The sequence below is a fragment of the Haliotis rufescens genome, unplaced genomic scaffold, assembly GCF_023055435.1.
Source record: "Haliotis rufescens isolate VD_foot unplaced genomic scaffold, xgHalRufe1.0.p SCAF_33, whole genome shotgun sequence".
NCBI classification, from domain to species: Eukaryota; Metazoa; Mollusca; class Gastropoda; order Lepetellida; family Haliotidae; genus Haliotis; species Haliotis rufescens.
In genome coordinates this window covers 4,188,005-4,258,823 of record NW_025964035.1, presented here as the reverse complement: position 1 = coordinate 4,258,823, position 70,819 = coordinate 4,188,005, and the positions used below count along the sequence as shown (strand labels likewise).

The 70,819-nt window shown below is 43.3% G+C and overlaps 7 protein-coding genes across 11 annotated transcripts in view; all 7 read left to right on the top strand.

Annotated features, from left to right (window-relative positions):
• The first annotated feature begins 10,693 nt into the window (after positions 1–10,693).
• On the top strand, positions 10,694–19,810 carry LOC125372002 (sodium- and chloride-dependent glycine transporter 2-like). The gene is made up of 4 exons (XM_048380781.1): positions 10,694–10,715; positions 11,746–11,877; positions 19,094–19,392; positions 19,805–19,810. The coding sequence occupies exons 1-4, from the start codon at positions 10,694–10,696 to the stop codon at positions 19,808–19,810; spliced, it is 459 nt and encodes a 152-aa protein (XP_048236738.1).
• An 8-nt stretch (positions 19,811–19,818) lies between these two features.
• LOC125372005 (sodium- and chloride-dependent creatine transporter 1-like) lies at positions 19,819–20,851 on the top strand. The gene is made up of 3 exons (XM_048380796.1): positions 19,819–19,937; positions 20,364–20,498; positions 20,712–20,851. Exons 1-3 carry the CDS (start codon positions 19,896–19,898, stop codon positions 20,817–20,819), a joined length of 285 nt encoding a protein of 94 aa, XP_048236753.1. The 5' UTR covers positions 19,819–19,895; the 3' UTR covers positions 20,820–20,851.
• Positions 20,852–22,797: 1,946 nt separating this feature from the next.
• LOC125372016 (sodium- and chloride-dependent glycine transporter 1-like) lies at positions 22,798–29,792 on the top strand. Its single transcript, XM_048380852.1, has 7 exons — positions 22,798–22,894; positions 23,479–23,591; positions 24,698–24,826; positions 25,469–25,568; positions 26,905–27,005; positions 27,546–27,716; positions 28,552–29,792. Exons 1-7 carry the CDS (start codon positions 22,849–22,851, stop codon positions 28,645–28,647), a joined length of 756 nt encoding a protein of 251 aa, XP_048236809.1. The 5' UTR covers positions 22,798–22,848; the 3' UTR covers positions 28,648–29,792.
• A 6,453-nt stretch (positions 29,793–36,245) lies between these two features.
• Positions 36,246–44,217, top strand: LOC124124871 (antistasin-like). Of its 2 annotated transcripts, none has more exons than XM_048380814.1 (5): positions 36,246–36,352; positions 39,280–39,369; positions 39,655–39,751; positions 40,966–41,780; positions 44,138–44,217. In XM_048380814.1, exons 1-5 carry the CDS (start codon positions 36,301–36,303, stop codon positions 44,149–44,151), a joined length of 1,068 nt encoding a protein of 355 aa, XP_048236771.1. In that variant the 5' UTR covers positions 36,246–36,300; the 3' UTR covers positions 44,152–44,217. The 2 variants fall into 2 exon arrangements, with proteins under 2 accessions (XP_048236771.1, XP_046344115.2); XM_046488159.2 differs by having other exon boundaries at positions 39,655–40,308; positions 40,869–41,780.
• Positions 44,218–47,373: 3,156 nt separating this feature from the next.
• Positions 47,374–53,500, top strand: LOC124124873 (kielin/chordin-like protein). Its single transcript, XM_046488160.2, has 3 exons — positions 47,374–47,959; positions 48,927–49,010; positions 50,639–53,500. Exons 1-3 carry the CDS (start codon positions 47,785–47,787, stop codon positions 52,777–52,779), a joined length of 2,400 nt encoding a protein of 799 aa, XP_046344116.2. The 5' UTR covers positions 47,374–47,784; the 3' UTR covers positions 52,780–53,500.
• Positions 53,501–57,039: 3,539 nt separating this feature from the next.
• LOC124124870 (BPTI/Kunitz domain-containing protein 4-like) lies at positions 57,040–64,114 on the top strand. Its single transcript, XM_046488157.2, has 6 exons — positions 57,040–57,194; positions 58,726–58,836; positions 59,567–59,668; positions 60,448–60,555; positions 61,990–62,064; positions 63,950–64,114. Exons 1-6 carry the CDS (start codon positions 57,122–57,124, stop codon positions 63,967–63,969), a joined length of 489 nt encoding a protein of 162 aa, XP_046344113.1. The 5' UTR covers positions 57,040–57,121; the 3' UTR covers positions 63,970–64,114.
• A 5,411-nt stretch (positions 64,115–69,525) lies between these two features.
• Positions 69,526–70,819, top strand: part of LOC124124872 — a 15,203-nt gene continuing 13,909 nt past the window's right edge. For 2 of the 4 annotated variants that reach the window (XR_007217947.1, XM_048380879.1), the window contains exons 1-2: positions 69,533–69,823; positions 70,400–70,513. Coding sequence is in view for 2 of the 4 variants with exons in the window: in XM_048380879.1 (XP_048236836.1) it covers positions 69,718–69,823; positions 70,400–70,513 (220 nt within the window). In the remaining 2 variants the exon portion in view is untranslated. Of the gene's footprint in view, positions 69,824–70,399; positions 70,514–70,819 lie in introns of all 4 variants that reach the window. The other 2 variants (XM_048380880.1, XR_007217948.1) reach the window with 2 other exon arrangements.

Below are 70,819 nucleotides of genomic sequence, written 5' to 3'. Positions count from 1 at the left end.
ATTGTTCAATCTTCTAATACCATTTTCACTGGAAAAAACATTTTAGCGCTCCAATTTTTCCTACATACTTTCCAAAAAACGTACGGATCCTGGCCACACATAGTTTCGGTTCTGAACTAGTTTGCTTGAATGAATCTTTATCTATAACCTGTTTTATTTATTATATTATATGTTCTGTATTGCCCTCGTTAATTTTTAAGATAACAGTAGATACCATGCAACCTCACCTTTGTTAAGGCGACAATGTGGATCGGGTAGTCTTGGGTGGCTTCATTGGTTGTAGGTCATTGGTACGACGTTAATCACAATATCAGTCGTTCTGTGAAGATCCGGGTTAGATCCGAGTCTTCATGCATCAGCAAGCCGTGCTGGTTGTAAGAGACAGTTGACAGGATCGGATGGTCAGGCTCGCTGACTCGGTTAATACATGTCATCATATCCCAATTTCGTATAAAGATGCTCATGATCTCAATCGCTGTATTGTCTGATCCAGAATTGATAAGTTACCGACCACCGTCTAAGCTTGAATATTGGTGCCTGCGACGTTAACCAACAGACGTGATATCGGTCGATGGTTTGTTTGGTCAGGATTCGATCTTTTACAGCAAGTCAGGACTTAGTAACGCGTCAAGAGCTACTTCTTTAATCTGCTTGAATCAACAATATGAAAACCAATCGCCACTCAATGTTGGGTGGGACTGTCGCACTTTATTAATGTCAGAGAAAGCTTTTCACTAAATTCCAGGACAGATGTTTTCCTCGAAGAATTTAAATTATATTCTTCCTCTTCCTCTTATGCCTCTGCTAGATCCTAGAACGTATCTGTAGCTAGTTCGATCGGAAATTGTGGTTGAAATATTCTTGCTTGGGCAGGTGTTTATTCTCTGACGGTGACGTTTCATATTAGAAATATTTTAGATACTGCTGCACATATATCTTACATTTTGGTTTAAACATGAAATGCAACAGATGTTCGAATGGAAATTTGTTAAACCTATTCACATCACGTTTACTTGCCAGTAATTACATTAGATATGATACAACCATAAAAAGGAAACTAATACGATATTGACATGCACACATGGTGCATGTGTATGAAAACCTAATTTGGCCAAAATATATTTTCGCTTTGTTGGTGATACATATTAGATAAAGGCAAATTACAAGAAACATGGTGTTCGTGCTGACACTCGAATTATAAGAGGCAAACCTCAATAACAGATTGGAGAAAAAAGAGGAACGGATGCAGATCTACAGGAAGTGGACGTGACGTGGTAAGTTACTGGGTGCTATTTATTGTTGTTTAGATCTGTGGCATCGCCATCAAATAACGCTCGTTTAAAGTCTAGGTGCTTGCTCAGCATCTTCCAGGACAATCTGAAGTTGAGGTGCTTGTTTAGCATCTTGCAGGACACCTTGAAGGTGAGGTGCTTGTTTAGCATCTTCCAGGACACCTTGAAGGTGAGGTGCTTCCTTAGGATCTTCCAGGACACCTTGAAGTTGAGGTGCTTGTTTAGCATCTTCCAGGGCACATTGAAGTTGAGGTTCTTGTTTACCGTCTTCCAGGACACCTTGAAGTTGAGGTGCTTGTTTAGCATCTTCTAGGACACATTGAAGTTGAGGTTCTTGTTTACCGTCTTCCAGGACACCTTGAAGTTGAGGTGCCTGCTTACCGTCTTCCAGGACACCTTGAAGTTGAGGTGCTTGCTGACCGTCTTCCAGGACACCTTGAAGTTGAGGTGCCTGCTTAGCATCTATCAGGGCACCTTGAAGATGAGGTGCTTGCTTAGCATCTTCCAGGACACCTTGAAGTTGAGGTGCCTGCTTAGCATCTTCCTGGACACCTTGAAGTTGAGTAGCTTGCTTAGCGTCTTTCAGGACACCTTCAAGTTGAGGTGCTTGCTTAGCATCTTTCACGACACCTTGAAGTTTAGGTGCTTGCTAAGCATCTTCAACGACACCTTGAAGTTGGGTGCTTGCTTAGCATCTTCCAGGACACCTTGAAGTTGAGGTGCTTGCTTAGCATCTTCCAGGACACCTTCAAGTTGAGGTGCTTGCTTAGCATCTTCCAGAACACCTTGAAGTTGAGGTGCTTGTTTACCGTCTCCCACGACACCTTGATATGAGGTCTTTGGTTAGCGTCTTCCAGGACACCTTGAAGTTGAGGTGCTTGCTTAACATCTTCCAGGACACCTTGAAGTTGAGGTGCTTGTTTACCGTCTTCCACGACACCTTGATATGAGGTCTTTGCTTAGCGTGTTCCAGGACACCTTGAAGTTGAGGTGCTTGCTTAGCATCTTCCAGGACACCTTCAAGTTGAGGTGTTTGCTTAGCATCTTCCAGGACACCTTGAAGTTGAGGTGCTTGCTTAGCATCTTCCAGGACACCTTGAAGTTTAGGTGCTTGTTTAGCATCTTCCAGAACACCTTGAAGTTGAGGTGCTTGTTTACCGTCTTCCACGACACCTTGATATGAGGTCTTTGCTTAGCGTCTTCCAGGACACTTTGAAGTTGAGGTGCTTGCTTAACATCTCCCAGGACACCTTGAAGTTGAGGTGCTTGTTTACCGTCTTCCACGACACCTTGATATGAGGTCTTTGCTTAGCGTGTTCCAGGACACCTTGAAGTTGAGGTGCTTGCTTAGCATCTTCCAGGACACTTTCAAGTTGAGGTGTTTGCTTAGCATCTTCCAGGACACCTTGAAGTTGAGGTGCTTGCTTAGCATCTTCCAGGACACCTTGAAGTTTAGGTGCTTGTTTAGCATCTTCCAGAACACCTTGAAGTTGAGGTGCTTGTTTAGCATCTTCCACGATACCTTGAAGTTGAGGTGCTTGTTTACCGTCTTCCACGACACCTTGAAGTTGAGGTCTTTGCTTAGCGTGTTCCAGGACACCTTGAAGTTGAGGTGCTTGCTTCGCATCTTCCAGGACACCTTGAGGTTGAGGTTCTTGCTTAGCGTCTTCCAGGACACATTGAAGTTGAGGTGCCTGCTTCGCATCTTCCAGGACACCTTGAAGTTGAGGTGTTTGCTTAGCGTCTTCCAGGACACCTTGAAGTTTAGGTGTTTGCTTAGCGTCTTCCAGGATACCTTGAAGTTGAGGTGCTTGCTTAGGATCTTCCAGGACACCTTGAATTTGAGGTCCTTGATTAGCATCTTCCAGGGTACCTTGAATTTGAGGAGCTTACTTAGCATCTTCCAGGACACCTTGAAGTTAAGGTGCTTGCTTAGCATCTTCCAGGACACCTTGAAGTCAAGGTGCTTGCTTAGCGTCTTACAGGACACCTTGAAGTTGAGGTGCTTGCTTAGCGTGTTCCAGGACACCTTGAAGTTGAGGTGCTTGCTCAGCATCTTCCAGGACACCTTGAAGTTGAGGTGCTTGCTTAGCATCTTCCAGAACACCTTGAGGTTGAGGTGCTTGCTTAGCGTCTTCCAGGACACCTTGAAGTTGAGGTGCTTGCTTAGCATCTTCCAGGACACCTTGAAGTTGAGGTGCTTGCTTAGCATCTTCCAGGACACCTTGAAGTTGAGGTTCTTGTTTACCGTGTTGCAGGACACCTTGAAGTTGAGGTGCTTGCTTAGCATCTTCCTGGACAACTTGAAGTTGAGGTTCTTGTTTAGCGTCTTCCGGGTCACCTTGAAGTTGAGGTGCTTGCTGACCGTCTTCCAGGACACCTTGAAGTTGAGGTGCCTGCTTAGCATCTATCAGGGCACCTTGAAGATGAGGTGCTTGCTTAGCATCTTCCAGGACACCTTGAAGTTGAGGTGCCTGCTTAGCATCTTCCTGGACACCTTGAAGTTGAGTAGCTTGCTTAGCGTCTTTCAGGACACCTTCAAGTTGAGGTGCTTGCTTAGCATCTTTCACGACACCTTGAAGTTTAGGTGCTTGCTTAGCATCTTCAACGACACCTTGAAGTTGGGTGCTTGCTTAGCATCTTCCAGGACACCTTGAAGTTGAGGTGCTTGCTTAGCATCTTCCAGGACACCTTCAAGTTGAGGTGCTTGCTTAGCATCTTCCAGAACACCTTGAAGTTGAGGTGCTTGTTTACCGTCTCCCACGACACCTTGATATGAGGTCTTTGGTTAGCGTCTTCCAGGACACCTTGAAGTTGAGGTGCTTGCTTAACATCTTCCAGGACACCTTGAAGTTGAGGTGCTTGTTTACCGTCTTCCACGACACCTTGATATGAGGTCTTTGCTTAGCGTGTTCCAGGACACCTTGAAGTTGAGGTGCTTGCTTAGCATCTTCCAGGACACCTTCAAGTTGAGGTGTTTGCTTAGCATCTTCCAGGACACCTTGAAGTTGAGGTGCTTGCTTAGCATCTTCCAGGACACCTTGAAGTTTAGGTGCTTGTTTAGCATCTTCCAGAACACCTTGAAGTTGAGGTGCTTGTTTACCGTCTTCCACGACACCTTGATATGAGGTCTTTGCTTAGCGTCTTCCAGGACACTTTGAAGTTGAGGTGCTTGCTTAACATCTCCCAGGACACCTTGAAGTTGAGGTGCTTGTTTACCGTCTTCCACGACACCTTGATATGAGGTCTTTGCTTAGCGTGTTCCAGGACACCTTGAAGTTGAGGTGCTTGCTTAGCATCTTCCAGGACACTTTCAAGTTGAGGTGTTTGCTTAGCATCTTCCAGGACACCTTGAAGTTGAGGTGCTTGCTTAGCATCTTCCAGGACACCTTGAAGTTTAGGTGCTTGTTTAGCATCTTCCAGAACACCTTGAAGTTGAGGTGCTTGTTTAGCATCTTCCACGATACCTTGAAGTTGAGGTGCTTGTTTACCGTCTTCCACGACACCTTGAAGTTGAGGTCTTTGCTTAGCGTGTTCCAGGACACCTTGAAGTTGAGGTGCTTGCTTCGCATCTTCCAGGACACCTTGAGGTTGAGGTTCTTGCTTAGCGTCTTCCAGGACACATTGAAGTTGAGGTGCCTGCTTCGCATCTTCCAGGACACCTTGAAGTTGAGGTGTTTGCTTAGCGTCTTCCAGGACACCTTGAAGTTTAGGTGTTTGCTTAGCGTCTTCCAGGATACCTTGAAGTTTAGGTGCTTGTTTAGCATCTTCCAGAACACCTTGAAGTTGAGGTGCTTGTTTACCGTCTTCCACGACACCTTGATATGAGGTCTTTGCTTAGCGTCTTCCAGGACACTTTGAAGTTGAGGTGCTTGCTTAACATCTCCCAGGACACCTTGAAGTTGAGGTGCTTGTTTACCGTCTTCCACGACACCTTGATATGAGGTCTTTGCTTAGCGTGTTCCAGGACACCTTGAAGTTGAGGTGCTTGCTTAGCATCTTCCAGGACACTTTCAAGTTGAGGTGTTTGCTTAGCATCTTCCAGGACACCTTGAAGTTGAGGTGCTTGCTTAGCATCTTCCAGGACACCTTGAAGTTTAGGTGCTTGTTTAGCATCTTCCAGAACACCTTGAAGTTGAGGTGCTTGTTTAGCATCTTCCACGATACCTTGAAGTTGAGGTGCTTGTTTACCGTCTTCCACGACACCTTGAAGTTGAGGTCTTTGCTTAGCGTGTTCCAGGACACCTTGAAGTTGAGGTGCTTGCTTCGCATCTTCCAGGACACCTTGAGGTTGAGGTTCTTGCTTAGCGTCTTCCAGGACACATTGAAGTTGAGGTGCCTGCTTCGCATCTTCCAGGACACCTTGAAGTTGAGGTGTTTGCTTAGCGTCTTCCAGGACACCTTGAAGTTTAGGTGTTTGCTTAGCGTCTTCCAGGATACCTTGAAGTTGAGGTGCTTGCTTAGGATCTTCCAGGACACCTTGAATTTGAGGTCCTTGATTAGCATCTTCCAGGGTACCTTGAATTTGAGGAGCTTACTTAGCATCTTCCAGGACACCTTGAAGTTAAGGTGCTTGCTTAGCATCTTCCAGGACACCTTGAAGTCAAGGTGCTTGCTTAGCGTCTTACAGGACACCTTGAAGTTGAGGTGCTTGCTTAGCGTGTTCCAGGACACCTTGAAGTTGAGGTGCTTGCTCAGCATCTTCCAGGACACCTTGAAGTTGAGGTGCTTGCTTAGCATCTTCCAGAACACCTTGAGGTTGAGGTGCTTGCTTAGCGTCTTCCAGGACACCTTGAAGTTGAGGTGCTTGCTTAGCATCTTCCAGGACACCTTGAAGTTGAGGTGCTTGCTTAGCATCTTCCAGGACACCTTGAAGTTGAGGTTCTTGTTTACCGTGTTGCAGGACACCTTGAAGTTGAGGTGCTTGCTTAGCATCTTCCTGGACAACTTGAAGTTGAGGTTCTTGTTTAGCGTCTTCCGGGTCACCTTGAAGTTGAGGTGCTTGCTTAGCGTCTTCCAGGTCACCTTGAAGTTGAAGTGCTTGCTTAGCATCTTCCTGGACACCTTGAAGTTGAGATTCTTGTTTAGCGTCTTCCAGGACACCTTGAATTTGAGGTTCTTGTTTACCGTCTTCCAGGACACCTTGAAGTTGAGGTGCTTGCTTAGCGTTTTCTAGGACACCTTGAAGTTGAGGTGCTTGCTTAGCATCTTCCAGGACACCTTGAAGTTGGGGTGCTTGCTTAGCATCTTCCAGGACACCTTGAAGTTGAGGTGCTTGCTTAGCATCATCAAAGGCACCTTTAAGTTGAGGAGGTTGCTCCGCGTCTCCAAAATAAGGTTGTGGAATTAATATCTTCAGTTATCATTGAAGTTTAAGTTTCTTGTGAAGAAAAGGTGTCCCTAGTTTTGATGGAGATGGACAATTTAGTTCAAAATCCTCGAATAACCGTTTTGTTCCATGGGCACGGATCACCACGTGGCCGACTTTGTTATGTGATGCTACAAGAAACTCACAGAGTTTTTATTAAACGCCAAACTCAACAGTATTCCATCTACTGGACAACAAATGTATTCTGGAGCCCACTTGGATGTTCCTGAATTAACGATGTTTTCGTCAAATGAAATATGATCGCTGAGACTGACAAGGTCTCCATGCCTTGAAAATACTTTGAAGCCCTAAGAACTTTCTGCAATCTGGAATTGGAAATTATCTGGTGACAATTTAGTACCTTGATGACAATGCACAAACTGAATTTAAAATTAATTGTAAACTAAATAACCGACGAAAACCGACGAGATTTATGCCAATGGCACAGCTTAATTTCAGAACGTGTGTTTTTCTTGAGGACTGAAACGCCTTTCGTCCCCTGACACATCTGCCAAATACTACGATGTGACTGGAGCAAGTACCAGGAGCAGAGCGGCCAATCGTACACAATAATGTCTTGTTGAGGCTACTCCTCAATGCCTTGTTCCTGTATGATGATGAAATATCTTCCATTTTGGAATGAAGACCTCACCTGTGGCGCCAGCGTTTTGGTGATCGCATCTCAAATCAAGCACCTGTCTCAGCTACATTCCAGTTGTATGATCAACGTTTTACAACAATCAAGGCCCCAGGAAAGCTTTCATAAAGTTATATACAATTGGGATCGATGACATGCATCAACCAAGTCAGCGAGCCTGAGAACCCGCTCTCGCGAGTCGCCTCTTCTCGCAACGTCAAAATATGTTCTGTTATGTTATGTAGAATGCAATGCCTGGAAATATTAATATCAGGTATATACATGAAACAAAGTATCAATATTCAGAGTTGCGTCTCTGTACGTACATCTGTCTACATACCTATCTCCTATGGAAATGATACACTGAATAATATGATACAGAATATGCTGCAGCTTCGTGTTTGTTTGTTTGTTGTTTAACGCCGCACTCAGCAATATTCCAGCTATATGACGGCGGTCTGTAAATAGCCGAATTTAGATCAGACAGTCCGGTGATTGACATCAAGAGCAACGATTTAAGAATTTTAGGATACGATGACATGCTTCAACCAAGTCAGCGAACCTAACCACACGATCCCGTCGGTCGCCTATTACGACAAGCATTGGTTGCTGAAGAGCTATTCTAACCCGGATCTTCACGGGTCCTGCAGCTTTTTGGTGGAGGTTACATGAGACTGTATGTGACAATATCACTGGGAGGTGTGCGTGTGCGTGCGTGCGTGCGTGTTTGAGAATGCGTTTTGTCCGTCCTTCACGTTGCATTTCCGGAGCATAAATCTATAGACCGTTCAATATTTCTTGACTAAACTTTGCACACACATATAGAGGCGTTTCGAACTTTATTAATTGTAATCAGCTCTTGATTCTGCGTCATATACTCTTTGGGACAAGACCCAGGCGAGTTTTTGTGGACAAGGGCTTGAGTCTTGCTCTCAATGGTTTTTGGTTTTGGTTTGGTTTGTTGTTTTACGCCGCACTCAGCAATATTCCAGCTATATGACGGCGGTCTGTAAAAATAATCAAGTTTTGACCAGACAGTCCAGTGATTGATATCATGAGCATCGATCCACGCAATTGGGATCGATGACATACATCAACCAAGTCAGCGAGCCTGACCACCCGATCCCGTTAGTCGCCTTTTACGACAAGCATAGTCGCCTTTTACGGCAAGTATGGGTTGCTGAAGACCTATTCTACCCTGGAATCTTCACGGGTCTAAACACATGGTATTGATATTGAATCATATTAAGGGTTCGATGTTGAGCATAGATATCTTACGAATACGGTTAGGTGAGGTGAAATGGGGATTAACGTCGCGTCCAAGATTATTGCACTTATATAGCGACGTGCATGCACGTGTGTGTATTTGTGTGGCTGCTTGTACTAGTCGGACTGATGCCGATTTATAGTGCTAGCACACTGAGATACCATGCCGCAGTTTAACATGAATACCCCCTTCAGACACATTTTACTGACTCCGAGCCGACCAGTCCTTGTTTAAGCCCCTTAATGCCGAGCGCCAGACTGGATAACAACAAGTACCATCTTTTTACGTCTTTTGGTAGGACGCAGCCGGGGATCGAACCCCAGACTTTCCGCTCTCCGGGCGGACGCTCTACCACTAGACCACGGAGGCGGTCCCTTACGAATATGGAAAGGGTTTTGTCGTTATTATTATTTTGAAACATTTTATGTTTGTTTACTTTACAGGTGTGAATAAGCTTTAGTACTCCCTCCTCAGTGAAACTTCCAACCTAACCCAGGGGTGACTACACAACAATGACAAAGCAAGGGAAACCGCACACTGACAAAACAGGTACACCAGGTCTCTCAATGTTTTAAAGAGCTGTCGACGAGTGGGAATTACGTGTTAGCGCCGGTCCCTACCAACATAGGGTTGTCGTAAGAAGCGATTAAATGGATAGGGTAGTTAGGCTTCGTGATAAGGTTCGTTGCATGTCATCGTTGCCAATTGCTTATAGTCGCTATATGGCTTAAAATAATGCCGATGCTATGTTAAATTTTAACTCACTCACTCATATCGATACTCATAATGTCATCACTGGATTGGGGGCGGTCGGGTAGCCCAGTGGTTAAAGCGTTCGCTCGTCACGCCAAAGACCCGGGTTCGATTCCCGACATGGGTACAATGTGTGAAGCCCATTTCCGGTGTTCCCCGCCGTGGCATTGCTGGAATATTGCTAAAAGCGGCGAAAAACCATACTCACTCACTCATCACTGGATTGTCTGGTGCGGCATTTAAAACAAGCACACACATGAACAATCTGTATTTCGCTGCTCTTACGGTGGGGTATCTGAGTGGTTCAAGCGTTCGCTCGTCACGCTGACGACCGGTTTCGATGCACTACATTGGTCCAATGTGAACATGTAAAGCCCAATTTTGTTATCCTTGACAAAAAAACCTGAAATAATTATACAACGATATTACTGGGATATTGCTGAAAGCAACGGAAGCCATACTCACGTACCATTCCTATGTTTCACAATCTCGATTCGGCTGTTCTTATCCCAGATACTGATTATTTGGTGAATTCGATAGAACCTCCGCCGGGAGAGTGGGAGATCAGTTGTTCGATCCCTAACTTTATCTCTACCTGGCAGGGGGCACGGGTGGCCCAGTCGTCTAAGGCGCCGCGATTCGCTATTCAGAGTTGCGTCCCTTCGGCACGCCAGAAACCTATGATTGTGGGTTCGAATCCCGGTTCGCCCCGATTATGTTTCTAGGTTTGTCAGCGCCATGCCCGTGCTCGTGGGTTTCACCGAAGTGGTAATCGTCTGAGACCTGCATCACTTCGGGGTTTCCTCCCACATTAAGCTGACACGCCGTGATATAACTGGAATACTGTTAAAAGCGGAAAGAGAGAGAGTCTGGTTTGGTCTTGATTATTTACAGACCGTCGTCATATAGCTGGAACATTATTGAGTGCGGCTTTAAACAACAAACAAACAAACCTGGCTTGGCACTCGGCATTAAGGGGATAAAACCCTTCCTGCAATTACCAGAAAGCAAGGATTTTAAATCAGTTACTGGCTGGTTCGGAGTCTCCACACACACACACACACACACACACACACACACACACACACACGCACACGAGCACCCACGTCGCTATATACATGATTACACATCAATACGTGATTTTAAACCTCATTTCCCCTCGCCTCGCCTCGCCTCAACTCCGATTGGCTTTGCTAGTTGGTGTTTTACTTATAACATCCTCTAACGCCAGAGCTGGGACGTATATCATACCACTGGTTCTTTATTTTCAGAAACAAGAGAAACATGGGGTCATCGAGTGGATGGCATCGTCACGTTGTTGGGATACAGTGTCGGGGAGGGAACTCTGCTCAAGTTTCCTTACCTATGCGCAAGGAATGGCGGAGGTACGGTTGGTTGGTTTGTTGTTGAACGCCGCAATCAGCAATATTCCAGCTAAATGACGGCGGTCTGTAAATAATCGAGTCTGGACCAGATGATCCAGTGATTGACATGATGAGCATCGATCAACGCAGTTGGGATCGATGACATGCATCAACCAAGTCTGACCGCCCGATCCCGTTAGTCGCCTTTTACGACAAGCATAGTCGCCTTTTACGGCAAGCATGGGTTGCTGAAGATCTATTCTAACCCGGATCTTCACGGGTCCTTACATATAAAATGTCATCTTCCCGAGGCAAGGGAGTTAACAGACTATAAAAGTTCAGAGAAAACTGGACCTTAAAGTCAGTTGATTCCCTTGTCTCGGGAAGATGCTAAAATGTATATTTACCACACAAGATAATATATGAAACCGCAATATTAATTACATTTTTCTCTACATAAGGTCACCGAACATTGACTGTGTATATCTGCTTCAAGAGAATTTGTGAAATAGCAACACCACCATTTTTTTTACAAATGTATACGCAGTCTGTTTGTCTGCAACAAATTATGCATTATATATATTAACCGATTTTGAACCTTAAAACAACATTTATCAACATTTTTATGTTTCGAACATACTTTCCACGAACCTTAGGAAACGGGCGTAAAATATCTGTTGCTGGCGTACGGATCTTAAAAAGGACATTCTTAAAAGCAGTGAAGCTTATCTACACCTCTGTAGCCTTGTCGTACGCTCACTGGGCTACAGATAAGGTTGCGATTTCGATCCTCGGGAATATATAGAAAATATTTGTCATTTAATTTTACATTTCATTACATGTTACAATCTGAACGGAAGTTATATTAATAAAATACCCAGGACATTATATAAAATCCCTGGGATATTATAACACATTATATAGCAAATATGACTTGAATATCCTGTAAAATCTGTTTATGTCCCTGTTTATGAGATTTACCCCGACTGGAGAATAATAGGATGACGTCACCGGAGGTTTATAAGTCTCAGAAATCTCTCACCGACTCTGTGTACTCTTTTCAGGAGCATTCTTGATCCCTTACCTGGTGTTTGTGGGTCTTTGTGCCGTGCCGCTGTACTTCCTGGAGGTCGTCATTGGACAATACTACCAGAAAGGGCCTGTTGAGGTGTGGAAGTTTTGTCCAGCCATGAAAGGTGATATGTACAATAAATGTATCCGTCAGAGATTTATCTAGAAGTTCATATTAAATACCCTTGGCAGGCAAATTGTGGAAAAACATTATTTTGTGGTAAATACAATTTATTTATTTATTTTTTTATTTTCATAAATTCAATACAATATGTAACGTCTCTTCCGCTTTGTTGATACTGGTGTATCAGTGCAATACCAGTGACCTCCACAAAGTCATTTTATTGGTAATAACTATATCAAAATGCTTTTGTAAATTTCACTGACATTCGGTGTGACTATCGGCATCCTGTTTGTTTGTTTGTTGTTTAACGCCGTACTCAGCAATATTACAGCTATACGACAGCGGTCTGAAAATAATCGAGTCTAGACCAGAAAATCCAGTGATTGGCATCATGAGCATCGATCCACGCAATTGGGATACTATGATATGCATCAACAAAGTCAGAGAGCCTTATCACCCGATCCCGTTAGTCGCCGCTTACGACAAGCATAGTCGCCTTTTACGGCAAGCATGGGTTGCTGAAGACCTATTCTACCCCGGATCTTCACGGGTAGATAAATCTGATTGTGCAGACATTTCCCCTACATTTGTGCTGAAGAAACAGAAGTCTCATATATCTTTTTAAGCCAATGGCAATGGAAAATACTTTTAACTGAATATACTGAATTTGATCGAGAGAAAAACCGTTGATGGAAGCAATAGAATTGCGTATAATGTTATCCGTAAGATCCGGGGTAGAATACGTCTTCAGCAACCAATGCTTGCTGTAAACGGCGACTATGCTTGTTGTTAGAGGCGACTAACGGGATCGGCATGTCAGACTCGCTGACTTGTTTGATGCATGTCATCGTATTTTAATTGCGTGGATGGATGCGCATGATGTCATTTACTTGATTGTCTGGTCCAGACGCGATTATTTACAGAGCGCCGTCATGTAGCTGGAATTGTAGCTGAAGCTTTTATTAACGTTTCGCTAACCCTAGAGTTGCGCCCCTTAACCCAGAGACGATGTTGATTGAGTGACTGAATATGGAGTTAACTCCCCTTTGTAACTCTTTTTGTGTAAAAAGATTCATTAGTGTTACGAACGAACGAAAAAACGCTGTGCTGACCTACCGAAACTTTGTAAGAAAAACGATGTTAATGTCTTGTGTAACGAATGAATGTAGGGAAGCACAGTTGTTTTTTTACGAAGCTGTGAAGCGAAGCGAGGTTTAATTGAGGCTATGAAATTTGAAAGTTTGCGATGTTTTAATATGCTTCTGTATTTCACAAAACACCTCAACATTAAAAGTTTGAACTTTGACCTTTATTCCACGTGTTTTCAATGGAAGGAAAATATTGAAAAATAACGAACATTATAGTAAAAATACCTAACTCCGGGTAATATCCATGACCTTTATTAACATTTGAAAGATATTTGAAGATTGAACTTTTGAATTTGATAACTGCAGTGCATTTCCAAAATGCACGGAAGTCAGTTACTTCACATTTATCTACTCGCTCAAATGTGTCAAGTAGATCAAGTTGATACGGCCGCTGAGATAGCAGCTTTGAAGGTTAAATTGCAATATGTGCAATAAGAGGCAGCAAAACGTGCTGAATGAGAGTGAGTGAGTGAGTGAGTTGGGATTTACGCCCCTTTTAACAGTATTCCAGTTATATCACGGCGTATCAGCTTAATCAGGGAGGAAAGACCGAAGTGATGTTTACCACTTCGGTGAAACCCACGAGCACGGGTATGGTGCTGACAAACCTAGAAACATAATCGGGGCGAACCAGGTTCGAACCCACAATCATAGGTTTCTGGCGTGCCCAAGGGACGTAACTCTGCACAGCGAATCGCGGCGCCTTAGACGACTGGGCCACCCGTGCCCCCGCTGAATTAGAGACGCTTTCTACAAAACGTGAACTTGAAATGGCCGAGGCTAGATTAGGTGTGTTAGAACAATCTGAAGATTTTGACATTAAAGAAAGCACATATGAGTATGGTAACAATTCTGTTGCTAAGGAACGTGTTGATAAATATCTGAATAGTTTAGAAAATCAGTGTGAAAGCCTTGATCAATCTGAAACAAATTTAAAAACTAGTTTCATCAGTTGAAAGTTGGTTGGTTGGTTGGTTTGCTGTTTAACGCCGCACTCAGCAATATTTCAGCTATATGACGGCGGTCTGTAAATAATCGAGTCTGGACCAGACAACCCAGTGGTTGATATCATGAGCATCGATCCACGCAATTGGGATCGATGACATGCATCAACCAAGTCAGCGAGCCTGACCACCCGATCCCGTAAGTCGCCTTTTACGACAAGCATAGTCGCCTTTTACGGCAAGCATGGGTTGCTGAAGACCTATTCTACCCCGGATCTTCACGGGTCCATCAGTTGAAAGGTTACCTACAGCAACTCTGGTTTATTGAAGCACCAGTATTTACACCAAAACAAACATGCTCAGGACAAGTTTCCATGACTGATTTATTTAAAATCTTTGCTGAACAAATGAACATTAGCAGATTGCCCCCACCTCAGCCAGGTAGGTTTGATGGAGATCCATTGACATATCCCTCATGGATTAGTGCTTTCGATATTCTCATAGAGAAGAGAAATATTCACCCTTGGGGATAACTATATGATAACTGGCACTGGACGAGAAACGGACGAATATGACCCTGTTGGTGTAAGTCATAGAATGTTGACTTACGAAGTACAAGGGAACATTTCTACGTCAATATCAATAAAGATGTACATTTCCTCATCGATTAAGGAATCTCAGTTAACACAAAGTGTTATAAGATCTCTGGAATATGATTTCCCAGAACAGGAGCGTAAAGATGGGATATCGAATGATGATACTTCTTTCCTGAAACAGATGAAAGAGGGCATAGGACAACAAGACAATGGACATTACGAAATGCCCCTTCCATTTCGAGGTAAGGTGGCACCTAAGTTGCCTAACAATATCAGTCAAGCTCAGAAACGACTGAGACAACTATAGGCTCAATTCGAGAAGAGACCATCCTTCTTCAAGGACTATCAGACTTTCATGCGAGACATGATTGATAATGGTTACGCTGAAAAATTACAAAGTGATGACTCGCGTTAACCAGCGTGGTATGTTCCACATCATGGCATGTACCGTGCATGGAAACCAGACAGGATCGATTGTAGCGCCAAGTTTCAAGGTGAATCTCTTAACGACCATCTGTCACAAGGGCCTGAACGAATGCGCTTATTGGTGTTGGGTGTAGATTACGTGAAGAGCAGTTTGCCTTCCTGTGTGACATCAAACCGATGGTTTTTTTTCCAATTTCAAGTTACAGAACCTCATAGAGACTATCTGAGAATTCTGTGGTACACAGATAGAGATTTCACTATGGAGCCGACTGAATATCGACTAAAGGTCCATCTGTTTGGTGCATCTTCCTCCCCGGGATGCGCTCATTATGGCTTGAAACAAATTCCAAATGACTTCGAATCGGAAGTTGGAGTAGAAGCTGCAGACTTTCTCAGAACAAACTTCTATGTGGATGACGGCCTAAAGCCGGTCTCGTCAGTTGCTGAAGCTGTCGAGCCTATCCAGAACACAAGGAAACTGTGCTCAAAAGTAGGCTGCATTTACACAAGTTTGTGTCGAACTCACGTGAAGTAATCACAACAGATCCTAAGGAGGATCGGTTTAAGGAACTAAAAGACTTCAGTCTAGTTCATGATGCATTACCAATCATTACCAATGGAACATTGAATCGGACGCGTTTCAGTTCAGAATTGTGCTGAACGATGTACCCCTGACTCGACGAGGAATCTTGTCAATGATCAGCTCGATCCGTGATCCCCTCGGGTTCATAGCACCCGTTGTGTTGGTTCGAAAGGAAGTTCTGCAACAGATGTGCAGAGAAGGATCAAATTGGGACGATCCCTTCCCTGATGAACTGCGATCTAACTGAGAACGTAGCGAACTGTCTCTCCTACAGTCGCTACATGTGAATCGAATTCATTTTGGAGAATTGTAAAGTGTAGAATTGCATCACTTGTCCGATGCAAGCAGCTGTGGATATGGACAATGCAGTTACATCAGACTTGTTGACCAATGCGATCAAGTGCACTGCTTCTTCGTAATTGGAAAATTACGTGACGCCCCATTGCGACAGATGGCCATTCCCAGATTAGAATTGACGGCAGCTCTTGTGTCGGTTATAATAATGCAACGTCCTAAAAGAAGAACTCCAGTCTGGAAACATTTCAGAATTCTTCTGGACGGAGAGCAAGCTGGTGCTAGGCTACATCAATAATGACTCTAAGCGCTTTTATATCTTTGTAGCTAACCATGTATCGCAGATAAGGGAGTCAACATACCCTAGTCAATGGCGATATATCCAAACTGAAAATAACCCTGCTGACGATGCGTCAAGAGGACTGTCAGCAAGACAGCTGGTAAAGTCCAAATGGTTGACAGGAACCTCATTTCTATGGGAAAAGTCAATACTAGCGATGCTTTATATGCTTCTGTAATAAGCAAAACACCAGGGCCCCGTTCCTAAAAGCGAACGTAGCGCTGCGACTGTCGTAAGCTAATGTTAAAATATGGGAGTTACGATCACCTTAGCACTGCGCTGCGACTGTCGTAAGCTAATGTTAAAATATGGGAGTTACGATCACCTTAGCGCTGCGACTGTCATAAGCTAATGTTAAAATCTGTGAGTTACGATCACCTTAGCGCTGCGACTGTCGTAAGCTAATGTTAAAATATGGGAGTTACGATCACCTTAGCGCTGCGCTGTGACTGTCTTAAGCTAATGTTATAATCTGTGAGTTACGATCACCTTAGCACTGCGACTGTCGTAAGCTAATGTTAAAATCTGTGAGTTACGATAACCTTAGCGCTGCGACTGTCTTAAGCTAATGTTAAAATCTGTGAGTTACGATCACCTTAGCACTGCGACTGTCGTAAGCTAATGTTAAAATATGGGAGTTACGATAACCTTAGCGCTGCGACTGTCGTAAGCTAATGTTAAAATCTGTGAGTTATGATCAACTTAGCGCGGCGACTGTCTTAAGCTAATGTTAAAATATGGGAGTTACGATCACCTTAGCGCTGCGACTGTCGTAAGCTAATGTTAAAATATGGGAGTTTCGATCACCTTAGCACTGCGACTGTCGTAAGCTAATGTTAAAATCTGTGAGTTACGATCACCTTAGCGCTGCGACTGTCTTAAGCTAATGTTAAAATATGGGAGTCACGATCACCTTAGCGCTGCGACTGTCGTAAGCTAATGTTAAAATATGGGAGTCACGATCACCTTAGCGCTGCGACTGTCGTAAGCTAATGTTAAAATATGGGAGTCACGATCACCTTAGCGCTGCGACTGTCGTTAGCTAATGTTAAAATATGGGAGTTACGATAAACTTAGCGCTGCGACTGTCTTAAGCTAATGTTAAAATCTGTGAGTTACGATCACCTTAGCACTGCGACTGTCGTAAGCTAATGTTAAAATATGGGAGTTACGATCACCTTAGCACTGCGACTGTCGTAAGCTAATGTTAAAATATGGGAGTTACGATCACCTTAGCGCTGCGACTGTCTTAAGCTAATGTTAAAATATGGGAGTTACGATAACCTTAGCGCTGCGACTGTCGTAAGCTAATGTTAAAATATGGGAGTTACGATCACCTTAGCGCTGCGATGTGACTGTCTTAAGCTAATGTTATAATCTGTGAGTTACGATCACCTTAGCACTGCGACTGTCGTAAGCTAATGTTAAAATATGGGACTTACGATAACCTTAGCGCTGCGACTGTCTTAAGCTAATGTTAAAATCTGTGAGTTACGATCACCTTAGCACTGCAACTGTCGTAAGCTAATGTTAAAATATGGGAGTTACGATAACCTTAGCGCTGCGACTGTCGTAAGCTAATGTTAAAATATGGGAGTTACGATCACCTTAGCGCTGCGCTGTGACTGTCTTAAGCTAATGTTATAATCTGTGAGTTACGATCACCTTAGCACTGCGACTGTCGTAAGCTAATGTTAAAATATGGGAGTTACGATAACCTTAGCGCTGCGACTGTCTTAAGCTAATGTTAAAATCTGTGAGTTACGATCACCTTAGCACTGCGACTGTCGTAAGCTAATGTTAAAATATGGGAGTTATGATAACCTTAGCGCTGCGACTGTCTTAAGCTAATGTTAAAATCTGTGAGTTACGATCAACTTAGCGCGGCGACTGTCTTAAGCTAATGTTAAAATATGGGAGTTACGATCACCTTAGCGCTGCGACTGTCGTAAGCTAATGTTAAAATATGGGAGTTACGATCACCTTAGTGCTGCGACTGTCTTAAGCTAATGTTAAAATATGGGAGTCACGATCACCTTAGCGCTGCGACTGTCGTAAGCTAATGTTAAAATATGGGAGTCACGATCACCTTAGCGCTGCGACTGTCGTAAGCTAATGTTAAAATATGGGAGTCACGATCACCTTAGCGCTGCGACTGTCGTAAGCTAATGTTAAAATATGGGAGTCACGATCACCTTAGCGCTGCGACTGTCGTAAGCTAATGTTAAAATATGGGAGTTACGATAAACTTAGCGCTGCGACTGTCGTAAGCTAATGTTAAAATCTGTGAGTTACGATCACCTTAGCACTGCGACTGTCGTAAGCTAATGTTAAAATATGGGAGTTACGATCACCTTAGCGCTGCGACTGTCGTAAGCTAATGTTAAAATATGGGAGTTACGATCACCTTAGCGCTGCGACTGTCTTAAGCTAATGTTAAAATATGGGAGTTACGATAACCTTAGCGCTGCAAATGTCGTAAGCTAATGTTAAAAAATGGGAGTTACGATAACCTTAGCACTGCGACTGTCTTAAGCTAATGTTAAAATATGGAGTTACGATCACCTTAGCGCTGCGACTGTCTTAAGCTAATGTTAAAATCTGTGAGTTATGATAACCTTAGCTCTGCGACTGTCGTAAGCTTATGTTAAAATATGGGAGTTACGATCACCTTAGCGCTGCGATCGCTTTGTGGAACGGGGCCCTGAACATTAAAAGTTTGAACTTTGATCTTTATTCCACGTGCTTTCAATGGATGGAAAATATTGAAAAATATCGAACATTTCAGGAATTTTGCTGAGTGCGGCGTTAAAGAACAAATGAAAAGCGTATAATGTATGTTACCTTAATTGTATTCAATACATGACACGTGTGTATTTTGAACAGGCCTTGGCCTGGGCACGGCGTTGGTGTCGTGGGTGTACGCCATGTACACGTCCATGTACTTCTCCTGGTATCTCTACTACTTCTTCAACTCCTTCTTCAACCCCCTGCCCTGGTCTACCTGTGGCAACCCCTGGAACACGCCCAGCTGCGTGGAGTCGACGCTGTATGGGCACCAAGGGATGAACACCACAGTGAATGGCACGGTTCCACTGCGAGCTGCCATTAACACGACACAGTCGGGTCACCTGAATGGATCCACTGCGAATGTTGCTAGTGCCTCAGAAGAATTCTGGAGGCAAGTATTTAACTATGATCTAACACATCTCTGTATAAGTAAATGTTATTTAAAACCGAAATTACAGTAACATTGTAAAGGTGCTTATTATTTCTTAAATCATGTCAGGTAAAAGTAGATATCCATAATGATCATTAACCTAAGGCATGCAGAAACAGACCCGTGAAGATCCGGAGTAGATAGGTCTTCAGGAACCAATGCCTGCCGTAGAAGGCGACTAACGGGATCGGATGGGCAGGCTAACTGACTTGGTTGATGCCTGTCATCGTATCACAATTACGTGGATCGATGCTCATGATGTCAAGCAATGGTTTTAGACTCGATTATTTACAGGCCGCCGTCATATAGCTGGTGTATGCGGCGTTGAACAACAAACAAACCAAGACCTTGTTAACAAGGAAACTCATCTGTTTCAGATATAATACACTGGACATCTCGAGTGGCCTCGATGACACAGGGTCCATTCGGTGGCCTTTGTTTGGATGTCTCACCTTCACCTATGTCACCATGTACATCATGCTGTTTAAGGGTATCCGTGTTACGGGCAAGGTAATGGCGAATTTAGGCATAGGTCAGTACATATAAAACGCCAGAGAATAACCATACTCGATTATCTAACGAACTATTGGGCGTCAAGAACAATAGCGGTGAAAATTATATGAATTGATCACTGACAAATCAGGACCCGTGAAGATCCTGTGTAGAATAGGTCTTCAGCAACCAATGTTTTTAGTAAAAGGCGAAAATGATTGTCGTAAGAGGCGACTAACGGGATCGGATGGTCAGGCTCGCTGACTTGGTTGATGCATATCATCAATTCCAATTGCGTGGATCGATGCTCATGGAATCAATTAATGGATTGTCTGGTCCAGACTCGATTACTTACAGACCGCCGCTATAAAGGTAGAATATTGCTGAGTGCGCCGTTAAACTACAAACAAACAAACAAACAAACAATATAACAATCATTTTCAGATCGTGTACGTAACCTTCATGTGCCCCGTGCTTGTGTGTGCGGTCTTCCTAATACGGGGCTCCTTGTTGCCAGGGGCGACAGATGGAATATTTTATCTCATGAGACCAGACTTTGGACAGCTAAAAAGCCCTAACGTAAGTGCCATGGCAAAGTTCGCCACATCAGCTGCTACATCATAAACTATTCATGTAGCATGTGGGAAAAATGTTCTTTCTTATGCAACCTCTGGAGGTTGTGTGGTATTGGAATGAGGGTTTAACTTCAGACATTGACATGACTCATATGAGCAATAATGTCATTACGGAGGACAGGGTAATTCCATGATCTGTTATCTTCATGTGTTGTAGATATGGATCGAGGCGTGTGGCTATGCCCTTCACTCGATGGGAACCAGTACAGGGATCGCCAACACAATTTCCAGTCACAATCAGCGAAGCAGTAACTGCTACAGGTAAGGGGAGCGGGGTATTAAAAATTCCAGAGGGCCTGTATGTTTACATTATCTGTTCCAGAAAATAATGGAAATATTAGATTCCATACACATTTTTTACACACTAAAAATAATTGTTCGCTTGACACAGGATATCCTGAAAGACGCTTTTGAAACAAATGTTCGGGTTTTTATGTTTGGAAGCAGTGATTGAAGAACTATTCTGTCTCATTGAAATACTACACACTTCGAAATCCCATTAGGACCATATTAGTATTTTGTTTTATCTCTTTTAAAAGTCGTAATTACGATAAGAAGTCGTAATTAGGACTTTTACAATGATGATGAAAATCACTGTGATATAATGACAAAGTATTAAATAGAATCTTATTATAAACTATATTTTCTCGTAGTTACAAGTTTTGAAAAGTCGTAAGTATGACTTTTCTCTTGAAATTACGACTTTGAAGAGAGAAAAAAACAAAACCAATATGGTCCTAATGGGCTTTCGTATTATACAGTCTATTAAGTTGTACCATTTGTTCTTGGGGTTTAGACGGTAACCGTTTCTTTTCTCTAAGTAAACATGTTATTGTTTACCAATTCGTGTTCCACCGCGCTTCACCATCTTGGTTTCAATGTCAGTTCTTACTCAAACATGTGTCACACGTCAGTCCTTCCTAACACATGTATTACACGTCAGTCCTTCCTAACACATGTATTACACGTCAGTTCTTCCTAACACATGTATTACACGTCAGTCCTTCCTAACACATGTATTACACGTCAGTTCTTCCTAACACATGTATTTCACGTCAGTCCTTCCTAACACATGTATTACACGTCAGTCCTTCCTAACACATGTATTACACGTCAGTCCTTCCTAACACATGTATTACACGTCAGTCCTTCCTAACACATGTATTTCACGTCAGTCCTTCCTAACACATGTATTCCACGACTTACACAATGATAACGATCTATTTCTGAATTACGATCAGAGAGGTATCATCGCCCATGTTTTTCTGGTCTATTCCATTTAAAACACATCACACGGTATACAAAGATATTGAAATAATTGTGCATCGCAATATGAGAGGTTGCATCACCTGTGTTTGGTTGCTCATGTGTGTTCCCTGACTTATACCATAATGGGGATATAAATATGAATCACGATCTGAGGGGGTTGCATCCCCTATCATTGGCTGATAAGTTCATATTAACATATGTGTTCCCCGACTTATACCATAAGGGGATATGAATATGAATCACGATCTGAGAGGTTTCATTGACTGTGTTTTTCCGGTCATTTCCTTTTTACACGTATGTTCCAAGGTGAATGTCATAATGGCAACGATAAATTATTAATATATTAATTAATATATATTAATTACGATGCATAAGAGGCATATAACTTATGTGTACATATATGCACATGTGTGGTTTTCTTGTTTTAAGAAGAATAACAACAAAAAATAAACACATTGACAGAAACACTGACGAAGGAAGCACTCTTAAATTCTTTCCTTGAAACAATGATGATATTGGGCAGAGAAATCATTATAATAAACAAAGGTTTTAAAAATCTCGCCCTAAATCTTCATTTTACATTTGTTTGCACACTGAGAAAGCTCACTTGACCCGTGAAGATCCGGGATAGAACAGGTCTTCAGCAACCCATGCTTGCTGTAAAAAGCGACTATGCTTGTCGTAAGAGGCGACTAACGGAATCGTGCGGTCAGGCTCGCTGACCTGGTTGATGCATGTCATCGTATCCCAACTGCGTGGATCGATGTTCATGATATCAATCACTGGATTATCTGGTCCAGACTCGATTATTTTCAGACCGCCGTCATATAGCTGGAATAAACAACAAAGAAACAAAGAAACGAGAAAGCGCACTGCCTAATGATGTATATTGGCGTTGCTCTCTTGAGTCATAACAGAAGTGGTCATTGAATATTGCTATTGCCAGGGTTGCGCTAATTCTATGCATCGTGGACCCTCTGATCACCATCTTCTGTGGACTGTCTATCTTCACGGTGTTGGGGCACATGGCTTACGTGACCGGGGTCGACATGGACGACTTCAAGTCATCAGGTACACCAAATTAACGCATAATAACAGAAAACTGCACATGCACGTCGTGATATTAGTGCCTTAATCTGGAACTTTAAACTCTGTTTCACCGACCATCCGCTTTGGGCATCTACATGTACATTAGTCTGATGTTGTTCTACAAATACGTTTGTCAGGTTTGTTTGTTTGTTAATAATGTAGCCCATGTACGTATAAAGAATCTCACTCTCGGGTCTTTTGTTATATTTTGTTTTATTAAAAAATCGAGGTTTGCGAGGAGTTAAACTTGTATCGCCTAGCGTTGATATATTTCATATCAAAAGACACGAGGGTGATATGTTGTTTAGCATCCCACATCATTCTTGTCAGTTTGTAAACAGTAATAAACAGGGTCTTCAGTGTATATGAACAGCTAACTAGCTTCTGTGACGGAGAGATTAGTGATGTAATGTCAGTAACCAACGAGAGATCGCGTGTTCTCACGCAAGCGATATCTCCCGTGGAAGTCAGTTTGGGATTATAAATGACTCTCTCTATAGTATGTATAATTTCAGTGTAAGATGCATACACATATGCTAATGCAACCAATTCACTTCCGCCTTCAGGTCTTAATCTGGCGTTCTCAGTGTTACCGGAAGCAGTGACTTATCTCCCTTTGTCCCAGTTGTGGTCGGTGCTGGTCTTCCTGATGATGATGACGTTGGGCCTTGATACAACGGTATATGAAGCTAGTTTATCACAATCATACTAGACTAGGGGATTCATGGTTAAAATTGGTCCTCAGCAACTTATGCTTGTCGTTCGGAGCGTGAGTGAGTGAGTGAAAATTCGTCCCACAAGCAGTGCTCAGCCACCCTTGTTTGTGTGTTGTTTAACGTCGCACTCAGCAATATTCCAGCTATATGACTGCGGTCTGTAAATAATCGAGTCTGGACCAAACAATCCAGTGATTGACATCATGAACATCGTTCTACGCCATTGGGATACGATGACATGCATCAACCTTGTCAGCGAGCCTGACCACCCGATGCCGTTAGTCGTCTCTTACGACAAGCATGGGTTGCTGAAGACCAATTCTAACCCGGGTCTTCACGAGTGGTTTCATCCTTATATAGTGTAAACCGATGTCGGTACTATTCCGACGATAATAGTACCAGTGGTACTAGTTGACACTATTGTGAGTCAGTTAATTTGGCAAAGGTAAGTGAAAGGCCATGAAAGACGTGTACTTACATGTACTTTGCTTGCTGTGAACTCGACTGACTCACACATGGGATCCCGGCTCGCCGATTGGCTGGCAGATTTTCGGGTTCTGCGACTTCCCTGGCACGGGCTGCGGCTCTCGGGAATCTTCGGCTGTACCGGCGGACATGGCCGACCACCACACTTATATCGACGAGAACAAATTATGAACTAAGGAGATGAAATGTTTTGCATCAATAAGTCAACCATAATGTACACTTGTGATGATGAATATGCGTTGTAATGATGTATGCTTTGTTATTTGTTAACGTATCATTAGACCCGTGAAGATCCGGGGTAGAATAGGTCTTCAGCAACCCATAAAAGGCGACTACGCTTGTCGTAAAGGGCGACTAACGGGATCGGGTGGTCACGCTCGCTGACTTGGTTGATGCTGTCATCGATCCCAATTGCATGGATCGATGCTCAAGATATTTATCACTGGATTGTCTGGTCCTCGACTCTTTACAGACCGCCGTCAGATAGCTGGAATATTGCTGAGTGCGGCGTTAAACAACAAACCAACCAATCCAATGTTAACGTATTAATGCAAACCATTACAAAACAAACCCTTCGTTGCAGGTACCGAGTTTAGAGATAACACAGGAGACCCTAGCTGACCAGTTCCCTTCACTGGCCAAACGGCGGTGGCTTCTCCTCCTGATCGTGTTTCTTCCTTGCTTCCTTCTAGCTCTTCCCTATACCACACAGGTAGGACGAAATAACCACGATTCCACTGTAGATACAAGGCAAATTAGCGATTGGATCTCCACACAATACTCCTGCGAAACGATGTGTGACCCCTGAAGATCCGAGGTAGAATAGGTCTTCAGAAACCCATACTTGCCGTAAAAGGCGACTATGCCTGTCGCAAGAGGCGACTAACGGGATAGTTTAACTCCCAATCTGAATAATAATATTCCTTGAACTTACAAATAAGAGTTTGTGAGGAAGTGAGTGAGTTGGGTTTTACGCCGCTTTTAACATTATTCCAGTTATATCGCGGCGTGTCAGCTTAATGTGGGAGGAAAGCCCGAAGTGATGCAGGTCTCAGACGTTTACCACTTCGGTGAAACCCACGAGCACGGGTATGGTGCTGACAAACCTAAAAACATAATCGGGGCAAACCGGGATTCGAACCCATAATCATTATTTTCTGGCGTGCCCAAGGGACGCAACTCTGCACAGCGAATCGCGGCGCCTTGGGCGGCTGAGCTACCCTTGCCCCCTCCATAAGAACTACATGATATCATTATTAATCATGTGATATTTGCAGCTTATTCTCTGATCTTCCATCATAAACATTTTCATTGGTTTTAAAACACGTCTCTTGTTTACATGGTCTCGCTGCAGAGTGGCATCTACGTCCTGACTCTCGTAGACTGGTACTCCTCGGTGCCGCCTGTGATGCTGTTTGGGGTGGTGGAGTGTATAGTGCTGGCCTGGGTGTTTGGTAAATATGTTCGTCATAGCATGGGTATTCGGCAAGAAGGTAGGTCCCGAGCAACCAATGCTTGCCGTAAAAGGCGACTATGCTTGTCGTAAGAGGCGACTAACGGGATCGGGTGGTCAGGCTCGCTGACTTGGTTGATGCATGTCATCAATCCCAATTGTATTCATTTGATTGATTTCATGATACCAATCACTGGATTGTCTGGTCCAGACTCGATTATTTACAGACCCCCGTCATATAGCTGGAATATTGCTGAGTGCGGCGTTAAACAACAAACCAACCAACCAACCAACCCAAGAAATGTTTGTCGTATTAGGCGACTAAATGGATAAGGTGGTCCGTGTCGGTGACTTGGTGGATTGGACGTCAGAGTTCCCAATTGCGTAGATCGATGCTCATGATGTCCATCACTGGATTGTCTTATTATGTACCGAGCGCCGTCATCTACCCGAGATATTGCTGAGTGCGGCGCTAAACAACAAACACAACACGTGCCATCGCGCAGCATTTGGCTTTCCAAATTCTTGGTCTCCGACAGCCTGATCTTATCGTAAGAGGAGAATAAATGGATCTGGTGGTCAGGCACGCAGTTATTTAATAATTTAAAAATTAGTCAAATAATTGTGTCTAGGACATATAAACCTATGGTTGATATTATCAGCAGCGCCCTACGCCGTACGATGTCGCGCGATCAACCTAGTCACACAGTCTGATGGGCCCGTGAAGATCCGGGGTAGAATAGGTGTTCAGCAACCCATGTTTGTCTCCCACCGTGAAGATCCGGGGTAGAATAGGTCTTCAGCAACCCATGCTTGCCGTAAAAGGCGACTATGCTTGTCGACTAATAAGATCGGGGGTCAGGGTTGCTGACTTGGTTGATGCATATCATCGTATCCCAGGGCGGTCGGGTAGCCTAGTGGTTAAAGCGTATGCTCGTCACGACGAAGACCCGGGTTCGATTCTCGATGTGGGTAAAATATGTGTAGCCCATTTCTGGTGCCCCCGCTGATATTGCTGGAATATTGCTAAAAGCGGCGTAAAACCCTACTCACTCACTTATCGTTTTCAACTGCGTGGATCCGATGATCATGATGTCAATCACTGTACTGTGTGGTCCACATTCGATTATTTAAAGACCGCCGTCATACAGCTTGAATACGGCGTTAAACAACAAACAAACAAGCACACCAAGTCTGATCATCCGATCCATGCGACAAGCATAGTTTGTTGGGGGCCTATTCCAACCCGGAAAATGAGAACCTTCAAGTTTCTGAACAATAGCAGAAAAAGAAAACGATTGAAAGCATCTGTGAATAACAAGACGTTTACTTTACAGGTGTATGGAGACTGGACAAGTGTACGATGGAGATGTATGGACAGACCGTCCCAAGGTGGCTGGCTTTCCTCATGAAATACATCACACCAGGACTTCTCATGGTAGGACGTTCAGCCATGTTTAATCTTGAGTGAGTGAGTGAGTGAGTGAGTGAGTGAGTGAGTGAGTGAGTGAGCGAGCGAGCGAGGATAAACCTCATAACGTCGCTTTCAGTTTGTCAGTTGGTCTCATGATCACGGTGGTGTGGCAGGAAATGTCTTAGATACCAACTGAAACCCACGAGCCAGAATTCTGCCACCCTTAAGGTACACAACTCCCTTATTATTATTATTATTATTATTATTATTATTGAAGCTCTTCAGCAACAAATGCTTGTCGTAAGAGGCGACTAACGTGATCGGGCGGTAAGGCTCGCTGACTTGGTTGATGCTTGTCATCGTATCCCAATTGCGAAGATCGATGCTCATGATGTCAATCACTGGATTGTCTGACCCATACTCGATTATTTCCAGCCGCCGTCATATAGCTGGAATATCGCTGAGTGCGGCGTTAAACAACAAACAAACAAAATTCTTATCTTAAAATTATTGCATGTTCACATGCCACAGTTGTACGTACATGTATGTATTCACTATTTCCAGATTATTTTTGTGTACGCCTTCTACGAGTACCGTCCTCCAAAATATGGTGACTACTTCTATCCTGAATGGGCAACTGTGATTGGCTGGCTTATATCTCTGTTCATGATTGTACCAACGCCTTGCTGGATGGTGTACTGTGTATGGAAGTCGGAAGGGGACACATTTAAACAGGTAACTGAAGCTGATTGCACTGGTCCTGAGTACATGGAGACGATGTACGATGGAGATGTATGGACAGAGTGGCTGGCTTTCCTCATGAAATACATCACATCAGTTTGGGCGGTTGGTTTGTTGTTTAACGCCGCACTCAGCAATATTCCGGCTATATGACGGCGGTCTGTAAATAATCACGTCTGGTCCAGACAATCCGGTGATTAATATCATCAGCATCGATCCACGCAATTGCGATCGATGACATGCATCAACCAAGTCAGCGAGTCTGACCACCCGATCCCGTTAGTCGCCTCTTACGACAAGCATAGTCGCCTTTTACGGCAAGCATGGGTTGCTGAAGACCTATTCTACACCGGAATCTTCACGGGTCAGATCACACCAGGACTACTCATGGTAGGACGTTCAACCATGTATAATGTGAGTGAGTGAGTGAGTGAGTGAGTGAGTGAGTGAGTAGATTTTGTTTGTGATGTTAACTCAAAATAAGACATTTTGCTTACAAGTAGATTAGAGACACAAACCTCAGTCCTGCAAACCTATATCAAAACATACATGTGTTATAATATAACAGTGTACCCTATTTCACCCAAAACAGATAAGCAGGACATGGTGCCCTTTTCGGGAACACCTGGTGTCATATTGGATGTTCATAATCCTTTTATAAACTCGTAATTTCACCTATGCTCTTTTACGACCAATGGAATACATTTCGACAAATAATCTAGACTGGTTATTCCCAGGCTTCGACGTTCAAAATTAATAAATTTTAATTAATATCAAGTTCTCATTTAATAAATAAAAAAGTACTCTGAATTGTTTATTCTTTCCCCAGAAATTGGTGAACGCATTCATTCCGCAAGATGTACCATCGGATATACCAATGGAAAACAGACGTGAAGAGCAAGAAGCACTCAACGTAGCCATATAATCGACAGTTCCATGTCAACCCATCCTCTATAATCCAGTGTGATATATCTCAATTCTGTAATAATCAATATCCTGGACCCATTCGCTACCATAACTTCGTTTAGCAAGGGACGGCACTATACCTCTTATTGGTAACTTCGTTTAGCAAGTGACGGCACTATACCTCTTATTGGTAACTTCGTTCAGCAAGTGACGGCACTATACCTCTTATTGGTAACTTCGTTTAGCAAGTGACGGCACTATACCTCTTATTGGTAACTTCGTTTAGCAAGTGACGGCACTATACCTCTTATTGGTAACTTCGTTTAGCAAGTGACGGCACTATACCTCTTATTGGTAACTTCGTTCAGCAAGTGACGGCACTATACCTCTTATTGGTAACTTCGTTTAGCAAGTGACGGCACTATACCTCTTATTGGTAACTTCGTTTAGCAAGTGACGGCACTATACCTCTTATTGGTAACTTCGTTCAGCAAGTGACGGCACTATACCTCTTATTGGTAACTTCGTTTAGCAAGTGACGGCACTATACCTCTTATTGGTAACTTCGTTTAGCAAGTGACGGCACTATACCTCTTATTGGTAACTTCGTTTAGCAAGTGACAGCACTATACCTCTTATTGGTAACTTCGTTCAGCAAGTGACAGCACTATACCTCTTATTGGTAACTTCGTTTAGCAAGTGACGGCACTATACCTCTTATTGGTAACTTCGTTTAGCAAGTGACGGCACTATACCTCTTATTGGTAACTTCGTTCAGAATGCCTCTCGGTCATGCGTGTAATTTCATTGGGCGGCTATTTTTAGCAACGCCTCTTACTCTGACACATAACGAAGTGAATTGGCGAAAGGGTTCAGGAGATTGATCGTAATAGATTTCAAATTTATTAGCGTCATTATTGAATGGTCACCTAGGTATGTCGGGGAGCAAACCATGAACATATGCTAACTCGTAAATGCGAAAAAAAATTGAATGAGTGAGTGAGTTTATGCTTTACGTCACATCGGCAATATTTCAGCTATATCGTGACGAGAAATTATTCATTTTTAATATATATGTTTAAACTTAATAAAAACCAAAATTACTAGAATATCACAGATTAATATTTAAAACTAGCATACAACTATAGAAAGGATATCACTATAAGCAACGGTACAATATAAACACGGGCTACAGATCGCCAGTAGCTGAAGGTAGATCACCATGCTAGTGTCCATGGGGACTTACAATACTTCTGCCACCTGCATGGACCCCAGCCGGATTTACATTATCCCTTCAGCTGTTGGCGATTATTGACAAGTTTAGCCAAAGTTAAACGAACATAAATACTACGAATAAAAACGTGGCTGAAATAAATATACTTTGAGAGACGTGGTCTTACATATCCTCTCAGGGGGACAATAATTTTACACTACTTTAACCCCCTTCGAGGATATAGCCACTAACAATCTCAGTTATTGATTTATTCAACCAATTATAAAAGGAATTTATTTATTTACAAAACATGACAATCAAAATTTATGAATTAAGTCAATTTCTTTTAAAAAGCAAGAATTAAATGAGAACTTACCGGATAAAAAAAATCCTTGAGCGATGAAACTTTGAAATATTTATCCCTTGTGATGGAAAAATCAATGCAGTCAAGCAGGACATCCTTGACCGTGATTCTTTCATCACAAGGGATACAAAATGGAGGATCCTCACCTTTCAATAAATATTCATGAGTTAACGAGAATGACCAATACGACATCGTCTTAATACGACCTCTTCAAATCTGGACTGACAACCCAAGTAGTTATAACCGATATTTGCTTTTATTGCATGTAATTTATAATTTTTATAGCCACTTGGGTGTCCCACTTCTTCTGCATTAGATCGCTGATGTAACATCTAATGACAGGTTTATAATCAATGTATGGTATAAGAAGTGGTGTCACAGATTTGTTGAGTGCTGCTTTTGCAGCAGCATCAGACAGTGTATTACCAACAATTCCAACATGGCTCGGTAACCAACAAAAGACGATGTCGTATTGGCCAGTAGCAAGTTTGTTATGTAGTTCTATGATGTCGAGTAAAATTGGATGCTGACACGAGGTATTTTTAAAAGCCTGAAGACAGGAGAGAGAGTCTGAAAATAGTATGAATCCCTAATGTTTAGTCATTTTATCAATATATTCTAAAGCAGTTAAAATAGCCTTTGATTCAACTGTGAAAATGGATGAGTTGAGTCGGGTTGATAAAGTTCTGGATCAAATGATATCTCAGCGGGGGAATAAATCTCTTATACCCCGCCACGAGCACTACAAGCTGCACGTGCATTTCTGAGAGGAAGAATAAATCTTTTATACCCCGCTTCAAAGCGAAAAGCTGCGCACTTTTCCTGACTCAAAGGAATTAACATGACAGCGCAAGTTTACCTCAGCTAAATCGAACTTCTGCTTTCTATCAATTTGGAATTTATTTGTAGTATTTTACATATAATAATCAAGTTTTAAAATTTGCGTATGAACAACAAATATATTGTCTTATGTTTTGTCACTGAAAACGATATCAGCCATTCCAGAATGTTCTTTTGTTCAGGTTTCAATTTTTTTATCGAGAATCTGTCAAAATATGTTTCGAAGCGTAGTCGCCAATTTGAAATTAGTGCCGTAAGGCACGAGAAAGCTGCCTTCTGATTGGCTAATGTCGACTTGTTGTCAGTCATTCCATTGGTCGGTCAAAGTTCGCGCAAGGTCGGTCTGACGTGACCCGTAATTGGGTGTCCTCAGATCTTTGTTTAGCGGGAGCGAGAACTAAGATCTGATTTTAATGAGATTGGTTGTAAGAGGCGACTAACGGGATCGGGTGGTCAGGCTTGCTGACTAAGTTGATGCATGTCATCGTATCCCAATTGTGTGGATTGATGCTCATAATATCAACCACTGTATTGTCTGGTCCAGACTCGATTATTAGCTCACGGGGTCCATCCGTCGTCCGTACGTCAACATTTTTTTCAAACGACTTCTTCTGAACCAGTCATTAGAAATTAACGAAATGTGACTGGAAGCATCCCAAGGTGGTGGGGATTTAAATTTGTGCAAATGGTGGGGCTGATCCCCAAGGGGCTGAGGGGCGGGCCAAATAGGGGTTATTTGGCTATATTGCTTTAAACGACTTCTTCTCTGGAACTAAGAGATAGATATCAACCATATTTGGTAGGAAGCATTTTCCGGTGGTGACCATTTATAATTGTACAAATGGTTGGGTTGACCCCCTAAGGGACTGAGGCCCGGGGCCAATTAAGGGTAATTGGCTATATTGCTTAATATGACTTCTTTTCTGGAACTAAGAGATAGATATCAACCATATTAAATTTTGGTTGGAAGCATTTCCCGGATGTGACGATTCAAAGTTATACAAATGGAGGGGCTGAGGGGCGTGGCCGAAAGGAGTTTATAACTTGGACACCGTTAAGATCCCCACCCTATAACCGTATGTACAATTGCTGAGTATAATGAGAGGATTGCACATATGCTACCAGGACTGGCCCTTCTCTTCATCTGTCCGGCACTCCGAAAGGAGTTACAACCTTGACCATAACATGCAAACCGATATCATCCCCACCCTATAATAAATAGATACATTGTATACATTTGTTTGTTTTGAAGAGAATAATCCATTTGTGCCAATAGGATGGGGTCAAGCTTTGCCTCTGGAAACGCAGATCCCGGATCATAACATGGAAACGGTTCAGATCGTTATGCAACATTTGTATCTAGAGAAGACACACTCATGCTGTCAGATTTGCCATCCACCCCTTATAAATGCTGACAGAGTCAAAATTACGAAATATTTGCAGTATTATATACATGTACAATGCAAATGTTTATTTTGTCATGATTGCGTAAATATCCAGATGAGCGATACAGGCCCTATGGGCCTCTTGTTTACAGACCGCCGTCATTTAGCTGGAATATTGCTAAGTGCGGCGTTAAAGAACAGACAAACGTCCAATCATTTACTCCTATACAATACCCTATTGCCTACAGAACTGAGGACGCTCAGCCAGTCAGAGTGGAATATTCTAAATTATCTGGAGTGAGCGAAAAATTCAGAAAGGCATATTTGATTTCCATATCTCGAACATGAATATAATCGAAGCATTCCGAATGCAAAAATATAAAGCTAGGCTCTTGACATGTACAGATCGAGCGCCGTGGGATCTACATCCAAACGGGCGTACTATTTAACGAGGGTGTATTTGTGTTCTGCGTCGGCTTTCTTTTGCTACGATCGAAATTTCCGAATCGAGGCATTAAAATTGTTTGGGTAGTTTGATGTTCAACGCCGCACGCAGCAATATTCCAGCTACATGACGGCGATCTGTAAATAATCGAGTCAGGACCAGACATTCCAGTCATTAATATCATGAGCATCCATCCACGCAATTGGAATCGATGACATGCATCAACCAAGTCAGCGAGCCTGACCACCCGATCCCGTTAGTCACCTTTTGCGACAAGCATAGTCGCCTTTTACGGCAAGCATGGGTTACCGAAGACCTATTCTACCCCGGAATCTTCACGAGTCTCATTTACTTTGGGTATATGCTTTGGGTATTCATGTCTACAAACATAATTGATCGACATTCCGATTAAGACCATCCAGATTTTACAAATAACGTTTCCTTAAGCAAAATAAAAATGTGGACCATGTACACTTTAAAACATTTCTATATTTTTGTTTAACGCCTCACTCTGGAATATTCCAACCACATGACCTGTAAATATTATGGGCGTCGGTCCATGTCGTCGTGTATAAAATTGGGGGCACGGGTAGCCCAGTCGTCTAAGGCGCCGCGATTCGCTGTGCAGAGTTGCGCCCCTTTGGCACGCCAGAAACCTATGATTGTGGGTTTTGAATCCCGGTTCTCCCAGATTATGTTTCTAGGTTTGTCAGCACCATACCCGTGCTCGTGGGTTTCACCGAAGTGGTAAACGTCTGAGACCTGCATCACTTCGGGCTTTCCTCCCACATTAAGCTGACACGCCGCGATATAACTAGAATACTGTTAAAAGCGGCGTTAAACCCAACTCACTCACTCACTCACTCGTGTATAATGATAAGTAACCAATCACGTCACCGACCCTGATCACCCGATTCCTTTAGTCGTCTCTAACGTCCAGCATAGGAGTGAGTGAGTGAATATGGTTTTACGCCGCTTTTAGCAATATTCCAGCAATATCACGGCGGGGGACACCAGAAATGGGCTTCACACATTGTACCCATGACGGGAATCGAACCAGGGTCTTCGGCGTGACGAGCGAACGCTTTAACCACTAGGCTACCCGACCGCCCCTTCCAGCATAGGATGGATTATGCTAGGAAAAGATACCATGCCGCAGTTTAACATGAATACCCCACTCAGACACAGTATACTGACTCCGAGCCGACCAGTCCTTGTTTTAGCCCCTTAATGGCGAGCGCCAGACAGGGTAACAACAAGTACCATCTTTTAACGTCTTTTGGTATGACGCGGCCGGGGATCGAACCCCGCTCTCCGGGCGGACGCTCTACCACTAGACCACGGAGGCGGTCTGTCAATCTGAGTGAAACTCGTGGAGATCCGGGGTAGAATAGGTCTTCAGCAACCCATGTTTACAGTAAATGGCGACTATGCTTGTCGTAAGAGGCGACTTGGTTGATGCATGTCATCGTATCCCAATTGCGTGGATCGATGCTCATGATGTCAATCACAGACCGCCGTCATATAGTTGGAATATTGCTGAGTGCGGCGTTAAACAACAAACAAACAAACAAACCATACAAATTGACTGTTAGTGTTAGTAGTAGTAGTAGAAGTTGAATCGAAGTGAGCGAATGTATCATTACTCCTATTTTCCCTGCCATTGCACAAAGAATTTGCTTCAAACGCGGGAGTGCCGTGAAGATTCCGGGTCAGAATGGGTCTTAAAAACCAATGCTTGTCATATGTAATACGTAAACCGGGTTTTCCTGATTAACGAGGTCTCCGGAGTATTGAGGTTACACCTTATTGTAAAGATTCATTCGGACAGCCTTTGTAATTCGATATATTGTTAAAATGTTGTCACCTCATGTTATATCAAGGTATCTCGTAAGATACATAGTATTTCTAGCTCGTTGGAACTGCTTACCGTGAATTCGATTCCCGATTACGTTCCCGACTTTAACAGCAGCAAAATTGGGTCGTGAAAATCCGGGTCAGGACTGGTTTTCAGCAACCCATGCTTGTCGTTAGAGGCGACGAACGGGATCGGTTGGTCCAGATCCCTGACATGGTTGATGCATGTCATCGTAATCCTATTGCGTAGATCGTTGCTCATGATGTCAACCACTGGATTGTCTGGTCCAGACTCGATTATTTACAGACCGCCGTCGTATATCTGGAATAATGATGCGTGCGGCGTTAAACAACTAACATAAAAATAAACTATGGGAAAAAAATGTTTGGTATGGTGAGTAAAAGCATTAATCACAAGGCTACACGTCACACTTGATATACATGTATATGTGAATGAGTGCGTTTGACTTATGGCCGCTTTGAACGGTATTTGTTCTATCAAGGTGTTTGGACATCATGCTCGAATAGATGCAGATCTTAGAAATTTACCAATTAAGTGAAAATCACAAGCACGGTTATGATTCTGACAAATCCGGATACATAATCAGGCGAACCACGGATTCGAACCTACGTTCATTAAACCCTGGCACGCACAGGGGACGCAACTCTGAACAGCGAATTGCGGCGCCTTGTAATTAGGCGTCTGAACCATATGTGTCCCTGATATATAATGGAATACTGAAGCGTTACTACGTCCTTTAAAATGACAAAAAGCACACAAATACATTTCATACAAAGACATAAACGTGTTTGTACAAGTTACAAGTTGCAACGTCAGGAAACGAACAGTAACTACCGTATTTCCTCTATTAGAAGCCGTCTTACAGTACGTGACAGCCTTTAATTGACGCGGGGTCATGTGCTCTGTCCCCAAAATACTAGCAGAAGGTGGGCCTCCATTAGAGGCCTGGTGATAAATTGACACTGTTTCCTGCAAATGAACCCTTGTATGACTCTACAATTTGGGTCCAGTGAAGATCCGGGGTAGAATAGGTCTTCAGCAACCCATGCTTGCCGTAAAAGGCGACTAAGCTTGTCGTAAAAGGCGACTAACGAGATTGGGTGGTCAGGCTCGGTGATTGGTTGATGCATGTCATCGATCCCAATTGCGTGGATCGATGCTCATGTTGTCAATCACTGGAGTGTCTGGTCCAGACTCGATTATTTACAGACCGCCGTCATATAGCCGAGTGTGGCGTTAAACAACAAACCAACCAAAACTCTACAATGTGGGACTCGGTAAGGTTCTGAGTTGTTACTGCCAGCTTTAAACATAATAGACGCCGGGTCAACGGATTGCGCGAAATCGATAGACTCCAGGGCATCATCTAGACGAAATACGGTAACCAGCAGCAGTTACATCTCCAGTTACAGCAAGAGTCATCTTCTGTGAGCTGATTGGTCCGTATATGCGTAGGTACTCTGATCAAACAGTGCCTGTTTACCCGAGGTTGAACAGGTACACGCTGTATATAGACGTGAGCGTCCTTGGCTGGTTGCATGCTGACATGGATATCTCATTCTTTCTGGTTGTCTGTGCACTCCTGGCTGGCTCGGAAGGTAATATTATTCTATTTGAAATAAATATGTTTTATTTCAAATAAATTTCAATTCAAATATATATATGTTGGAATGTAGCTAAACGCGACAGCTCCTAGTTCCGGATTATCAATTTTCCGCATTGACGAATCTTTGTCTAGAAAAGTATAAACAGTATATTTTACATGTGTAAACGTTCATAACATATGTCGTACGGAAAGCGGGTTTCCCTGATTACCGATAGTCCGGAGTATTAAAGTTGGACTGTATTGTAAACATTCATTCAGTCAGCCTTCGCAATTGGATATATTGTTAAGGTGTTGTCACCTCATGTAATTTGATGGTATCTCGTAAGATACATACTATTTCTAATTCGTTGGATCGATGCTCATGATCGGGATCGGGTGGTCAGGCTCGCTGACTTGGTTGATGCATGTCATCAATCCCAATTGTGTGGATTGATGCTCATGATATCAATCACTGGATTGTCTGGTCCAGACTCGATTATTTACAGACCGCCGTCATATAGCTGGAATATTGCTGAGTGCGGCGTTAAACAACAAACAAACAAACAAACAAACAAACCTTAACCCAAGTAGTCCATTCACCCCTATGAGCACAACCCCGATTCCGGGTTATAACAGTTCCCTAGCAACCTGCAGGTCTCAGACGTTTTGGTGAAACACGTGACCACACATGAACTGACATGATGAAATCCAAGAGCTGACAAACCCAGAAACATAATCGGGGCGAACCGGGATTCGAACCCAAAGGAGAGCGAATTGCATCGTCTTGGGAGAGGGGGCTATCTAAGAGTGCGGGTGCACTTAAATAAAAAATGTCTTGGTAAATTCACATAATTAATTCAGAAAACAATTTGCGTTTGAAAGTTAAAAAGTCGTCAAAGAATTTATTTTTGTTTAAATGATATTCCCAATACTTCAGTAAAATGTTCACATGAAATGATGCCGCGTATGCTATGCCCAGATACGATATTTTACAACATATACTGACCAACAAAAGTTCCTGTGACATTCAATAAGATTCAATGCAAAGTTATGTTTTTTACAAAATCTGAAACAATTTCGGTTTGCAACAGATAAAAGACTTCTGTAAGTGTTGAAATGGTTTAATTTGCCATACTGACTCCAGAAAGTGCGTGGTTTCATAAACACATGAACATGCCAAAATGTCAATTTACAAATCAATAGCGTGTGTATCCACCACTGGTTGCGATGCAAGCAACACATCTTCGTCTCATGGAATGGACCAGGCGTCGCACAAAGTCCTGTGGGGTATCATGTTTCGAAGTTCCTGGAGTGTCTGTGGAACACGTGGTTGTTGTCGAAGGCGCCGATCCATCTCATCCCACATGTGCTCGATTGGTGAGAGTTCAGGGAAGCGAGCCGGCCAGGGGATGAAATTCACGTTGTTTTGTTGAACAAGTCGAGCAATATGAGACCGGGCGTTGTCAGGTTGAAAGATAATGCCTGGGCCCATCACGACGCAAAAACGGTGGAACAACAGGGCCGATGATTTTGTCGCGGTAGCGCTGTCCATTGAGATTTCCCTCTACCACTATCAAACGGGTGCTCTGTCTCTCTGTAATCCCACCCCATACCATAACGCTGCGCCCCCGAACCGATCTTCTTCCATGACACAATGATTGACGTAACGTTCACCTCGACGTTGGTAAAACTCGAATCCGTCCATCGCTGTGGCTGAGGTGAAAACGTGACTCGTCAGTGAATAGAACTTCACTGCATGGCCGTCCAGCGTAGACGCTGTCTGCACCACTGTCGACGTGGTGGGTGGTTTCCTGTCAAAATGGGACGTCTGGCGGGTCTTCTGGTGACAATCCGTGCACATCTGAGGCGGTGTCTTGTTCGAATCCAGTTGTCTTGTCGCATATTGGTTACGCGTGGCCTGTCACTCCGGGGATGGTCTCTGACTGCTTCGTCTGTTGTCAACGTTGCCATAAACACCAAATGGTGTTTCTGTGGCCGATAAATTGTCTTGCAACATCACGTTGATTCGATCCTGCTTTAAGCATACCAATGGCTCGCAGACTCTCATTTTCGGACAGGCGTGGCATTTCGTAATGTTGAAAAATTGCGTAATTTTGTTGTTTTTCTGAGTGGTTGTGGTCAGCACGATGCTAAACAATGCATATGGAATCCCGTAAACGCACATGTTGTTATACCCATTCTTGGGTAGTGAAATGCATGGGGCTTGCATAAAAGTCAACTTTTGCATGGAATGCATGCTATTCTGTAGCAGTTGCGTTTTTGTGACTTGATTCCATACATGCACTACAATATTGAAAACCAAACTTTATTTGTTTGAAAAATACACTAAAATATTGGTGTCACAGGAACTTTTGTTGTTGAGTATATTTTATAAAACAGGAACATTGCTGTCTGCGGCAATTACAAAGAAACAAAAACAAATTGGGTTGGTTGGTTGTTTGTTTGGTTTGTTGTTTAACGCCGCACTCAGCAGTATTCCAGCTATATGACGGCGGTCTGTAAATAATCGATTCTGGACCAGACAATCCAGTGATTAATATCATCAGCATCGATCCACGCAATTGGGATCGATGACATGCATCAACCAAGTTAGCGAGCCTGAACAATCCGAACCCGTTAGTCACCTTTTTACGACAAGCATAGTCACCTTTTACGGCAAGCATGGGTTGCTGAAGACCTATTCTACCCCGGATCTTCACGGGTCCAAATTAGGTTGAATGACAAGATAATGTTTGAGTGGCGGATGCTACCGGTAGAGCAGGACATGCTTATGCTTTTCGCGAACACCTGGTTTCATCGCTGAGTTGCTGTGATCCATTATTACGCATTTTCACCGCTATTTTGCCTTTAACGCCCAAAACCATCGAGATTGGTTACTCTCTGGAGCCATGCCTCAGTTTTATATTTATTTGCCCCCAGCAACGTCCGAGCCATGCAGGCTGTGTTCGGAGATATGTCAATGCGCAAGTGAAACGGAATGCTGGCCATGCCGGTGCATCAGCTGCCCATGTGAGTATGTTTCCGAATGCTGCACTATTATATTCAATCTCATTAAAATAAGATCTTAGTTCTTGCAACCACTAAACAAAGATCTGAGGACATCCAATTACGGGTCACGTCAGACCAAACTTTCGCGAACTTTGACCGACCAGTTGAATTACTAACAAGAAGTCGGCAATACCTATTCATTTTATTGTGGTAGTCATATTTTTGTCGTGCCGTTATACAAATCGATGTATGAACACGCCTAAAAAATAGACAGTAAATAAAAGTTGATTCTTTCCCACACTTCAGTACCAACACGACCACCCAACTTGTGTCCGTCGTTACCACAATGCGCGGCACAATCGGAACTGGATTGTAAACAGGTAGGCGGATGTAATATCTGCACATGCGTCTCTCAGCACCTTAGTAGATCAACACCGACGATTTGCCCACAACTGAAATGTCCACCTTGTGAACACGGACAAAAGATTGTTGACGGTTGCCCGACATGCGAATGCAATCCTGGGTGCCCTTTGCGGAAGTGCCTACCATGCAAGTATGGATACCAGATTAAAGATGGATGCCGGTCCTGCGAGTGCAAGCGTTCTCCTATCTGCCCTGCCATACGATGCGCCAGGCCATGTCAATACGGTCAAAGGGAAATAAATGGATGTCCGTCTTGTGAATGCAACCCTCCATCAGTTTGTCCACTCGTTAAATGTATACCGTGTGAAAATGGTTACAAGGTAATAAACGGTTGTCAGTCTTGTGAGTGCAAGGCGGAACCACAGTGCCCTGCCATTCGATGCGCCAGACACTGTCAATACGGTCAAAGGAAAATAGATGGATGTCCATCTTGTGAATGCCAGCGGGCGCCATGCCGCAAACTGAGGTGTCGTAGACGATGTCACTTTGGATATGCAAGCAACAAGAGAGGGTGTACCACCTGTCGCTGCAGGAGAGGTGAGTGTGTTGTTTATCATGCTTCACTTCCGGTCTTGATGCTTTAGTTCCGTTTGTTAAACCGTATCTGATTCACAAATCACAATTATGTTTGTTTGTTGTTTAACGCCGCACTAACCAACGGTCCAGCTATATGACTGCGGTCTGAAAAATAATCATGTCTGGACTAGACAATCAAGTGATTGACATCATGAGCATCGATCCACGTAATTGGGATACGATGACATGCATCAGCCAAGTCAGCGAGTCCGACCACCCGGGGCGGTTGGGTAGCCTAGTGGTTAAAGCGTTCGCTCGTCACGCTGAAGACCCGGGTTGGATTCCCGACAAGGGTACAATGTGTGAAGCCAATTACTTGCAGTAAAAAGCGAATATACGCTTGTCGTAAGAGGCGACTATCGTGATCGGGTGGTCAAGGCTCGCAGACTTGGTCGATGCATGTCATCAGATCCCAACTGCGTGGATCGATGCCCATGTCAGTCACTGGATTGTCTGGATTGACGTACGAACAAGCTTAAATATATAGAGTAAATACAATATTATTCTTTCCCACACTACAGTACCAACACGACCACCCAATTTGTGTCCGTCGTTACCACAATGCGCGGCACAATCGGAACTGGATTGTAAACAGGTAGGCGGATGTAATCTCTGCACATGCGTCTCTCAGCGGTGTATCCCTCGGCTGTGTCACCTTTTTCTGAGATGTCAGTTCGGAGTAGCGGAGGACAGTAATGGCTGCCCAACCTGCGGATGTAGATCAACACCTCCGACGATTTGCCCACAACTGAAATGTCCACCTTGTGAACACGGACAAAAGATGGTTGACGGTTGCCCGACATGTGAATGCAATCCTGGGTGCCCTTTGAGGAAGTGCCTACCATGCAAGTATGGATACCAGATTAAAGATCGATGCCGGTCCTGCGAGTGCAAGCGTTCTCCTATCTGTCCTTCGATACGATGCGCCCGACTGTGTCAGTACGGTCAGAGGGAAATAGATGGGTGTCCATCCTGTGAATGCAATCCTCCATCAGTTTGTCCTCTCGTTAAATGTAGACCGTGTGAAAATGGTTACAAGGTAATAAACGGTTGTCAGTCCTGTGAATGCAAGGCGGAACCACAGTGCCCTGCCATACGATGCGCCAGCCCATGTCGGTACGGTCAAAGGGAAATAGATGGGTGTCCATCCTGTGAATGCAACCCTTCATCAGTTTGTCCACTCCTTAAATGTATACCGTGTGAAAATGGTTACAAGATAATAAACGGTTGTCAGTCATGTGCGTGCAAGGCGGAACCACAGTGCCCTGCCATACGATGCGCCAGGCCATGTCAGTACGGTCAAAGGGAAATAGATGGATGTCCATCTTGTGAATGCCAGCGGGCGCCATGCCGCAAACTGAGGTGTCGTAGACGATGTCTCTTTGGATATGCAAGCAACAAGAGAGGGTGTACCACCTGTCGATGCAGGGGAGGTGAGTGTGTTGTTTATTATGCTTCATTTCCGGTCTTGTGGCATTAGTTTCGTTTGTTAAACCGTATCTGATTCACAATTCACAATTATGTTTGTTTGTTGTTTAACGCCGCACTCAGCAATGGTCCAGCTATATGAAGGCGGTCTGAAAAATAATCATGTGTGGTCCAGATAATCAAGTGATTGACATGAGCATCGATCCACGCAATTGGGATCGATGACATGCATCAACCAAGTCAGCGAGCCCGACCACCCAATCCCGTTAGTCGCCTCTTAGGACTAGCATAGTCGCCTTTTAAGGCAAGCATGGGTTGCTGAAGACCTATTCTACCCCGGACCTGCACGGGTCTCCATGTAATTGGGATACCATTGCATGCATTAACCAAGTCAGCGAGTCTGACCACCCAGGGCGGTAGCCTTTTGGTGAAAGCGTTCGCTCGTCACGTTGAAGACCAGGGTTCGATTCCCGACATGGGTACAATGCGTGAAGCCCATTTCTGGTGTCCCCCGTCGTGATATTGTTGTAGTATAAGACCAAACTCACTCACTCACTGACCATCCGATCCCGTCAGTCGCATCTTACAAGCATAGGTTGCTGAGGAACTATTCTACCCCAGATCGTCACGGGTTCAATTCACAATTAAACACCTTCAGTTTTCTTTTTTTAAATATTTTAGCAATATTTACAAAAATATTTCGAATTCGTTACAACCACAAACGGGAATTAAGAGTCAAAAGTCAAAGTCAAGTGAATGGGTAGAAATGATTTCTTAGTCTATAGAGAACGAATTATTTTCAGTTTTTCGGTGATCCTTAGAAGAGTAACACTGATCCATTGGGGAACGGTGAGGTAGCTTAATGTCACAGCGTTCGTTCGTCACGCAGAAGAATCGGATATAGAATAGGGGAAGTAGTTTGAGTCTGATATAAAAGAACCGGATATAGAATAGGGGGAGTAGTTTGAGTCTGATATAAAAGAATCGGATATAGAATAGGGGGAGTAGTTTGAGTCTGATATAAAAGAACCGGATATAGAATAGGGGGAGTAGTTTGAGTCTGATATAAAAGAATCGGATATAGAATAGGGGGAGTAGTTTGAGTCTGATATAAAAGAATCGGATATAGAATAGGGGGAGTAGTTTGAGTCTGATATAAAAGAATCGGATATAGAATAGGGGAAGTAGTTTGAGTCTGATATAAAAGAATCGGATATAGAATAGGGGAAGTAGTTTGAGTCTGATATAAAAGAATTGGATATAGAATAGGGGGAGTAGTTTGAGTCTGATATAAAAGAATCGGATATAGAAAAGGGGGAGTAGTTTGAGTCTGATATAAAAGAATCGGATATAGAATAGGGGAAGTAGTTTGAGTCTGATATCAAAGAATAGGATATAGAATAGGGGGAGTAGTTTGAGCCTGATACTCACGAATTGGATATAGAATAGGGGGAGTAGTTTGAGTCTGATATCAAAGAATTGGATATAGAATAGGGGGAGCAGTTTAAGTCTGATCTCAAAGAATTGGATATAGAATAGGGGGAGTAGTTTGAGTCTGATACTCAAGAATCGGATATAGAATAGGGGGAGTAAATGAGCCTGATATTAAAGAATCGGATATAGAATACGGGAAGAAGTATGAGCCTGATACTCAAGAATTGGATGTAGGACACAGGGGGTATTCTGAAAATAAATTACAGGTTAAGAAAAGTATAGTGATTTAAGATAGGCACCTTGAGTTTTTCCAAATACAGTTAAAATAAAACTGTAAAATAATAACTGGTACTAAAACATCTGACACAATATTTGGGATCGTTCTTAACCTGACATTTCAGAATAGAAAATGAGGAAGAGGGGTTGAAAACCTTTATAATACAAGATATGTTTGATCTTTTCTGTAATCATTTTATTTCAAAACAAGGGGAGCCATTTGGGCCCACGAGGGGAGTTAGCTGAGCCTAGAGGGAGTGTTTTGAGCCTGGCTAGGGTAGTCATGTGAGCCTAGGCCCATATGACTCTAGAATCAAATTTAGGGGGAGTCGCTTGAGCCTGCTACACCGGGTTTCAACTCATCACATGTGTACAATGTCTGAAGCCCATTTCTGACGTGCCCTGCTGTGACATTGCTGACTGATAAAATCGGCGTAAAACCACCAATTTCCACCCTTCCAACCACCCACCCACTCATGTATGTTGAAGGGGTTTTGACACTCACTCACTCACTCGGAACAAAATGATCGATGTTTTAGAATAGTTAGCTTCCATTCCTCCCGTAACAAATCTAAGCAAAACACAAATTCCCATGCATATAGAACTGAGCAGATTACGGACACATTTTTAAAACGTATCTTATTTTTTCCAGGCTTCAGGGGCTAGGGGATCCAGCGAGAACAGTGACAGAAGGGCGATCCTGCTTTTGAAATTAAAATCGTGTGACATCAAGTATTGATTATATTTTTTTGTAGAACGAATATGGCGTGTTGTGACAGTTTTCTAAGGAAGTGAAAAGCAGTTGCTGGCTTCTGTGAAAACTGGTCCCAAGTGTTCCGTGATTGTAAGATTATTTGTTTGTGTGTTGATTAACACCGCACACAGCAATATTCCAGCTATATGACGGCGGTCTGTAAATAGTCGAGTCTGGACCAGGCCATCCAATGGTGAACACGAGCATCGATCCACAAAATTGGGATACGATGATATGCAGGAAACCAAGTCGCCGGGTCTGACCACCCGATCCCCTTAGTCGCCTCTTACTACGACCATGCGTTGCTGGGGGCAAATTATGACCCGGGTATTCACGTGTGTCCGTGTGTGTGTGTGTGTGTGTGTGTGTGGAGGGACAGGTACAGAGAACTAGTGTGGCTCGGTGACTTGGTTGCTTGCGTGTCACCGGTGCTCAAGCTGCTACCCGTGAAGATCCGGGTTAGAATAGGTCTTCAGCAACCCATGCTTGCCGTAAAAGGCGACTATGCTTGTCGTAAGAGGCGACTATGCTTGTCGTAAGAGGCGACTAATGGGATCGGGTGGTCAGGCTCGCTGACTTGGTTGATGCATGTCATCGATCCCAATTGCGTGGATCGATGCTCATGTCAATCACTGGATTATCTGGTCCAGACTCAATTATTTACAGACCGCCGTCATATAGCTGGAATATTGCTGGGTGCGGCGTAAAACAACAAACCAAACCAAATCAAGCTGCAAGTCACTGGTTCGTCTGGTCCAACCTCGAGTATTTATTGTTTGTTGTTGGACGCCTCTCTGCAATATTCCAGCTATGTGACGGCGGTCTGTAAATTATTGAGTATTGACCAGACAATCCTGTGATTGACATCATGTGCATCGATCCACGCAAGGCAACAAGCCTGACCACACAACCCCGTTAGTCGCCTCTTACGGCAAGCACAGTAGGAACCTCCGCCCTGACTGTACGGTATGGAGGTAACCTACATAATTACGTAAACGGAGTGGGACAGAAGGATCATTGTGTATTCTTACCACTCTGAGCAAACACCGCTGATATTTACTGTGCGTGACGAGGGATTGCAGGGTAAGTGTAAGTAAATATAAAACGTCAAAGCCCAAGTTATGTGAATGGATCACTGAAAGTCAGAGATGACACAAGGTGTTGCGAACAAGGTTTCGAATGTCCTACCCTATCGGTTGGTTGGTTGGTTGGATGGTTTATTGTTTAACGCCGCACTCAGCCATATTCCAGCTATATGACGGCGGTCTGTAAATAATCGAGTCTGGACCAGACAATCCAGTAATTAATATCATGCGCATCGATCCACGCAATTGGGATCGATGACATGCATCAACCAATTCAGCGAGCCTGACCACCCGATCCCGTTAGTCGCCTTTTACGACAAGCATGGGTTGCTGAAGACCTATTCTACCCCAGATCTTCACGGCATTCCACGCAATTGGGATCGATGACATGCATCAACCAAGTCAGTAAGCCTGACCACCCAATCCCGTTATAATTAGTCGCCTTTTACGACAAGCATAGTCGCCTTTTACGGCAAGCATGGGTTGCTGAAGACCTATTCCAACCCGGATCTTCATGAGCCTCGATCCACGCAATTAGGATCGATGACATGCATCAACCAAGTCAGCGAGCCTGACCACCCGATCCCGTTAGTCGCCTTTTACGACAAGCATAGTCACCTTTTACGGCAAGCATATATGCTCGTATGTACCGATTCCCGGACCAAGTGCAAAGGCGACTATTCTTGTCGTAAGAGGCGACTAACGGGATCGAGTGGTCAGGCATGTCATCGAATCCCAGTTGCGTGGATCGATGTTCATGATATCACGGGATTGTCTGGTCAAGACTAGATTATTTTGAGTCCGCCGTCATATAGCTGGAATATTGCTAAAGAAACAAACAAGCATTCCGAGATTCCTGCATCTGTTTAAAATGATACCCTACCACGCATTTACAGGGTGTATGTGATAGCACATTAAAATTCATAAATGTGTATTGTGCCTATCCTGGGTCTGCCCATGATGCCCGAGTTTTCAAAAACATTCATTTGGCACAACAACTATCTGAGGATCCCCTACCAGAGGAATTCGACTTAAGTTGGGACTCGGCTTAGGGTATTTCAATATCACTACTCGTGCCCTTTGAACCCGTGAAGATCCGGTGTAGAATAGGTCTTCAGCAACCCATGCTTGCCGTAAAAGGCGACTATGCTTGTCGTGAAAGGCGACTAACGGGATCGGGCGGAGCGTATCCTGCCGCACTGGTGGCACCCGTCACAAACACTTGCAAAGGCAAGTCAATTCTTTACCTGATAGAAACATTGGAACATATACTACAAGTCAAAATAGGGAATTGCATCGGACATCATTTTTGTCAATGATGCGTCAAATTTAGAAATGAGCTTCATATGTCTACCGTAAAAGGGGCGGTCGGGTAGCCTAGTGGGTCGTCACACCGAAGACCCGGGTTCGATTCCCGACATGGGTACAATGTGTGAAGCCCATTTCTGGTGTTCCCCGCCGTGATGTTGCTGGAATATTGCTAAAAGCGGCGTAAAACCATACTCACTCAATCTACGATAAAACTATTGGAAAGCTTTACTGAGGCCTTGAATGTTGTAACCTTGATCAAACAGTCGTATGAGGCTCTTTGAAATCTTTGTGGATACAGCATGCTCGATTGTATCTAAAAAATTGCGAAATGTAAATACCAAAGGCTGGCGCTGATGGAATATTGCCATCTTCCCGAGGCAAGGGAGTTAACTGACTTTAAAAGTCCAGTTTCCACCCTTGCCAAATTAGGTTGGAATTTCGGGGCCCGATCGTAGCGCCACCAGTGGCTATTACGAGTTATGTCCCTCATGTATCTTGTTGATATTTTGATGTGGTTAGGCTCGCTGACATGGTTGATGCATATCATCGATCCCAATTGCCTGAATCGATGCTCATTATATTAATCACTGGATTGTCTGGGCCAAGATTTGATTACTTACAGACCTCCGCCATATAGCTGGAATATTAGTGAGTGCGGCGTTAAACAGCACACAAACAAACAAAGATAAAAACGCAAGAGGTATTCACAGAAATATATTTATGTATAGAAGACTGATTTTACTAGATAATGAACAAGACCAACCAACAAAGGGGTTGTCAATCGTCAAACCAGTTTTTAGAAAAAAGCGTGGTTTCAATGTACCCAACCATCAAGTACAGGTGACATTACAGGTGGGGTTCCAGATGATGTAACCATGGGCCCCAGAGCTACAAGAAGCAGGAACAACAATTTATCAATGACGGACAACATCATCTCACGCCCATGACGTATCCTCAATAACCGAACATCATTATCATACCTTCCGTATTGCCTTGCTGCAGATTAGAACAAACTCTACGAAATATTCAAATATTGATCTGATGAGGAAGTGATGGCCTGATCTCATCAGTTGCCTCTACATACACGTGTAACTTCCCCCCAGATGGTGTCCAGGTGCTGCTCGCCTTGGTGGATATAAAACCATCGGGATGTCCAGCTTGCCACAGTTTCAGTACGACAAAGGAAAGTGGGAATCCAGGGCACCTGTTCAAGTATCTGACGGGTTCTTCTTGACGTTGATCACCACGACCACGATGATGTCTTCATCCTTGCTGATGCTGGCTCTTGGAATGATGGTCTGCAGCATCGACGCTGTTAGCACATGTGAGTATTGTTTGGTTAGAATACACTTTCTTCAGTATGTGTTGTTTTAATGTTTGGCTACATTTGTCAGCCATCGCCAACAACTGAAGGGATGAAGTAAATCCTGCTGGGTGAGTGAGTGAGTATGGTTTTACGCCGCGTTTAGCAATATTCCAGCAATATCACGGCGGGGGACACCAGAGTGAGTGAGTGAGTATGGTTTTACGCCGTTTTTAGCAATATTCCAGGAATATCACGGCGGGGGACACTAGAAATGGGCTTCACACATTGTACCCATGTCGGGAATCGAACCTGGGTCTTCGGCGTGACGAGCGAACGCTTTAACCACTAGGCTACCCGACCGCCCCTGGGGTCCATGCAGGTAGCAAAAGTACTGTAAGTCCCGATGGTCCCCAGTGTTGTGATCTACCTTCGGTTGGTGGCGATCTATAGCCCGGTTGTGTATTGTGTTTTGTTGAATGCTAATATTTTATACATTCTCTCAAACTAGTTTTACGTAAAATTTGTGATATTTTAGTTATTATTCTGTCCTTTTCCCGACATAAGTTTATACTGTTTGTTTAAAGATATATTGACACGTGAAGATTCCGGGGTAGATTAGGTCTTCAGCAACCCATGCTTGCCGTAAAAGGCGACCATGCTTGTCGTAAGAGGCGACTAACGGGATCGGGTGGTCAGGCTCGCTGACTTGGTTGAAGCATGTCATCGTTTACCATGATGTAAATCACTAGATTGTCTGATCCAGACTCGATTATTTATGTAGACCGCTGTCATACATTGCTGTGGCGTTAAACAACAAACAAATAAACAAACAAAATTGTCAAATTGTGTCTCGTCACGATATGACTGAAGTATTGCCGATATTGCTGTGTGGAATATTGCTAGAAGCGGTGTAAAACCACTCTCACTCACTCACTCTCTATAGTCAGTATAAGTACCTGACTGACCCATGTTGTTGATGTTACAGCCAAGTGCCCTAGTCTGTCCGGCTGTGGTAATTGCGTTTGGGGCTACAAGAGCATCAACGGTTGTCCGACATGTCAGTGCTTGGGTATGTATTTTTCGTATTTTCTGAGTTGTTTTTTAGCCAAAATCTATTCTTCCTACATGTACATTATTCCATCAGTCTCTACACAACACGTTAGTCTCTGGATTCAGAAGTTTCTTGTCGTTCCGTGTCGTTTCCTACCCTCTAAACAACATAGTCTATTTATATAAGTATGTCTTTGGACATTTTTCATGATTGGTTGTTGGTTGGTTTATTGTTTAACGCCGCACTCAGCAATATTCCAGCTATATATAAATAATCGAGTCTGGACCAGACAATCCAGTGATTGACATCATGAGCATCGATCCACGCAATTTGGATACGATGACAGGCATCAACCAAGTCAGCGAGTCGGACCAACCGATCCCGTTTAGTCGCTTCTTACGACAAGATAGACGCCTGATTTTTCATTAACAGAATGCCATTTAGAAAGTGGTCAAATGTAACAAATGTTCTACTTGGGATAACGCTTTCTTAACAAAGTACAGATTCTCGTACCATGGGAGCCGTACTGAGTGCGTAAGATCGCTGACTTTATGTGCTGGTACCTCACTCTGGCAGCGTGGGTTCGAATCCCGGTCGGTACTCGACCCAAAATAGTACGAGAATCTGTACTTTACCAAGAAAGCGTTATCCGAAATATAACATTTGTTAGATTTTTCATGTTTAGTTACGGGGTAAAGTGGGGATGTGGTTGGGATTTTGTGCCCGAAAATACTGAGAAAATATACTGAAGCTAAAAAATACCCGGGGGCACGGGTGGCCCAGTCGTCTAAGGCGCCGCGATTCGCTGTGCTGAGTTGCATTTCTTGGGCACGCCAGAAACCTATGATTGTGGGTTCGAATCCCGGTTCGCCCCAATTATGTTTCTAGGTTTGTCAGCACCATACCCGTGCTCGTGGGTTTCACCGAAGTGGTAAACGTCTGAGACCTGCATCACTTCGGGCTTCCTCCCACATTAAGCTGACACGCCGTGATATAACTGGAATACTGTTAAAAGCGGCGTTAAACCCAACTCACTCACACACTCACTCAAAAATACCCAAAATATATATTGTCCGAAGAAAATGTGCTGTGGGATAATATATCGTTTCATTTCAATTGTTTATTCGTGAAGATCCGCACTCAGCAATATTCCAGCTATATGGCGGAGATCTATACATAATCGAGTCTGGACCAGACAATCCAGTGATTGACATTATGAGCATCGATCCATGTAATTGGGATACGATTACATGCATCAACCAAGTCACGCATCAACCTATTCTACCCTGGATCTTCACGGGTCCACGGGTAAGATATGTCACAGATATCACATTCCTTCACTGACCCGTGAAGATCCGGGGTAGAAAAGGCCTTCAGCAATCCATGCTTGCCGTAAAAGGCGACTATGCTTGTCGTAACGGAGCGACTAACGGGATCGGGTAGTCAGGCTCGCTGACTTGGTTGATGCATGTCATCGATCGCAATTGCGTGGATCGATGTTCATGATGTAAATCACTGGATTGTCTGGTCCAGACTCGATTATTTACAGACCACCGTCATAAAGCTGGAATACTGCTGAGTGCGGCGTTGAACAACAAACCAACCAACCAACCAACCAACCAACCTTCACGTTTCTGTATTTTTAGACCCTCCCTGTGCACCGTTGACGACCAACTGCAAACCATCAGAGACCCTCCGGTGCAAGGTAGAGCGGGGATGTGCTGTGTGCAGCTGTGTGGCTAAACCTTGTGTCAAGATAAACTGCATCAACCCCTGTCCAAATGGTCGCAAATTTGTAAATGGTTGTGAAACGTGCACATGTAAACCAAAGGTCTGTCCCAAACTTACTTGTGGGACCCCCTGTCCAAATGGCCGCCAAATTATAGCAGGATGTGAAACGTGCACCTGTAAACCAAAGGTCTGTCCCAAACTTACTTGTGGGACCCCCTGTCCAAATGGCCGCCAAATTATAGCAGGATGTGAAACGTGCACCTGTAAACCAAAGGTCTGTCCCAAACTTACTTGTGGGACCCCCTGTCCAAATGGCCGCCAAATTATAGCAGGATGTGAAACGTGCACCTGTAAACCAAAGGTCTGTCCCAAACTTACTTGTGGGACCCCCTGTCCAAATGGCCGCCAAATTATAGCAGGATGTGAAACGTGCACCTGTAAACCAAAGGTTTGTCCCAAACTTACTTGTGGGACCCCCTGTCCAAATGGCCGCCAAATTATAGCAGGATGTGAAACGTGCACCTGTAAACCAAAGGTTTGTCCCAAACTTACTTGTGGGACCCCCTGTCCAAATGGCCGCCAAATTATAGCAGGATGTGAAACGTGCACCTGTAAACCAAAGGTCTGTCCCAAACTTACTTGTGGGACCCCCTGTCCAAATGGCCGCCAAATTATAGCAGGATGTGAAACGTGCACCTGTAAACCAAAGGTTTGTCCCAAACTTACTTGTGGGACCCCCTGTCCAAATGGCCGCCAAATTATAGCAGGATGTGAAACGTGCACCTGTAAACCAAAGGTTTGTCCCAAACTTACTTGTGGGACCCCCTGTCCAAATGGCCGCCAAATTATAGCAGGATGTGAAACTTGCACCTGTAAACCAAAGGTCTGTCCCAAACTAACTTGTGGAAACCCCTGTCCAAATGGCCGCCAAATTATAGCAGGATGTGAAACGTGCACCTGTAAACCAAAGGTTTGTCCCAAACTTACTTGTGGGACCCCCTGTCCAAATGGCCGCCAAATTATAGCAGGATGTGAAACTTGCACCTGTAAACCAAAGGTCTGTCCCAAACTAACTTGTGGAAACCCCTGTCCAAATGGCCGCCAAATTATAGCAGGATGTGAAACGTGCACCTGTAAACCTAAGGTTTGTCCCAAACTTACTTGTGGAAACCCCTGCCCAAATGGCCGCCAAATAGTTAGCGGCTGTGAAACTTGCACCTGTAAACCAAAGGTCTGTCCCAAACTTACTTGTGGAAACCCCTGCCCAAATGGCCGCCAAATAGTTAGCGGCTGTGAAACTTGCACTTGTAAACCAAAGGTTTGTCCCAAACTTACTTGTGGGACCCCCTGTCCAAATGGCCGCCAAATTATAGCAGGATGTGAAACTTGCACCTGTAAACCAAAGGTATGTCCAAAGGTCCTATGTGCCAAAATGTGCCCAACTGGTTTCCTAACTATTGACGGGTGCCAGACGTGCAAATGTAAGCCAAAGATTTGCCCAAAGCGTCTTTGCCCTGTCCCCTGTGCTACAGGTCGACTGACGGTAAACGGATGCGAGACATGCGCATGTAAACCTGAACCATGTCCTGTAATTAAATGCTCTACTATTTGCCATTATGGTAGAAAATTGTCATCGAAAGGATGTCCCACGTGCGAGTGTAACAAACTCATGTGTCCATCCACAAAATGCTTCAACGAATGTCCCAACGGCAGGGAGGTCGTTAAGGGATGTCTCACTTGTAAATGTAGACCTAAAATATGCCCATCGCTGACATGTAAAAGGCATTGTCGCTATGGTAGAAAGATTGTGAACGGATGTCAAACATGTATTTGTAAGTCTAAGGCTTGTCCAAAACTGAATTGCCCACTATCTTGTGTTAATGGATCTAAGATAGTTAATGGTTGCAGGACTTGTGACTGCAAACCAAAGGCTTGTCAACCTGTTCGGTGTCGCAACTACTGTCGATACGGCCGCCAAGTCGTAAATGGCTGCCCGACGTGTCGTTGTTTACGACGCCGTCGCTGCCTGTTCCGTTGGTTCTGTCGAAGAGGGTAAAGCAGAAACGTGTGTCCGTGAAACGGGGAAACCTCTACAATCAGGACCTCCTTAATCTGTAAACTTTACTATCAAGACGATTCTTGCTAAACTGTCGTTTGAAAGAAAGTATACACCCTTGTTTGATGCTTGCTAAAAATGAAACGAAGAAGAAATGGTATTTCGTTGGTGATGTTATTTGATACGAGTATCATAGTTATGTGTTGGATCTTAAGTGTTTTGGTGAGTGTTTTAAGTCTAGTGTCGTTTGTAACATTTTGGTCAAATCCAAATTTCAAGTGTATGCTTTCTTTTGTCAAGCAGTTTAGTTACAAAATGATGACTCTATTTTACCAGAGACCATTATTTACCGTCTCTGATGTTACAGGGGCGGTCGGGTAGCCTAGTGGTTAAAGCTTTCGCTCGTCACGCCGAAGACCCGGGTTCGATTCCCGACATGGGTACAATGTGTGAAGCCCATTTCTGGGGTCCCCCGCCGTGATATTGCTGGAAAATTGCTAAAAGCGGCGTAAAACCATATTCACTCACACTCTGATGTTACCACATATTTTCGGCAATGTGATTCAGATATACAGATAGAACAGCGTCCGGATTGACGAGGGTCCCGTATCAGTGGACATTTGTTTTAGTCTGCGTTTCAAGTTACTTTTGTAATTTGAAACATAGAATATATTCTCAGTTGTAATAATGTCAATGAAATTTGTTCAATAAAGATTCTAATGCGGCGAACATAATTGTGTTTATCATGTTTGACCCTCACCCGTCTCAACGAGGAGTTGTGTAGCTGACGTAATTGGCCGAGTTGACTTGAATGCTTCTGTACGAAGCTATTTATAGTACATACTGAATGAGTCTGCCGCGTGCTGTTCTGCCGTTAGGAAAGGAGTGTTAAGAGCAAGGGAAACGGAAGATCAGTTTATGATCATGACGCCTTCATGCAGTTATACATAATGGAGGTTAGCGAGGTGTGCATTTATTTACATCGTTGTTGTCACTGTTGAAGTGTACTCGGCGCGCCATGTAGCTGAGGCTTGTCAGTTCTCGGAAATAATCCCGGACACTCCAGTGATACTGCGAAATACGACACACCGACCAAATAAATATTGTGTTAGATATATGTAACTTGTAGCGTATTAGCTCACTTGCTTCTCCATTGTGAATATACCAGTGAAGATCCGGGTTAAATTCAGTCTTCAGCAACCAATGCTTGTGAGATGCGACTAGCGGGATCGGGTTGTCTAGTTTGCTGACCTGGTTGATGCATATCATCGCATCCCAACTGCGTGAGACCCGAGAAGATCCAGGGTAGAATGCTAATGATGTCAATCACTGGATTGTCTGGTCTAGAGGCGATTATTTATACAGACTGCCGTCATAAAGTTGGAATATTGCTGAGTGTGGCGTTAAACAACAAACAAAACAGAAAAACACACTGATAGTATTGCTAATATCATCTACATTCATTGAAACAGCTATACTCGAGCTAACTTACCGTTATAGGAAGAAGAAGAAGTAGAAGTAGTTTATTTAAGTGTCACATATCGCTATACACGATGACACAGGCATAAAACCATAAAATATGCAAGCAATATCCGGCCATACAGGCCTATGAGACACTAAGTTCATTAAAATATCAAAGAATAAGGATATATAATATTGAGTATATAATGCTCGCCCATAGTTATGTTATGATATACAGTATATATATATATATATATATATATATATATATATATATATATACGTTAACTGATAAGCGTTTTCTTTCTGCATTGAAACATCACTACCGCCACCGCGGCTGGGGATTTCTGTAGAGGCATGCACTGCATCAGAAAAATTAACTGATCAACGTTTCAGAAATGTGGGAAGAGTGGGCCCAGTAGAGTAGCTTCCTTCCAAAGGTTATATCGAATATCAGAGTAAAATGAACATTTTGTCAGAAAGTAAACTTCGTCTTCTATTACTTTAGAGTTGTAATATCTACACTGTCTTTCCTCGAGGGGAGTGGGCGGACGTCTGAAACGACCTAGTTCAGTCTCTAGTGGCAATGTACCGCAACGTAACTTCGCTAGTGTTCTGCATTGATTCCGGGCGAAGTTCGACTGGACGTATTGCTCGGCGTTGAGGTCATATTTAAAGAGCCTGTATGTCCGTCGCTTGTTTCCTTTAAAAAGTCTTCGGTCATTCCACAGGTCAGTTGTCCACTTCTCGTAATATCTACGCAACCTTTATTTTTCAGGGCCTCTGCCGGTATCAAGTCTGGTCCTGCAGATTTACCACGCTTTGCTCTGGTAATAGCAGTTTCAACATCAGCTCGTGTGATTGTATAATCTGAAATACTTGTATCAAAGTTAAGTTCAGGGACAACAGAGTTACTGATTAGTTCTTCGTCCAGCTATATGACGGCGGTCTGTAAATAATCGAGTCTGGACCAGACAATCCAGCGATTAATATCATGAGCATCGACCCACGCAATTGATATTCATGACATGCATCAACCAAGTCAGCGAGCCTGACCACCCGATCCCGTTTGTCGCCTCTTACGACAAGCATAGTCACCTTTTAAGGGTTGCATGGGTTACATTTCATTTCATCTCTCATAATTTGTTCTCGTCGATAAAAGGATGAAACCACTCGTGAAGAACCGGGATAGAATTGGTCAGCTAGTCTGACCACTCGATCCCGTACGTAGCCTCTTACGACAAGCATAGTCGCCTTTTACGGCAAGCATGGGTTGCTGAAGACCTATTCTTTCCCGGAATCTTCACGCCGTTCTCGGAATTAAAAAACGAGCTATAACTTGACTTCCAGGTTTCCAAAACTACTTGTCTATCAGATGATATGCCACCCTCACAGTTAACTTCCCATGGGATCGAACTTTGTGTCATTAGCCACACTAATCTTGCCTATCGTTTTCCAAAAGTCACGAGAATCCGAGTTACCATTCTTATCAAGCAAACGCTGTTGCTCCGATACCTGATAGTTACGCTTATACTTACGTAAAGTCTTGTCAAATAACTTCCTAGAGGACCCATGAAGATTCCGGGGTAGAATAGGTCTTCAGCAACCCATGCTTGTCGTAAAAGGCGACTAATGGGATCGGATGGTCAGGCTCGCTGACTTCGTTGATGCATGGCATCGATCCCAGTTGCGTGGATCGATGCTCATGATATCAATCACTGGATTGTCTTGTCCAGACTCGATTATTTACAGACCGCCGTCATATAGCTGGAATATTGCTGAGTGCGGCGTTAAACAACAAATCCTAGCAGAAGTCATGCTTGAGTTCTCGTTTCTTTATTGACGACTTGCACTTTAACCACTGGCGCTAGGCATCACAAGAACTGTCCCACAAACACTGAAGCTGATCTGACCAGGACGGCTTAGCACACGGTTGACTCTTAGCACTGCGTGGTCTTCTGTAACTCGAACAACCTGCCACATTGTCCAGTTCGGCGTGCATAAAGCTTTCAAAGTCACTAAAAGCTGCGTTCACGTCATTATAAAACTAGAACTGATACGAAACATTTAGAAATGCCCTCCACATGTCCACCATAAAATTATTTGAAATCTTTACTGATACACTGAATGTGGTAACCTTAATCAAGCAACTTCTGGGCATGACTCTATTTGTTTCTTCCGCTTAGCGTTATTCCCTTTAACCCTGCAACTAAAATTTATAGAAGACCGCCTCCCTGGTCTAGTGGTAGAGCGTCCGCCCGGAGAGCGGAAGGTCCGGGGTTCGATCCCCGACCGCGTCATACCAAAAGACGTTAAAAGATGGTACTTGTTGTTACCCTGTCTGGCGCTCGGCATTAAGGGGCTAAAACAAGGACTGGTCGGCTCGGAGTCAGTATACTGTGTCTGAGTGGGGTATTCATGTTAAACTGCTGCATGGTATCTCAGTGAGCTAGCACTATAAATCGGCATCAGTCCGGACTAGTACAAGCAGCAACACAAACACACACACGTACATGGACGTCGCTATATAAGTGCAATAATCTTGGACTCGACGTTAAACCCCATTTCACCTCACCTCGCATTATAAAACTAACATGCAGCTAATATGCATATTCATGCCTGTGACCCCCCGAAGCGTAATAACACGGCGTGTCCCATTAATATTCGGGGTCAAAAGTCAGGTCGAGGTGTTTATCAGCGTATTTCCTTCAGGTGCGTTTCAGTGTCCGGTTTGTAAGATGGCAATAACAGTATGTTGACAAATCGTTTATAAAATGCCATTGGCGGATTCTTATCCAATCGGGTTTCATCATCAGATATTAGAACGTAGATAAGCCGACGTGCGTACATCGAATGGTATTATTTGTTGTTAGACAGTAACATGGACCGCCTTTCTCTCTGTCTGCTCCTCGGCCTGACCCTCGTCGTGTGTTCTGCGGTAACACACGTTCAAGGTAGGCCAACGACAATGTTTAAGTTTATTTGTTTGTTGTTTAACGCCGCACTTAGCAATATTTCAGCTATATGACGGCGGTCTGTAAATATTCGAGTCTGGAACAGACAATCCAGTGATTGATATCATGAGCATCGATCCGTCGGTTCGCCGTTTCAATTTCTAGGTTTGTCAGCACCATAGACGTTTTCGTGGGTTTCGCCAAAGTGGAAAACGTCTTAGACTTGCATCACTTACTGGACTTGATATCACTGAAATACTGTTCAATGCGGTATATACCCAGCTCAAGTACTCATTCTCGAATCAGTTATACAGTGAATTTAAGAAATAAACAACGAGTGTGATTTGTTTATGGTATGTTTGTGTTTTATTGTAGATAAATAACTTCCAGTCGTTTATTTTCAAATATGAGTTATCAACATTGTGTACAGCCTCTTTAAGGATGGTAATAAAATGTACCAGCTTTAAAAATATTTACCCGTATTTAAATATTGATGACTCCCTGAATACAATACGACCTCGACAATGTTGGATTAGTCCATTTTATGATCATGGGGTAAGTTTGATATTTCTCCCGGATAATCACACATTTTTCACGGCGATTATCTGTATCCCTCTCCCAATACTGATTGTCAAATCTCTCCAGCTTAAGGGTACGATCGTTCGGCCTTTGCGATTATCTACGTTGCCAGGCTACGTCTAAGGGGAACAACTCACTAGAATAACGTCGACCAATTTACAACGTCATCAAGTTGCGAGCGCATGTTCAAATCTCCCGAAATGACGTCGTGATAGAACAATGTTTTTTTCGTGAAATATACCATACTTCGTTCTTCATTGTTCATTGCAATTTATCGCGTAGCTATCTTAGATATCTACTTATAGTTACCACCAGTCATATATTACTGAACACAGTTAGTATTTTTTCATACGAAACAGGCTCCACAGGAGGTATCACCTGAGACATATCGCTGCAATGTTTTGAAGACGATTGTGACATCATCTGTTGCCATGACATCACAATCAAAAGACTTTACTAATCTCTCTGCTACGTACTGAAGCTGGTTACCTGTATTTTTCACATTCAGGACGCTTGTTATTACTGTTTACAACCTGATGTTGGAAGAACGGTTTTGGATTATAAACAGAATCTTACTCTCATGATAGGGGGCACGGGTGGCCGAGTCGTCGTAGGCGTCGTGATTCGCTGTGCAGAGTTTCGTCCCTTGGGCACTCCCGAAACCCATGATTGTGGATTCGAATCCCTGTTCGCCCCGATTATGTTTCTAGGTTTGTCAACACCATACCCGTGCTCGTATGAGACCTGTATCACTTCGGCCTTTCCTCCCACATTAAGCAGAAACGCCGCGAATAACTGGAATACTGTTAAAAGCGGCGTTAAACCCAACTCACTCACTCACTATACTCGAGATAGTACATTGAACTCTGGTTTTATCAGCGATTTCATTATGGAAGGGGTTTCGTTGCTATCGAGTAATTATTAAGATCAATCTTTTCTTCTGACTTCACAGGCAAGTCGATGTCGCCTCCATGGGAATGTGGCCCTCCCTGTGACATAGCCTGCAAATGTGGCCTGCAGACTGACCGCAGGGGATGTCTAACATGTACATGCAAACCTTGCGGTAAGTTCTTAGTGATCGAATATGGTTTTACGCCGCTCTTAGTAATATTTCGATCAATACAACGGAGGACACCAGAAATGGGCTTCCCACATTGTTACCATGTGGGAAATCGAACCCGGGCCTTCGGATTGATGAGTGAGTGAGTATGGTTTTACGCCGCTTTGAGCAAAATTCCAGCAATATCAGGGCGGGGGACTCCAGAAATGGGCTTCAAACATTTTAAGTTATTATCTCAAAACAAACCAATATGACAGAATTGTCAATGGTCTGTGTGGTGTACGTGCTACACGTGCAGTCCGTGTAACATGTGATTGTGAGTTGAGCACAAAGTACAAGACGTGATATTATCGGGAGTTATATTAAATCTTCTCTGACGTGATGTCTTGACATGCATGGATCGCACTCGACAATATTCCAGCAATGTGACGGCGGTCTGTAAATAATCGAGTCTGGACCAGACAATCCATTTTGAAATCATGAGCATCAATCAACGCAATTGGGATACGATGACATGCACCAACCAAGTCAGCGAGCCTGACCACCCGATCCCGTTAGTCGCCTCTTGCGACAAGCATAGTCGCCTTTACGGCAAGCATGGGTTGCTGAAGACCTAGTCTACCCTGGATCTTCACGGGTCCACGGGTCAGATATGTCACAGATGTGATGACCGTACTAAAATTGACTTAAAAACAATGTGTTCCCCTTTCTTACCATCTCCTTCTCTCTTCAGATGTGCCAACTGCGTGCCCGGAAATACGATGTCTACAAGAGAAAAAGTGTCGTTTCGGATACAAAACGATAAACGGGTGCCCCACGTGTGAATGTAACCGACGTGAGTAGATAACCTGCAGGGCAAAAGGGAGTTTACACTTGAAAATTGTATTTTACTAAAACATTACCATCGTTACCAAAACGTTACTTGGTGGGAACAGTGCCTGAAACACTGCAAACTTAAGGTTCAAAACACAAGTCAGTCTGTAATACCAGTATCAAATACATCACCATCGAATAACCATTTCTTGTTTGTTTAATTTTTAACCGCCATCAAACATGGGTGAGATCTTTCTTTTGCACGGCCGTTTACTTATTGATTTGATTATTTGTCTCAATTATTTTAGTGAATTATTTATATATTCAATAAGTATACAATAAAACAAGGTAACTTAATGAACGACCAGTGAAGATCCGCGTTAGAATAGGTCTTCAGCAACCCATGCTTGTCGTAAAAGGCGACTATGCTTGTCGTAAGAGGCGACTAACGGGATCGAGTGGTCAGGCTCGCTGACTTGGTTGATACATGTCATCGTATCCCAAATGCGTGGATCGATGCTCATGATGTCAATCACTGGATTGCCTGGTCCAGACTCGATTATTTTACAGACCGCCGTCATATAGCTGAGTGCGGCGTTAAACAACAAACAAACAAACACTTCTTTAGGGGAGGGCACATGCATGTTCTCATTCATTAGTAAGTGTTAGCAGGTGCCAGAGTTTTACCAATTGCTTGATGTAAACGACATCCGGGCATCTGGTACGCAGTAACTACCGGAAATCTGAAAATACATGCTATTTATCTCTTTCATAAACTCAACTGTCGCTTTACTTCGCCAGCCTACAACTGCCCCTACTATCGTCCGTGTCAAAAGTGGCTGAACTGCCCTGCTGGACTCGTCGAGATCAACGGATGCCCAACATGCATGTGCAAACCTACAATGAAAAGTAAGAATGGCCGCACGGTCACAAATCAGGAAATTTAATGATGTTTTTATGCCATCTCTATAATTGATTGATTGGTTTGATGTTTAACGCCGCTCTCAGCAATCTTCCAGTTATATGACGGCGTCATCTCTATAGTGACGGGCGACACCGCAACGGTGAGGTGAAGTGAAATTGGGTTTAACGTCGCGTCCAAGATCGTTGAACTTTTACAGCGACGTGCATGCACGTGTGCGTGTGTGCGTGTGTGCGTGTGTGCGTGTGTGTGTGCATGTGCGTGCGTGCGTGCGTGCGTGCGTGTGTGTCTGCTAGTACTAGTGCGGACTGAAGCCGATCTATAGTGCTAGCTCACTGAGATACCATGCAGCACTTTAACATGAATACCCCACTCAGACACAGTATACTGCTCCGAGCCGACCAGTCCTTGTTTTAGCCCCTTAATTCCGAGCGCCAGACAGGGTAACAACAAGTACCATTGTTTAACGTCTTTTGGTATGACACTGTTTAACGTCTTTTGGTATGACGCGGCCGGGGATCGAACCCCGAACCTTCCGCTCTCCGGGCTACCACTAGACCACGGAGGCGGTGAAACCTGAAACGGGCTTTACACATTTGGAGCCAATGTATGTCTAGTTGTGATATCATAGTACGTGGCCACATTTTATTAGTGGGGAGTGTATAACGATAACGATAACAATCAAGGATAATTCATACACTGTTCTTACAGCTGGAATATTGCTGAGTGGGGCGTTAAGAAACAAACAAACTAACACGTAGACATTGTAAACTGCCAGCATGGATGGCGTTGAAGCCCGTTAACGATGATGGTGTGGTCAAGCTGGGCGACGTCGCTGATGGACCTGATCACCAACTAAACCGAGTCTGGATTGTCTGGTCCATGCTCGATTATTTATAGACCACCGTCATATAGCTGGAATATTGCTGAGTGCGGCATAAAACAACAAACAAACAAACTCTTACCACAAGCATAGTCGCCTATTACGGCAAGCATTGGTTGCCCTAGACCTATTCTAACCCGGATCTTCACGGGCCTCAACATTATGACGTCACGTTGCTATTGGCCGTGAAGATCCGGGGTAGAATAGGTCTTCGGCAACCCAAGCCTGTCATAAAAGGCGACTAACGGGATCGGGTGGTCAGGCTCGCTGTCTTGGTTGATGCTTGTCATCGATTCCAATTGCGGAGATCGTTGCTCATGACGTCAATCATTGGATTGTCTGCTCGAGACTCGATTATTTACAGACCGCCGTCATTTTGCTGGAATATTGCTGAGTGCGGCGTTAAACAGCAAACAAACACACTTTGCAAGCCTTTGGGGCACTTGACATGAACTAGACCATATTAACTCTCAGTAATTTCACCGATATCCTTGCTCTGCGGGTAGTATTAGATCGAGACGTTTTCTAATCATTGCAGCTACCCCAAGGCCAGACTTCTGCCTCACGTGCTGTGGACCACCCCCCTGCTGTAACTACTGTGGGCTGGAGAAATGTGAGTACATTACATATTAACAATTATTGGACCATTATGATATTAACCGAGGCCATTGTTTTATTACATAATATAAAAAAACAAGAATATTTCAGTTTTAGTTTTTAATAATTGGTGCTGCATCACATCAAGTTTTCCGTTACGCGCTCGCTGATTGGCTGAAATTATTTCTTTCCTTTAAGTTCTTAAGAAAGCCATGTGACTAGGGCTGGGACGGATAACTCGAGTACTCGAGTCGGGTGGGTACTGAGTAGGACCCGGGTACCCACAGGACTACCCGGACCCGTGGTTAGTCACATGATATATATTGTTTAATAGCAACAAATATCCAGAACTCCATGGTTACACAATAAGTGACAAATGTTCATATTTCTTTCCGACTGTGCACACATTCCTTCTGACTCTGCACACATTCCTTCTGACTTTATATGTTTGCATAAAGATAAAACTGCAGTCAACTTCAGTGTATGCATGACCAGATGATTTTATACCTGTATCTAAATACATTTTGACAGGAGTGCGGTCAAACGTTTCCAAATCGGATATTTTGTACCTATCTCTTGAGACCCAGGTAGGGTCGGGTAATAGGGGGATGGGTACCCGGGTTGTAAAACTGGACTCGTCCAAGCCCTATATGTGACACTTTCCCAACCAATGAAAATATAAATCTAATTTCTAAATGTAAATGTAATACGGGCACCGCACTTCGCTGTGAAGAGTGGCGTCCTTGTTTACCTTGGTTCGAAGTCAACATTCGCCCTGGTTTTGATCCTTGGTTTGTCAGCACCATTCGCGTGCCAACGTTTCACCAAATTTCGCGACCCGTAAAGATCCGGGGAAGAATAGGTCTTCAGTGACCCATGCTTGCTGTATAAGGCGACTATGCTCTTCGTAAGAGGCGACTAACGGGATCGCCTTGGTTGATGCATGTCATCGATCGCTGTTGTGTGGATTGAAAAAAAACCGTTTTGTTGTAAATATAAACCCCAAGACTATTTAAACACACGTGTTTGTACCACTGGCCATTGCATCACGCCTTCTGATGTCATCAGAAACATCTAGAGATTTGGCTTGTCCATGTTGTTCAGTACAACGTAAATTACGAATTTCTCGTGATGGGATCATTTACTGCTATTCAACTTTATAAAATCTGACAAGTCTTTCTTTTATTTTGTGCTTAGAAGTGGCATCAATTTACATAACCCGCCAGGTAAAATTAGAATATCGAGTTTTTATCATATTTAGTCAAATTCAATGACAGATCATTTATTTTTGGGAATTCTTCAAACAACCCACCGCCAGGGGCCGTATTTTAAAAATTCGAGATTAATTGTGAATTGAAGGTGTTTTATATATGCTGCTACTTTAAATTATTGCAGACAATATGGCAAATTAAAATTGTTTAGATTTGAAACTTATGCCATGGTACTGTGATTCTGTTTGAACGACTGTCTAAATGCGAGAACCAAGTATATTTTCATATATTCTCATATATTTCTCAAAATATTTTGATGTGTGAAGACTTGCCTTCACGGGATCCGTAATGAGGCTTATATGTCGTCCTCAGCTTTAATTTCTAGAATATGCAAATAAAGGAGAAAAACTATGAGTATAAAGTAGACATCTTTAAAAGTTTTTGTGCGAGGCGACTAACGGGATCGGGTGGTCAGGCTCGCTGACTCGGTTGATGCATGTCATCGAACCCAATTGCATGGACCGATGCTCATGATATCAATCACTAGATTGTCTGGTCCAGACTCGATTATTTACAATATTAAACAACAAACAAAACAAATATATTCTGACATAATTAGGGCCACAAGACAATTGAATGGGGTGTCTTGTATCCCAACATTGAGATGTTTCTATGTTCTTCTATTTGCAGTCCTAGCTATAGCCAAGTAGGCGATGCAGCTGTTGTAATCCCATGAATATCTTTGGATCTTAATGAGGAACACCCGTGGCTGCCAGCACACACTGTTCATTAGTCAACTGTTATCATCAATGCTTTATTTACATTTTGTATTTTAATAAATATACATAAAACCGTCATGTTCCTCATCTTTGTGAGATGTCTTGGAATATGTCTTGTAAGCACATATTGATATAATACATAAAATGTATGTGAGTTGGGTTGAACGCCACTTATTTAGTAATTCATGTTTCATCAAAGCGTGTCAGCTTAATGTGGGAGGAAGACCCGAAGTGATGCAGCTCTCAGACGTTTACCACTTTGGTGAAACTCACGGGCACTGGTATGGTGCTGACAAATACATGCTTGTCATTCCAAGCCAGTATTTCTGATAATTATTCTCTAATATATTATTTAATTATATATAGGGTTAAATGTTCCGTGTTCGTATAGATGAATCAATCTACGCAGGTTCTAATGGATCTGCATCTTAGCGTTTTCGTAATTCATGTACGGTGTTATTCGTTATTGGTACGGACGAAATGGTCATGTCAAGTCGTATGGATGGTTATATATCATCACAAATCCTGTAAGGTGTGAACTTGCAATATTGTAAACCCACACCGTAAGCGTACGGTGACACGCAATCGGCCAAGTCACCGAACCTGCTCCCCTGGCCGCGTCATACCAAAGGAGAGAGATACTTGTTGTTACCCTGCCTGGTGTTCGGTATTAAGGGGCTTAAACAAGGACTGGTCGGCTCGGAGTCAGTATACTGTTTTCTGAGTGGGCTATTCATTTCAAACTGCGGCATGGTATCTAAGAACACTAGTTCTATAAAACCGGCATAAGTTCGGTCTGGTACAAGCAGCCACACGCTAGCGCGCACACACACACACACACACACACACACACACACACACACACACACACACAAACGCGCCCTCGTACGTGCGTGCACAGAACAAGTGCAATAACCTTGAACATGTTGAACGACCATAAACCGCGTTTCACCTTTTTTCACATTTAATGTTGTTTAATCAGCAAGGTTACGTAGGCCATCGGCCCATGTTACAGCAGTCTACAGCAGCCATTATTATAATTGAAATTTACATCAGCAGTTTTGTCCTTGCATAGGCTTATAAATACAAATACCCAAATTTCTTATAATATTAAATTATCACTTGACATCAAGATTGGTTGGTTGGTGTGTTGTTTAATGCCGAACTCAGCAATATTCCAGCTATATGACGGCGGTCTGTAAATAATCGAGTCTGGACCAGACAATCCACGAATCCAGACGAACCTATGATCATGACAACTGGATACGTATACTTGTCGGTGATGCAGGTGACTTTATATGGCACTTATGTATTTGTACAGTGAGATCGACCCGTGAAGATCCGGGGTAGAATAGGTCCTCAGCATCCCATGCTTGCCGTAAAAGGCGACTCTGCGTGTCGTATAAACACGACTAACATGATCGGATGGTCAGGCTCGCTGACTTGGCTGATGCATGTCATCGTATTCAAACTGCGTAGATCGATGCTCATGATGTCAGTGACCGAAATGTCATGTCCAGACTTGATTATTTACAGGCCACCGTCATATAGCTGGAATATTGCGGAGTTCGGCGTTTAACAACCAACCAACCAACAAACAAAACATGTATTTAAGGGTGTTGGGGGGTTACAGAGTATACAAAACATGCCAAGTACTGACGACTGATCAGATTGTTTCCGATAACTTGCACCAACTCATTTGGGCACGACGTCACACAAAAACGACACTGGTCACGCAGCGATTAATACACTGAGGGTCAAAAGAAACTATACCTGTCAGTTGATCTTACCATATATCGGGAAGGTAATTTAAGATACCGACGTTTACTACAATATCTGAAAAACTATTGGACCTACTCCAGTCAAAGTTGGTATGAGATTATTAAACAGTCATACATAACTGGATATTACATTTAAAGACAATCGGTGCATGAATAAAAAATCTGTCTATTTAGCTATCACTATATTTCATCAACAACCAGACCTGTTCGTCACGGGTGGAACGAGCATTCATTGAAACAGCCATCTGCATAATGCTACCCCTGCGTCACGGGGCCATATGATACAGTTGAACCAATCAACTCAACTCGAAAGGGTGCACGAGAATCACGCACACACGAATACGGTGTTAGCGTTGGGCGTCTCAACGTGCGTGATTACCGTGCACCCGGAGTAGGTCCGATAGTTTTTCAGATATTGTAGTAAACGTCGTTACCTTAAATTACCTTCCAGACTATATTTCATTATTAAATGGACATATCTAAAGGTAGCGATATTATATCCAAAACATGAACTGTACTGGCGCTATGTCAGCATTCAAAGAATACTTCGACATGGTTTATTTTACAAATCATTATTTGATTTAAAACACATATAAATGAATATTTTTTCGCATAATACACAATTACTGAAGGGCATCTTCGACATCTAATCTTTGAAAATAAATAGATTTGGATTTGGATTAAAACATTGCAAACATGATAGGGGTCAATTCATTTCTAACCCCATATTTCATTGAACCAAATTATTTTTTACACTTTTGGGTAATTTAAGTATTTCCTTTCTCAGTCAAATTGGCTGAATCATTACTCTATTAGACTAGTTTGATTTTCAGACGCTTTCGTCTATTTTACTGTGCAAGTGACATATTTAGGGACAGGCCCTCTGTTTATTTCCCGTTATTTAACCCAGCCGAGATTATTCACTCATTTGTGTGTAGAGTTAATTAACTCAGCTGTTAACTGGTCGCAGCCTACTCAATTGGCTGTATTCGCAACTTGTCAATATCTTGTCAAATTGTTGTTTCAGCTAGTGTCGATTTATTACTGTTATACAGTTGCTCAGTTAAGCCGCTTGTGTATTTGCTCTGATTTATATAGTGAGTGATCAATGTCAGTATAGATTGGGATTTGGATCCTGAGACCCGTGAAGATCCGGGGTAGAATAGGTCATCAGAAACCCATGCTTGCCGTAAAAGGTGACTATGCTTGTCGTAAAAGGCGACTAACGGGATCGAGTGGTCAGGCTCGCTGACTTGGTTGATACATGTCATCGATCCCAATTGCGTGGATCGATGCTCATGATATCAATCACTGGATTGCCTGGTCCAGACTCGATTATTTACAGACCGCCGTCATATAGCTGGGATACTGCTGAGTGCGGCGTTAAACAACAAACCAACCAACCAATTTGCAACCTTTTGATTGTCATCTATTGATACAATTAGCGGCTAGTAATAAAACTGTGAACCTGTTATCACGTTTTCATTATTACTGTAATCTTGGTCGCTATATAAGTGCAATAATCTTGAACGCGACGTTAAAACCAATTTCACCTCCCCTACTTTAATGTTGCTGAATGACACCCCTGATCACAGCTCCGTGACAGTGCTTGAGCTGGAATATTGCTGAGTGCGGCGTTAAACAACACATGTACACACAGACACTTTACTTTCTCCTCTCTGTGTACTGACACGGTGACAGTTACGGCTATATTTTACCTCCTACTGCGAGTCAGGTTAGCCTGTCAACAAGTTTAACAACGTGCCCCGAAAGAATGTAACTAGGTCAGATGACAACCCGCATGTTCTGAGTTGTATGGAATTTCGGAAGGGACATAGTCGCGTTGTTTACAATTTACCAAAGCGCGAAAACGCGATTTCTTGACCAATTGTTGCTTTGTCTCCCTTTCCTAGAAAAAAATAATATATTGATGAATAGGCGATAATGCTACTAACGGTCAAATGTCGCATTATCGCTTTGCTGCGATGCCGCATGCATTTGGTTAATTTTGTCATATTTTGCTTCCTTTTTTGAAAGTGCGACAATTTACCATTTTGAACAATTGAACAATCTTCACATTCAAATGTAAAAATTCTAGACGCGACAACTCGTCAAAATAACGCGTTGTTGTGCTTCAAATACTACGACGCTATATAAAAAAACTAGACGCGACAACTCGTCAAAATAACGCGTTGTTGCGCTTCAAATACTACGACGCGTCTTCACAATCAAATATAAAAATTATAGACGCGACAACTCGTCAAAATAACGTGTTGTTGCGCTTCAAATACTACGACGCGACAATGTCCCTTCTACGATTCCATAGAGCGGTGTCTCTTGGGCTTGTCTCGACATGGAAACACTCGCTTCATCTAAGTTATTATGTTATGTATTCCCGGATGTTTCCTGCTAACGGCTACAAGCTATTAATGATGAGGCGAAGGTGCGTTCTTCTATTCAAGCAATATGTCCTTGTCATAAACTTGTCAGCTATAAACCTAACCCTTCACTGTCCTTATTAAAGCGAAGATATCACAAACAAATATGAAAAGTATAATATTTATATTGTAATTTCATGACAAAATGAGCCGCAGCTATGCCTAGTTCATAATCAAATCCCTAGTTTCAGCATTTTCATAAGCAGTTGATTTATATTTGTTTGTTTATTTGTTGAATAACACCGCACTCAGCAATGGTCCAGCTGTATGGCAGCGGTCTGTAAATAATCGATTCTGGACAAGACGAACCAGTGATCGACATCAAGAGCAATTGGAATAGGGTGACAAACAGACAGATATTTTATTAAAGTTGTTTGTTTTGTTTGTTTGTTGTTTAACGCCGCACTCAGCAATATTCCAGCTATATGACGGCGGTCTGTAATTCATCGAGTCAGGTCCAGACAATCCAGTGATTGACATCATGAGCATCGATCCACGCAATTGGGATACGATGACATGCATCAACGAAGTCAGGGAGCCTGACCACCTGATCCCGTTAGTCGCCTCTTTTGACAAGCATGGTCCCCTTTTACGGCAAGCATTGGTTTCTGAAGACCTATTCTACCCCGGACCTTCACGGGTCTATTTTATTTAAGTCTCACCTCAGTACAAATCATATAAAAACGATACATATACACACATGAATTTGTACGAAGCCGCTCTATACGGAGTTATGAGTGCTTGAATATCTTTGTATTTACAAGATAAAGAAATATACTAGGTTGAAGTAACTATTATATGTGAATCGTAGATATTAGATATATAAATTTGTTGCAGGTTGCCGTGAAGATGCCGGGGTAGAATATGTCTTCAGCAACCCATGCTTGTCGCAAAAGGCGACTAACGGGATCGGGTGGTCAGGCTCGCTGACTTGGTTGATGCATGTCATCGTTCCCAATTGCGTGGATCGATGCTCATGATATCAATCACTGGATTGTCTGGTCCAGACTAGATTATTTACCGACCGCCGTCATATAGCTGGAATATTGCTGAGTTCGGCGTTAAACAACAAACCAAACAAAACTGTTGCAGGTTCTGGCCGTTATTATCAATAGTGACATTATACATTATACATATGTTGAACATGATAAAACATGTTTCAACCAAGTAAGCGATCCCGTTCGTCGCCACCCGCGACCAGCATGGGTTGCTGAAGATCATCCCCAACACGGATCCTCAACGCCTGGGGCTGTCGTTATAAGCGCTTGCTTTCACTCGCAGGAGTGGAGCAGAGTTGATGATGTGTGGAGTGAGGGCGTATTGAATCTGTTCCTTTCGTTGTTTGGTTTGCTTCAATATCCTGTTCAGAATCAAACTGACGAATACACCGGGGTTTGGCATTGGTTGACTCTCAACCAATCAGAGTTCTTCGTAGTTCTTTATAGAAGAAGCCCGCTGCTATGATATGTGTCAGTGTTTCTCTGACTATCGCAATGGATCGTCTAACGATGCGGCTTGTGTTTGGCCTCGCTGTCGTCACATGCCTTTCCATCACAAATACGGAAGGTGGGTACTATTTTTTCACACTAAAACAGCGATGTGATAAAAAAGTCAAGTAAATGATAACCAGTTGCACTCCTGACCCGTGAACATCGGGGTACAAAATGTCTTCAGCAACCCATGCTTGTCTCTCCCCTTGAAGATCCGGGGTAAAATAGATCTTCAGCAACCCTTGCTTGCCGTGAAAGGCGGCAATGCTTGTAAGAGGCGACTAACGGGATCGGGTGGTCAGGCTCGCTGACTTGGTTGATGCATTTCATCGTATCCCAATTAAAGATCCGGGTTGGAATAGGTCTTAAGCAACCCATGCTTGTTGTAAGAGGCGACTAACTCGATCGGGGTGTCAGGCTCCCTGACTTGGTTGATGCATGTCATCTATCCCAATTGCGTGGATCGATGCTTATGATGTCAATCACTGGGTTGTCTCGTCTAGATTTGATTATTTAAAGACCGCCGTCATATAGCTTGAATATTGCTGAATGCGGAGTTAAACATCAAACAAAACAAAGCATTGCCTTATTTTGGGTAAAAGAAACAAAGAAAATGTTAACCCACTTGTGATGTCATCTATGTCTTCTCCAGGGACCTTCAGATTCAGATGTCCAAGGTTTCGTTGTCTGCAGTGGATCAAATGTGGTAACGGCAATGTCGAGATATGGGGCTGTCCAGTATGCCTGTGTAAACCACCCCCCACAAGTAAGCGTGTACCGTGAATATGTTTACATTAAAACCTTTTGCCCAGTAGTCTAAAACATCTCTCACTAGTTTCCATATTCTGCGTATTATTTCCTGAAACACCAATACCCGTGAACATTCGGGGTAGAGTAGGTCTTCCGCAACCCATGCTTGCCTTAATTGGGATCGATGACGTGCATCAACCAAGTCAGGGAGCCTGACCATCCGATCCCGTTAGTCGCCTCTTACGACAAGCAGGGGTTGCTGAAGACCTATTCTATCCCGGATCTTCATGGGTTGCTGAAGACCGAGGTAAGGCGGCTGTGT

Excerpts from the sequence above, each read along its gene's own strand:
- LOC124124871 (XM_046488159.2), top strand. The coding sequence starts at position 36,301 with ATGGATATCTCATTCTTTCTGGTTGTCTGTGCACTCCTGGCTGGCTCG. Across the intron at positions 36,353-39,279 it reads ACTCCTGGCTGGCTCGGAAG|CAACGTCCGAGCCATGCAGG; the intron begins GTAATATTATTC and ends ATTTGCCCCCAG. Across the intron at positions 40,309-40,868 it reads CACCTGTCGCTGCAGGAGAG|TACCAACACGACCACCCAAT; the intron begins GTGAGTGTGTTG and ends CCCACACTACAG.
- LOC124124873 (XM_046488160.2), top strand. The coding sequence starts at position 47,785 with ATGTCCAGCTTGCCACAGTTTCAGTACGACAAAGGAAAGTGGGAATCC. Across the intron at positions 47,960-48,926 it reads CATCGACGCTGTTAGCACAT|CCAAGTGCCCTAGTCTGTCC; the intron begins GTGAGTATTGTT and ends TTGATGTTACAG. Across the intron at positions 49,011-50,638 it reads TCCGACATGTCAGTGCTTGG|ACCCTCCCTGTGCACCGTTG; the intron begins GTATGTATTTTT and ends CTGTATTTTTAG.
- LOC125372005 (XM_048380796.1), top strand. The coding sequence starts at position 19,896 with ATGTACATCATGCTGTTTAAGGGTATCCGTGTTACGGGCAAG. Across the intron at positions 19,938-20,363 it reads GTATCCGTGTTACGGGCAAG|ATCGTGTACGTAACCTTCAT; the intron begins GTAATGGCGAAT and ends AATCATTTTCAG. Across the intron at positions 20,499-20,711 it reads GACAGCTAAAAAGCCCTAAC|ATATGGATCGAGGCGTGTGG; the intron begins GTAAGTGCCATG and ends CATGTGTTGTAG.
- LOC124124870 (XM_046488157.2), top strand. The coding sequence starts at position 57,122 with ATGGACCGCCTTTCTCTCTGTCTGCTCCTCGGCCTGACCCTCGTCGTG. Across the intron at positions 59,669-60,447 it reads CACGTGTGAATGTAACCGAC|CCTACAACTGCCCCTACTAT; the intron begins GTGAGTAGATAA and ends TTACTTCGCCAG. Across the intron at positions 62,065-63,949 it reads CTACTGTGGGCTGGAGAAAT|TCCTAGCTATAGCCAAGTAG; the intron begins GTGAGTACATTA and ends TTCTATTTGCAG.
- LOC125372016 (XM_048380852.1), top strand. The coding sequence starts at position 22,849 with ATGGCTTACGTGACCGGGGTCGACATGGACGACTTCAAGTCATCAG. Across the intron at positions 24,827-25,468 it reads CTCTTCCCTATACCACACAG|AGTGGCATCTACGTCCTGAC; the intron begins GTAGGACGAAAT and ends GTCTCGCTGCAG. Across the intron at positions 27,006-27,545 it reads TCACACCAGGACTTCTCATG|ATTATTTTTGTGTACGCCTT; the intron begins GTAGGACGTTCA and ends CACTATTTCCAG.
- LOC125372002 (XM_048380781.1), top strand. The coding sequence starts at position 10,694 with ATGGCGGAGGTACGGTTGGTTG. Across the intron at positions 10,716-11,745 it reads GGCGGAGGTACGGTTGGTTG|GAGCATTCTTGATCCCTTAC; the intron begins GTTTGTTGTTGA and ends TACTCTTTTCAG. Across the intron at positions 11,878-19,093 it reads GTTTTGTCCAGCCATGAAAG|GCCTTGGCCTGGGCACGGCG; the intron begins GTGATATGTACA and ends TATTTTGAACAG.